Source organism: Dermochelys coriacea, chromosome 1, assembly GCF_009764565.3.
Source record: "Dermochelys coriacea isolate rDerCor1 chromosome 1, rDerCor1.pri.v4, whole genome shotgun sequence".
Classification (NCBI taxonomy): Eukaryota; Metazoa; Chordata; order Testudines; family Dermochelyidae; genus Dermochelys; species Dermochelys coriacea.
Window position 1 is genome coordinate 53157726 of NC_050068.2, and position 68978 is coordinate 53226703.

Consider the following 68978-nt stretch of genomic DNA (forward strand, 5'->3'; position numbering starts at 1 on the left):
ATGGAGAATGTTATGTGCAGTTTTAGCCAGTAATATGCTATGCCTTCCAAAGTTCAGTAAGTAGCTTAGAACCATTGCAATAATAAATAAATAAATCTCAGGAAGGCTAACGGCTTCCCCTCAGTCTTGTTATACCCCCTTCAACTTCTCAAATTTTAGAATACTCCCCCTTCCAACATTGTCTGATGTCCCCCATCCCACAGCTCAGTAAAATAATCACAAAAAAGATTACTTGTTTCTCTTTATATTGAAATGCCTGCACTTGCTCTTTATTTTGACATTTTATTGAGCAATACAATGACATCGCAAGAAATTACTATCTTCTTTTTTATTTCAGGTGCATTAAGGAGGACTCTAAAATGACAGGCTGTCTCGGAAGCTGAGCAGTAGGACATAAAGGAAATGTGTTAGAATTGTGAATAGTCTTGGTAAGAGGGTAGATCTAATAAGCTTAAGGCTGGGTGCATCAAACTTCTACTAGGAATTCGCTGGGCATGGGTGTATACATTTGTCTTCCTTTTTTTCCCCCCTAGCACCTCAACAGTGCTTTCCACAAGAAGGGACATATAAAATATATAACTGCGAATTGGCACTGACTGTGGTTTGGGTGATCACTTATTCCAACAACACATTTGTGTATGGCTAAAGACCTAGAGGGTAGTATTCAGAAAGTGCACGTCTGTGTTAGATAGCTTATTCCTTCACTCTCCAACTTCCCTGGTCCTTCTCGCATGAACAGAGAGCAACAATACCCGAAGTCCGAAGGTGCAAACCATTTGATGTTTACTGGGGTTAACTTCCAGCAAGCTTAAATCCAAGTTCCTTTTTCCTTATTTTCGAATCCCAACTTACCTCCTGTTTTCCCCTAATTTATATAGTAATATTCTTAGCTATACCTTACCTAATCATTCTACTGAAATTTACCTAATCAATCCTAACATACTGTAACATGATTAGCTAACCAATTATATCCCACCACCTTAATTAGTTTACACCCAGCAAAATTAATTATACAGCAGACAGGAACCAGAGAGAGACCATGCAAATAAAAAATAGCAAAATGGGCAAAACAATACAGAAGTGAGGATTTCACGGCTACATCTATAAAGACATAAGGGTTTCCCAGCTGTGTCTATTGATAAGTGAGTTCTTACCAGACAGAAAACTATCAACCTAAATTTCCTTTTACATCTTCTAGGCTCTTCCCTTTCTCCAGAGGTGATAGATCGGATCACCTTGCTAACAGCCCCATATTGACTAGTTTGGAATGTGAGGATGTGACCGTTCGCTTCTCACCTTATGGCTGCATCTGCTGCTTGGCCAAAGGCCTTGGCCTAAGAACAGGGCCGCAGACTGTCACAGTGAGAGAAGGCTCTTACACAGATTCTTTCTTATATACCTCTATTACTATCTAAATGATAAACATATACCTACATTCTTAAAGTATAGGCCTTTACAGGCAGGCCTGAATATCTATATCCTAACAGGTTTCAGAGTAGCAGCCATGTTAGTCTGTATTCGCAAAAAGAAAAGGAGGACTTGTGGCACCTTAGAGACAAATTTGTTAGTCTCTAAGGTGCCACAAGTACTCCTTTTCTTTTTATATCCTAACAGTCTGCCTTCAGGGGTCACTTTTGGATAGTTAAAATGTCCTATTATCTCATTGCTGTGTAATGTATAATTCAGGCTTGATCAGTTAGCAAGAGCAAATGGGACATATACCCACTTTTGTCTAAATAATGGGAGGTACATGCGGGGAGGGGGTTGAACAGCGATGCCAGCCCTGCTTGGGTGGGGGACAGGCAGGGCTCGGGCGAGCAGCGATGCCAGCCCTGCTTTGGCGGGGGACAGGCAGGGCTCAGGCGAGCAGTGATGCTAGCCCTGCACAGGGGAGGGGAGGGGCTCGGCCGAATGACTCAGGCCAGCCCCATGTGGTGTCCCATTTTCCCTTTGGGATACATGGTCAACTTAGCTATGCCTTTCTCACCTCCAGCTTGGCTTACCAGGATGGGTTCTACTTTAGGCTACATACAAAGACCATTTTGAAGTTTTAGGCAGCACAAGATGTGGGTCCCCATTTTCAAACAGGGAGCATATAACATTTGTGCTCCATAGTCTGCACTGACTTCCAATTTCTAATTGTAAATTAAGATGTTAGTTTCAGTCTATAAAGCCCTTTACAGTGTGAGTCCTGGGTACTTTTAGACACCAATCTTCTATTTGTGAGAAATGCATGATTTGAAGTAAACCATATGTGTGCCTAACCCATTGATGGTACTGTTCTCTAACAATTCAAAAATTGCATCACTATCCTGCCAAGCTCAGTGAGTCCTTAGGATATCTGCCAGTGAAGCCAGTCTCTAGTTGAGGGGGAGGATACAACTGGATGTCTGAGATGACAGAATGGAAATCCAGTTCCTCTTGTTAAATCTTTACCACTCAAGTCGAGTAAAAAAAAGCCAAATTGCATCTTAAGGCATTCTACTTTTTTAAAATTTTGCATAATTTTGCTATATCCTTTTCCCCACCCTTGAGCCATTATCCTGCACTTTGTTTTGGTTGTGTCTGTTCATAACTGATATATACAGCTACGCAAGACCCAAAGTTCAGGTTGCCACAGTCTCATTTTATCAGACAAGATACATGTAATTGATTGCTTTTCCAATTGAACTATCTGTAAACAGAACATACAATTCAGTTAGAATAAAGCCACAATCTTGTTATGCAGATAGTTGATTTAACTAGTCTGTATATTTAAATGAATATTCACTACAATGGACTGGTTTCAGAGTAGAGGCCGTGTTAGTCTGTATTCGCAAAAAGAAAAGGAGGACTGGTGGCACCTTAGAGACTAACAAATTTATTTGAGCATAAGCTTTCGTGAGCTACAGCTCACTTCATCAGATGCATTCAGTGGAAAATACAGTCGGGAGATTTATATACACACACAGAAAACATGAAACAATGGGTTTTATCATACACACCGTAAGGAGAGTGATCACTTAAGATGAGTTATTACCAGCAGGAAGGGCGGAGGGGGAGGGGAGGGGGAGGAAGAAAACCTTTTGTGGTGATAATCAAAGTGGGCCATTTCCAGCAGTTAACAAGAACGTCTGAGGAACAGTGGGGGAGGGGGGGATGACCAGAGAGACTGAAGTGTTCTCCGACCGGTTTTTGAATGTTATAATTCTTGACGTCTGATTTGTGTCCATTTATTCTTTTACGTAGAGACTGTCCAGTTTGACCAATGTACATGGCAGAGGGGCATTGCTGGCACATGATGGCATATATCACATTGGTAAATGTGCAGGTGAACGAGCCTCTGATAGTGTGGCTGATGTGATTAGGCCCTATGATGGTGTCCCCTGAATAGATATGTGGACAGAGTTGGCAACGGGCTTTGTTGCAAGGATAGGTTCCTGGTTAGTGGTTCTGTTGTGTGGTGTGTGGTTGCTGGTGAGTATTTGCTTCAGGTTGGGGGGCTGTCTGTAAGCAAGGACTGGCCTGTCTCCCAAGATCTGTGAGAGTGATGGGTTGTCCTTGATAGAGATCTTATCTCTGTGTTTGTCTCTGTCTGAGGGGTTGGAGCAAATGCGGTTGTATCGTAGAGCTTGGCTGTAGACAATGGATCGTGTGGTGTGATCTGGATGAAAGCTAGAGGCATGTAGGTAGGAATAGCGGTCAGTAGGTTTCCGAAATAGGGTGGTGTTTATGTGACTATCGCGTATTAGCACCGTAGTGTCCAGGAAGTGGATCTCTTGTGTGGACTGGTCCAGGCTGAGGTTGATGGTCGGATGGAAATTGTTGAAATCCTGGTGGAATTCCTCAAGGGCTTCTTTTCCATGGGTCCAGATGATGAAGATGTCATCAATATAGCGCAAGTAGAGTAGGGGCATTTGGGGACGAGAGCTGAGGAAGCGTTGTTCTAAGTCAGCCATAAAATGTTGGCATACTGTGGGGCCATGCGGGTACCCATCGCAGTGCCGCTGATTTGAAGGTATACATTGTTCCCAAATGTGAAATAGTTATGGGTGAGGACAAAGTCACAAAGGTCAGCCACCAGCTTAGTCGAGACATTTTCGGGGATACTGTTCCTGACGGCTTATAGTTCATCTTTGTGTGGAATGTTGGTGTAGAGGGCTTCTACATCCATAGTGGCTACCATGGTGTTTTTAGAAAGATCACCAATGCATTGTAGTTTCCTCAGGAAGTCAGTGGTGTCTCGAAGATAGCTGGGAGTGCTGGTAACGTAGGGCCTGAGGAGGGAGTCTACATAGCCAGACAATCCTGCTGTCAGGGTGCCAATGCCTGATATGATGGGGCGTCCAGGATTTCCAGGTTTATGGATCTTGGGTAGCAGATAGAATACCCCAGGTCGGGGATCTAGGAATGTGTCTGTGCGGATTTGTTCTTGTGCTTTTTCAGGGAGTTTCTTGAGCAAATGCTGTAGTTTCTTTTGGTAACTCTCAGTGGGATCAGAGGGTAATGGCTTGTAGAAAGTGGTGTTGGAGAGCTGCCTAGTAGCCTCTTGTTCATATTCCGACCTATTCATGATGACGACAGCACCTCCTTTGTCAGCCTTTTTGATTACGATGTCAGTTGTTTCTGAGGCTGTGGATGGCATTGTGTTCTGCACGGCTGAGGTTATGGGGCAAGTGATGCTGCTTTTCCACAATTGCAGCCCGTGCACGTCAGCGGAAGCACTCTATGTAGAAGTCTAGTCTGCTGTTTCGACCTTCAGGAGGAGTCCACCCAGAATCCTTCTTTTTGTAGTGTTGGTAGGAAGCTCTCTGTGGGTTAATATGTTGGTCAGAGGTGTGTTGGAAATATTCCTTGAGTCGGAGACGTCGAAAATAGGATTCTAGGTAACCACACAACTGTATCATGTTCGTGGGAGTGGAAGGGCAAAAGGAGAGGCCCCGAGATAGGACAGATTCTTCTGCTGGGTTAAGAGTATAGTTGGATAGATTAACAATATTGCTGGGTGGGTTACGGGAACCACGGTTGTGGCCCCTTGTGGCATGTAGTAGTTTAGATAGCTTAGTGTCCTTTTTCTTTTGTAGAGAAGCAAAGTGTGTGTTGTAAATGGCTTGTCTAGTTTTTGTAAAGTCCAGCCACGAGGAAGTTTGTGTGGAAGGTTGGTTCTTTATGAGAGTATCCAGTTTTGAGAGCTCATTCTTAATCTTTCCCTGTTTGCTGTAGAGGATGTTGATCAGGTGGTTCCGCAGTTTCTTTGAGAGTGTGTGGCACAAGCTGTCAGCATAGTCTGTGTGGTATGTGGTTTGTAATGGATTTTTTACCTTCAGTCCCTTTGGTATGATGTCCATCTGTTTTCATTTGGAGAGGAAGATGTATCTGTCTGTATCTGTACGAGTTTTTTTATGAAGTTGACAGATTTCCACTCTATACGGTTAAATTCAGTGCCTTGCATAATGACAGGTTTCAGAGTAGCAGCCGTGTTAGTCTGTATTCGCAAAAAGAAAAGGAGGACTTGTGGCACCTTAGAGACTAACAAATTTATTTGAGCATAAGCTTTCGTGAGCTACAGCTCACTTCATCGCATGCATTTGGTGGAATATACAGTGGGGAGATTTATATACACACACAGAGAACATGAAACATGTGTTTTATCATACACACTGTAAGGAGAGTGATCACTTAAGATGAGTCATCAACAGCAGAGGGGCGGGAAAGGAGGAAAACCTTTCATGGTGACAAGCAAGGTAGGCTATTTCCAGCAGTTAACAAGAATATCAGAGGAACAGTGCGGGGTGGGGTGGAGGGGGAGAAATAACATGGGGAAATAATTAGTAGTTCTGCAATTTCATATTTGAGTTCCTTCAGAACTCTTGGGTGAATACCATCTGGTCCTGGTGACTTATTAATGTATAATTTACCAATTTGTTCCACAATGTGGGACAGTTCCTCAGATTTTGTCACCTAAAAAGAATGGCTCAAGTCTGGGAATCTCTGTCACATCCTCTGCTGCGAAGACTGTTGCAGAAAAATCGTATTTCTCCACAATGGCTATCTTCTTTGAGTGCTCCTTTAGCAGCTAGGTTGTGCAGTGGCCTGATTGATTGTTTAGCAGGCTTCCTGCCTCTGATATATTTAAAAATTAATTTGATTTTACTTTTTGAGTTTTGGCTAGTTGCTTTATGAATTCTTTTTTGGCCTGTCTAATTATACTCTTGTATTTTTAAAATACGAATGTTATTATTTAAAAGGGGAAGACAATTTTTAACAACACTGTCCACTGCTCTGTCTCAGGGAACAATTCTCAGCTGTCATGCTGTTTAGAATACACAGCTGTCTCTATCCCACATCCCTCACAAAAGTCTTTAAAGCAACTCTTAAATATAGTGTAGTCTATTAATATGTTCTTAGTTTAAAAACTCATAGGAATAATGGGATAGTGGGGACAGTTTTCAAAAGCACCTTGGTGATATAGGCCCTTTTGAAAATATGACCTCATTAAAATATATGGAGATTTAAGCTTTGTCTACACTATAGACCTTACAGCAGCAGGCTGTACTGCTGCAGCTGCACTGCTGTAAGGTCTCCTGTGTAGCCGCTCTATGCTGGAAAGAGAGCGTTCTCCCACCAACATGATTAAAGCCCCCACAATGAGCAGCGATAGTTATGTTGGCGTGAAAGCATCTCCTGCCAACACAGTGATGTTCACACCAGCACTTCAGTCAGGGGTGTGGTTTTTTTCCACACCCGTGACTGACATAAGTTTGACTGACAAAAGTGCTAGTGTAGACAAAGCCCTAGGGTCTGATTCTCTGCTCCACTGAAGTCACATTGACATAACTGTTCTACCGGAATGAAGAATCAGATTCTTACATTTAGCGAAGTCCATTAGAGATCTTACATTTCAGCCCCACTCAGTCTATTGTATTTCAGTACTTTTCTATTATAATGAAAGGTTCTTTTACTGAAATACGTAAGTTCTACACTACTGTACAATACAATGCTAATATTCTTGAGGAAAACAGTACAAAACATATTACTGGATGGAGATACTTGGAATCAACTTGAAAATGTACATGTAATGGTCGATAATAGTGAGCAAATAATTTACTCAACAATTTGACTTTTCAGTTCACAGAATGTCTGCATGCAGATTGTGATGTCCCTCTCATTTGTTCATTATTTGATTTAACTCAGATTTATTTTGCAAACTTATTTAATCTTATGGATCAGGTGTGTGCAGGGTATCACAAGTATTTAATATTTTATACTCTAAATTCAAGTTACATTAGTTAGTTGCCGTTGGCCACATAAGACACATGATGCCCTTTCTGTTTCCTGACTGGATGAATGTAATTCTTATAATCAGGACATCGCAACAAAGTCATGGGGGCTTTGTTTGGTGTATGCCTTACTTTCTATATGGTTGAGAAGAGTGTATATGTGGTTGCCTATATTGTAACTTAGAGGAATTCGTGGAGTTCTTGCAAATGTGTTCACAACCATTTTAATTGGATATATCATACAAAAAAGAAATCCGGCTTTTCCAGCTGTACTCTAATAGAGGCATCTCACCCTCCCTGTTAGACAATGGAACCCAGACCTATTAGAAGACAGGACAGAGCTATACCATTACTGTATGCTTTGATCTCACTTGGGAACCAGGTTTACAATTTATTTCCTGCTTTGATCAGCCAAGCATTAAAAGGGGGGTGGGGGAGAACATTTTAACAAGCATAGGAATAGCTAAAGATATGGCTATTGAATATGCATTGCAAAACTGAGCTGTTGCCAAAAGCAGGCTACAAAAAATTAGCCCCCCCCCCAAAAAAAAACAATTTGCAAATGTGAGGAGTACAGGATCAGTATATTTTCAGTTTCTACTAAAACAGGCTGGTTGAACAGCACAGTTTACGAAGCACTGTAATTTGAATTTTTTTAAAACTGAAATTACTTCGATATGTGACTCAAAACTAAAAAATATCTAGGGAAGCATCTCTCCCAACCTAGTGAAGTCTATATTTAGCCCATCTTTCCCTCCTTCCATCAAATGTTTGCTAGCTTGAAAATTAACTAAATGAATTTCCCCCTCCTGCACTTCTCTTTCTTTCTTTCTATCAACCCTCATTATAGGCTTTCGTAAGAAAAGCAATTGTAATTCTCTCATACTCTTCATTGGTTTCAGAGTAGCAGCCGTGTTAGTCTGTATTCGCAAAAAGAAAAGGAGTAATTGTGGCACCTTAGAGACTAACAAATTTATTTGACCATAAGCTTTCGTGAGCTACAGCTCACTTCATCTGATGCTCTTCATTGGGTTACCATCAATATTCTTACATTTGTCTGCTGGTATTACTGTCTGGCTTGAGGCTCTTCACTATACTGAGACAGTAGAGATATCACATCTGACCTGTACTGAAGTGCTGAAGATTAGAAGTGATTTCACTGCACCTGCTGCATGGTATACGAGTGTTGTGTGTGATCTCACTGTCTGTCTCCATTAGAGTATGGTGAAGTAATGTTTGAGAGGTGACATAGATGCCTATTTTTAAAAAAAAATCTGCTTAATGCTGTTCTCATTACATTAACACATACTGTTTAATCCTCTAAAATTCCATTCATACACTTCTGATTGCATAAGGGCTGTTCGAATGCAAACTTATTTTGAGCTTCTGGTCTGGTCCATACATGAGGATTAATCTGCAAAGTGTACAAATCCCACCCCAATACCTGAATTTAGCCATATGGAGTGGAAGTCTATCAACTTCATGATTTTAAATTTGTTAGTCTCTAAGGTGCCACAAGTACTCCTTTTCTTTTTAGCTTCAGGAGAGATTATGCTCCCTCTTTTTCCTTTTTTTACAACTAAATCAGATTTAAAATACTCTTAATTGGAGATAAAATAAAAGGACCCAATCGCAAAAACCCTTACTCAGTTCACCTATTCATTATCCTGGTAAGATGGGAGTGATTCAAGCAACATCTGCCTAACAAGTCTATGCAAACATGCTGAGGAAAACTACTATTCTCAGTTGTAGAAATGCTACAGCTCCTTATGCTTCTCGTCCTTCTTCCTTCCCTCCCTCAGTGCAGAGGAGATGTATGGGACAGACATGCAGGATCACATGCCTCCCCAGATTCAGTAACACTAGTGAAGCAGCTGCTCTCACGCTAGGACCCCCCCCCCCCGCCTGCCCCAACTGCTCTGCAGTCATTTCAATGAGATTAATGGCAAAGTACAGGTGAATGTGTTGCCCTGAAGAACACATGTATGCACTTCAGTAACTGTGAATGCAGCTTGAGCCTCACCCTCTCTATCTTGTTAGGGGTGCAGTAGCTGTGAGCAACGTAGCTACAATGAAAATGCATTGATAGGAACAACATTAACTTAAAGATCACATCTCTATCTGATTCTTTTTACAAGCAACGCCAAAGATTACTATAAAATGAACATAATCACAGAACAGAAATTCTCGATTTTTCTCCATTTTGTTTACTTTGTGCATCTGGCAATACTGAGTATAGCAGTTTCACTCTTTCCCTCATGTAGACAGTTTGTGTTTCCATGGATTGATTGAAAAAGGTGGCTGGTGACATAAAAAACAGGAAAACTGTATTGTAAATCCACAAATTGGGGCATCAAAATTGGGGCATCTAGAGCAGCGTTTCTCAAATGCAGCCACGGTGGCTACATGCGGCCACCAGCGGCTTTCCTTGCGGCCACAGCCTTCTGGGTGGTTATTGTTGGGGGCAGGGCAAAGCAGTGGCCCCTCTCTGGAGACACAACAGCTGGAGGAGCAGGCAGCCAGTGAGTTCTCCACCTTCCCAGAAGCAGTGGGGTCAGGCTTCAGCCCTGGAGGGGGCAGGTGGCAGGCTCCAGCCACAGGACTTTGGCCTCCGTTCCCTAAGCTCACAATCCCTACTATCACATCTGGCCCCTGCTGCCTTCCCTAGTGCCCCATTGTCCCTGGTCCCGCTGCCTCCATACCCACCTCCCCATTCGCGGCTCAATTTGTTCCCAGGATTGCCAGGGCTGAGTTAGTCTGCTGTGAAAAATGATGTTAACAAACATACAAATATCACTTTTCACAACAGACTTAGTAGCTACCAAGTCTTTCAAAAAAGGAAAAAAGGGAAAAGACAAGAATGTGCCAGAAAAATTGCCTGAGTCCACCAAAATATTTGTTATGAGAACCCCTGAAAGAGCAGACCCAGACAAAAGATAAAATGTGATGTAGCTTGAAAAAAATAGGTTTGGTGAAGAAGAAAGGCTGCTGTCTGTATCCTGAGACTCAGAACTATGTTCATGCATCAGGTGGGTGTTCCTGCAAGAAGCCTGCTAAAATTTCTAATCTCAATTCTGAAGTGTGTATGGCAAAGTTTGTATGCAGAATTTGTTGAGTCAGACTTGCAGTTCCACCTAAATTATTGTAGTTATGCAAAACAAGGTAATGTAGCTCAATGTCTCTAAATGACATTGCATAGTCTCTGTTATCTTATACCTTGCTTTTTCAGGACTTATTCATTATCCACTTTGTCCAAAAATGAAAATTACATCCCATTTGTTAATCAGATCTACAGTTCAAGGAGAAAATTGAAGATGAGCAATATATTTTTGGTGAGACAATTCTGTCTTTTTAACCCTGCTGCATATACACCCTTCTCTGAAGAACTTCAGACCAAGCTTCAAAGAAATATTCTCTAATGTTGCTTCATAGTTAGAGAATGTTCCAAATTTTACAGCCTCCTAAATAGCAAGGGTGAAATCCTGGCTCTACTGCGGTCAATGGCAAAACTTCCATTGACTTTACTGGGGCCAGGATTCCTTCCTCTAGTCTTATGCAGTAGCACTGCCTTGAAGATTCTGTTTATATATGTAATGCTAACATATGGTTTATGAGATTAAGAAGAATTTTCCTAAGTAACCTCTGGGCAATATCTATTCTGTTATAAAAATCACAAGTGTCTAAACCCTGATAGATTAGAGAACCATTTAACAAAAGTAGAAAACTGCCCTACCATACACAATTTCTATCTATCTCTTCAGATTGCATCTTCTCTTCACCTTCCTACTGCCCTCTGGTTAATCATCCCAATTTTATTAATGAGTTCAAAAATCTTCTGTGACTTTTTTGCTTTCCTTAGTTACAGCAAACATTCTTTTGAGACAAGCAGATATTTTAACAACATATACGCATATATTGGAGTGTACATAAACTACCTGTATAATTAAAAAAAAATAATAAATCTCTTCACTCAGCTAAAAATATATCCTCTAGGTCATAATTTTTGTTTTATAAATGCTTCAAATGAACTATAGTATACATTAATGTGTAAAATTCAAAGATATGTCTTACTACTCCTTCTCCTACAAATGACATGATTTATGGGTATGAATAAGAAGTGTCGCACATACCCAGTGTTGTTCCTTTGTATCACAATAATTCAGAGCATAAAGAACTGCAGCAATTAATTCTCTTAAATCAAGAAAGAAAAATGAACAGTGCACAGGTAACATCAACATAACATTTACTCCTCAGGGAATTCTGCACCAAAAAAAATTAAAAATCTGTGTCAAAAAATTGAAATACTGCAAAATTGACGAACTCCTATAAGCTTGCAGCGTCCAGTGGGTATAACTGGACACTGCAAGACAGAGGTTCCTAGGGTTCTGTCTGGGACCGGAGATATTGGCTAGTGTAATTCGACTGCACAATCCAAGCAGCGTCTGGCCAAAAGTGCTCACTCATATAACTGGGAGCAGCTTACATGCCAAAGGCTGTGCATCAACAACCCAGGACCGGAGGTTCTCACAGCAGAGCAGGGTAAGGCTGGCTCCAGAGTCAAGGATTGGAGTGACTAGCAGATCACCGGTCCAGATAACACCAGAGGAACATCACATATCTGCATATTTTCTCAAATAAAGCAATATAATCACTCCAGTTGCAATTATTTTGGTAATTTATTTAAACAACAATACAGAAAAAAGTCACAATAGCTATTCAGCATTTCTTAAACACATGAAAGTTAAGTTACAAATACTTGCTAACCAATACCTTGCATTCCAGTTATAATCCTGGCTGGCTACTTTTGGAAGTGCTTTGTTCTGACTGTCCTGACATTTTATTTGCCCTCAAATTCTTTTTTTTTAATGGGTAAGTAAAATAGATCCTGAGCTGTAATCTAACCCCATTGTGCATCTCTGGTATAGGAAAAACACAAGAAAGCACATAGATCATCCTAGCTGAGGATTCCCTTGCTGTACTTTACAATAAGGCTCCTTTACACCACTCTGGCAATGTAAATTTTATGCTCTTGTGGGAATTCACTGAGAATGGGAACAATCAGCTTACAACAATAGGAACAATTAAGCAGGCAGGCTGCTACATTTTCTGCTTTGCTTGCAGGGACAGAGCCTGCCTCATACTTATCTCCAAACACTGAAGCTCTACCGCTCCACATCAGGTGCACCATAATAGCGAGCAAGAGGGACAGAGCCTCTCTTGTTGCATGTGTAATTCCGTTCCCCCTATGTTAATTGACATTTCCCCATACACATCCCCCCCAGCTGCTGCAAGCACTCAGACGCCTAGACTGCTGGGGAAGGGGCGCACATCCCCCACTGATTGCTTTGCTTCCCCATTTTGCTGTGGGGAAGCAAAGAAATCTGCAGGGAAAATGAATTCTGGGCACACGTAGTGATGCAGAATTCCCCCAGAAGTAAACATTATGTCTACTACAATACACAGAACATCATTTTGACTGTAATTTACATGACTATTATATTCCCTAATTTACACAGGATGAGAATGCTCCTTAAATGCATTACTATAATTCAACCTTCTATTTCATGGAAAAAATGTTTAAGCTAATTTATCATGAAGTCAAGAATTTTTATTTACACTTAAGGTTTTGTCTAAAATTTAACAAAACAAGTTTTGGACTGTAACTACTTAACAGTGTCCCTGCAAATTACACAGTGGTGGTAATCTGCCAATCTACAGCTCTCATGTCTCTCAATTTAAGGCAGTAGGGACACAGACAACAAAGGAGAGGTGATCCTGTAAAAATGAAGATACATTGCCCAACAGAGGAAATTTTATACATTCTCATGTCAAGAAGCTTTAAATTTTTAAGTTGATGACCACAACCAAGACCAAGGCCTCATTGTACTTGGCCCTGTAGTGATATATGGTCCAAAGAACTTACCAGCCTACCCAGACAAGAGTGGAAGAAAGGAAGTCATTCCCACTATGCTGGTGAGATTAAATGATTTGCCCAGGATCATATAGAAAGTCTGTGCCAGAGGCAGGAATTTAATCCAGAACTTCTGAATCCCAGTCCAGGGCCTAACCCCAAAACTATCCCTCTTTTCCAGCTTTTTGGAAATTGATTAGCCTAATTATTGTTTTCTGTCTGCTGCTACATGAGCCTTTCTAGTAAAAGCTGTTGCCTCTAATGCGGCAATCAGGGCCATACTCCCAGCAACACGGACCCGAACAAATACTACACCCATGTGCCTATTATTTGTGGAAGCTTACCCCCACCAAACTGAACTATGAGATCCTGGGTAGGGAGCTCCTAGCCATTAAGACAGCCTTTGAGGACTGGTGACATTATTAAGAAGAGGTTTACCATCTGAAACAGCCTTCCAAGGGAAGCAGTGGGGGCAAAAGACATATCTGGCTTCAAGACAAAGCTTGATAAGTTTATGGAGGAGATGATATGATGGGATAACCTAATTTTGGCAATTAATTGATCTTCGACTACTAGTGATAGATATGCCCAATGGCCTATGACGGGATGTTAGATGGGGTGAGATCTGAGTTACTACAAAGAATTCTTTCCTGGGTGTCTGGCTGGTGAGTCTTGCCCATATGCTCAGTGTTTAGCTGATAGCCATATTTGGGGTCGGGAAGGAATTTTCCCCCAGGGCAGATTGGCAGAGGCCCTGGAGGGTTTTCGCCTTCCTCTGCAGCATGGGGCACGGGTCACTTGCTGGAGGATTCTCTACACCTTTAAGTCTTTAAACCATGATTTGAGGATTTCAATAGCTCACACATAAGTTAGGGGTTTGTTACAGGAGTTGGTGGGTGAGATTCCGTGTCCTGCGTTGTGCAGGAGGTCAGACTAGACGATCATAATTGTGGCTTCTGACCTTAAAGTCTGTGATTCTATCTAGTCCAACTAAAGCTGACCACAGAAACCTGGAATATCTGCTCAAAGCAAAGACATTAAACCACCGGCAGCTCTGGTGGGCTCTATTCTTTTCATAGTTCAGCTTCACTATCATTGCCCCAGAACCAGAAACAGCATGGCTGACGCCTTGTCCAAGAGCTTTGATACTGAACCACATGGACCTTGCTGGGAACTGGCCCACATCCTCAAGCCCCACAACTGCCTGAATGCTGCTCCTTGCTAGGACCTAGTTGCACTGATTTGTTCTGACTCTGACTCAGAAATTCTGCCTAGCTGCTATCAACAGGGAATGACACTACATGCAGGAAGGGGTCACATCCGTGAATAATGGCATTTATGTTCCTCCGGGTCAGGCTAGAGTGACAGCCTTACAGCTATGACATGACTCCAGTTACCAGGACACGTGGGTCGCTTTGAAATTCAGCAATTGATACCTTGTCTTTTCTGGTGGTCTCGAATGAGCCCCTGAATACGGGCTGACATAGCATCCTGTGATGTGGCTTGATCCAAGATGCCATTTCACCAACCCTGCAGTATACTCCGACCTCTAGACACTCCATCCCAACCCTGGGCCACTATGGCATTGGAGTTTATCCTGGAGCTCCCTGAGTCCAACAGGTTCATGATGATCTTGACAATGGAAGACCATTTCACCACAGTGGTCTATTTTGTGCCCTACACCAGGTTACCTTCTACCAAAGAGACACCCAGAGTCACAATTTACAGCTCAAGTTTGGCGTGAGGCCCTACATTTTCTGAGGGTCCAGCCTCACCACTCCTCCACCTACCATCCTCAGTCCAATAGCCAGATGGAAAGGGTCAATCAGATTTTAGAGCAATACCTACAATGTTATATTAACCACCATCAAGATGATTGCTCCGCACTACCACCCTACGTGGAATTTGTGTACAATAACACAGATCACACATTCACAGGGAAAAAAAAAAAAAAACCTTCTCTGCCAACTATGGGTTCCACCCCAATTCTACCCACAACTACCTATGACCTCTCCTAACGGCATCATTTCAGACTCAGTGACTCTGCATGTCAAAGCTAACTACAAGTGACATGCAGACTAACATCATCAACCAGGCCCCACCTATTCAATGGTACAAAAAGTGTGGCTCTCAAAAGAGCACTTCTGCATGAACAGACCCCTTGCATAAGTTGGACTTCCAGTACCTTGGCCCTTATCGAATCCATCAACAAGTTAATCAGGTCACCATTGAACTACACCTACCCCGATCTCTCAAGATTCACCCGGTATTCCACATATCCCGCCTGAAACCCTATACTAAGAACTCATTTCCACACAGGAACCAACCATCTCCCCTGACAATGTGTGTATAAGGCCACAAGGAATATGTCATGCATGAGATCTTGGATTCTAAATGCCAGCAGGGTAAACTTTTACACCTTATTGACTGGGAAGGCTATGGTCCTGAGGAGCATATGTGGGAGCCAGGAAAATACATTAATACACCGGCTCTAATACAATAAGCCTTCCAGAAGAACCACCCTAATAAGCCCCAACCCACAGGACCCAGAGGGCACTCCTTGGAAGGAGGGGGTGATGTCAGGCCCTGCTGGTCTCAAACCTGGGTGCATAGGTGTCCTGGGAGTCATCACATTCCAATTCTCCACCCAGCAGCTCACAGACAGCACCTGGGACTGGGGTCCACGAACCCCAACTGGGCCACAAGGCTTGTCCCTACATCTGATGGGGTGAGATCCAAAAATTCCTGATTGGGCCACTGCCCCTATTTAAGCCAGAGGAAGAAACAGGAAGTTTTCTGTATAAACTGGGTCTTACCCTGCCATGGACTGCTAGTCTGGTGTTTACCTGTTCCTGCCTTCTGATCCTGACCTCCTGGTATCCTGACTCTCAATTCTGACCTCCTGACATTTCAACCCAGCCTCATTCCTGGTCATTGGCCCCTGAGCCAATGCCTGACAGTAACCCCTACACCAGGCTGCCCAGGCCCTAGCCCTGACCACTAGACTAATGTATTATAAAGCCAGAAGTGACCAATGTGACCATCCAGTCTGACCACATGCCGGGAAGGTCTGTTTCTTCCCAGCAATCACTTTCTTCCTGATCCACAAAGAAGAGGAGTCTCCAGGTCCATCATTAAGCTCCCAAAATACCAGTGTTCACTCAGTGAGCTCTGGAGATGGTCACAGGGCTCACATCAGTAGTGTCAAAAGCAGGACACCCAGGGCATGAACCCTAATGTTAGTAGTGGTGCACCTGAGATTAATACATGCTACATTTAGAAGTCTTTACATATTTTTAAAGCCTTGCCAAACCAAAGTGTGCAGAAAGTGGCAGAAAGTTGTCTAAACCTGTAAGCATGTTATAGAAAGATTGCAGTTGAAAGCAAGTACAAAATCAAAGGAATCATGCGGACTGAGTTTTAAACTAAAATATAATATAAAAATGCATAGCTCAGGTCCTTTTCTGACATTAAAGGGCCACTTTCTACTGTTTTTTAGATATTATTTATTACCTTACATTGTTTGTTACTCTTTGTTACTCTTACTAATTCTCTGTGCCAGTGTATTAAGTTTCTACTTACCAAAAACATTTTAGCACTGTAGCATTGCATTAGAGGAGGTGATTCATTTGCGGACATGTTTCCCAATTCAGAACTTTCCCACTAAACTGCTAACTCCTTAGGAAATCCACAGAAAAGAGACATATGAGGAATGGATCTTGGCATTGTACTCAGAGAAATTAGAAGCTGAAGTCTGATAAATGCACAGTCTTAAGAGTTTTTCTGATGTCTTCTGCTGCAACAGGTTAGAAAGACCTGTCCTGGATGAAGAAAATAAAAGGTTGTGCTTATTTTGCTGCCAAACAAAGGCTTCAGCAATTGAAAACAACAGATTTTGCAAACATAATGCAGGATTTTCTCTGCAAATTGCAGACACATGCACTATCCTATTCTGTCTCAGTAAATCTCTCTTTTACACTCTTCAGAAACACTAGATTACTGATCTACATAACTTCACCTCCCTGTCAGTGAATACAGTCCTCCTGCAGCACCATTTGCAGACTTTACAAACCCTTTTCTGGGCTTCCCATCAAAGAACATAAAAAGGGGAATAGGAGAGTAATCATAGAATCATAGACTTTAAGGTCAGAAGGGACCATTATGATCATCTAGTCTGACCTCCTGCTCAACGCAGGTCATGGAATCTCACCCACCAAATCCTGTAACAAACCCCTAACTTATGTCTGAGCTACTGAAGTCCTCAAACCGTGGTTTAAAGACTTCATGGTGCAGAGAATCCCTCAGCATGTGACCCATGCCCCACGCTGCAGAGGAAGGCGAAAAACCCCCAAGGCCTCCGCCAATCCGCCCAGGGGGAAAACTCCCTCCCGACCCCAAACATGGCAGTACAGCCAAACCCTAAGCATGTGGGCAAGACCCACCAGCCAGACACCCAGAAAAGAACCCCCTGCAGCAACCCAGATCCCACCCCATCCAACATCCACCACAGGCCATTGGGCATATCTACCGTTAGTAGTCAAAGACCAACCAACTGCCAAAACTAGGCTATCCCATCACACCATCTTCTCCATAAACTTGTCAAGCTTTGTCTTGAAGCCAGATATGTCATCTGCCCCCACTGCTTCCCCTGGAACGCTGCTCCAGAACTTCACCCCTCCGATGGTCAGAAACCCCCTGTCCGACCTCAAGTCTAAACTTCCCGATGGCCAGCCCACATCCACCCGTTCCCGTGTCCACATTGGCACCGAGCCCAAACAACTCTTCTCCCTCCATGGGATTCACTCCTCCGATATACCTATAGATAGCAACCATATCTCCCCTCAACCCTCCCCTAGCCAGGCCAAACAAGCCAAGCTCCCCGAGTCTCCCCCCACAAGACAGGCCCTCCACCCCTCGGACCCAGCAGCCCCTCTCTGCACCCGCTCCAGTCCGAACCCATCCCTCCCAAACATGGGAGACCAGAACTGCACACAACCCTCCAGATGAGGTCCCACCAGTGCCCCGTATAACGGCACCAAGACCTCCCCATCTCCACTGGAAACACCCTGCCTGATGCACTCCAAGACCGCACCAGCCTCCCCCACAGCCACATCACATCGGCGGCCCACAGCCATCCTGCGACCGACCAACACTCCGAGCTCCCTCTCCTCCTTCGCCACTTCCAAGTAATGCGTCCCCAGCTTACAACAGACATTCTTGCCATTAATCCCCAAATGCATGACCTTGCACTTTTCACTATTAAATTTCATCCCATTACCATCACTCCAATCCACAAGGCCATCCAGATCCTTCTGCACGACATCCCGGTCCCTCTCCAAACTGGCAACACCTCCCAGCTTCCTGTCATCCGCAAACTTTATTAGCACATTCCCGCTTTTTGTGCCAAGGTCAGTAATAAAAAGATTAAATAAGACTGGTCCCCAAACCGATCCCTAAGAAACTCCACTAGTAACCTCCTTCCAGTCTGACAGTTCACCTTTCAGTGTGATCCACTGTCATCTCCCTTTTAACCAGTTCCTTATCCACCTTTCAATTTTCATATTGACCCCCATCTTTTCCAATTTAGCTAATAATTCTCCATGTGGAACCATATCAAATGCCTTACTGAAATCGAGGTAAATTAGATCTACTGCGTTCTCTTTTTATCTAAAAAATCTGTTACCTTCTCAAAGAAAGAGATCAGGTTGGTTTGACACGATCTACCTTTTGTAAAGCCATGTTGTATTTTGTCACAATTACCATTGACCTCTCTGTCCTTAACTACCTTCTCCTTCAAAAATTTTTCCAAGACCTTGCACACTACAGATGTCAAACTAACAGGCCTGTAGTTACCCGGATCACTTTTTTTACCTTTCTTAAAAATAGGAACTATGTTAGCAATTCTCCAGTCATACGGTACAACCCCTGAGTTTACAGATTCATCCTAGTGGTTGCATCCTGGACCCTTTTCTTTTCCTCAGTGAGCAGTTGGGAGTAGCAGTAACCCAGACTGTGTAACCTTGGGCTAGACAGTCTCCACTGGGGACTTTTTCCTCCTGTCCCCTTCCTTGCCTTGTTGCTGGCAGCGAATGGCCACCCCATCCCACCCCAGAAGCAGCTGTGTCTCAGGGTTCTGCAAGCTGCACCCATTAAGCCCCTTCTCATTTGGGGAATGATTCAGGACAATTTCCCGAAGAAAGAAAGAAAATTTGCTGCAGGTCAAACGGGTGGGAAAATATCCCAAATCTGAGATTGTTAAATTAACATTGGAGAATTAAAGAGAAAATGGGGCAAACTCTGAAAAGGAGAATAGAGAAAGTGTTGATAATTGCTTCATCAGTACTGACCCTTCATGAAGCAATTGCTGCTTTTACACCTGAAAGGAGACTTCCTTTCTCTGACTCCTGCCCATGGGGCCATGGTCGGAAGTGGTGATGCAGTGAAGCTGAATTGAGGCTGATGCAAGGTAAGCAAAACTGAACCAGCCTCCCAAGGTATTGGGTTGGAAGCCGGTACAGGGGGGTGGGCCTGGGCTCCCCTACATGAGTGGTTCTCAACCAGGGGTATATGTACACCTGGGAGTGCAGAGAGGTCTTCCAAGGGGTACATCAACTCATCTAGATAATTGTCTAGTTTTACAACAGGCTACATCAGTGGTTCTCAAATGTTTGTACTGATGACCCCTTTCACATGGAAAGCCTCTGTGTGTGATCCCTTCTTATAAATTAAAAGCACTTTTTATATCTTTAACACCATTATAAATGCTGGCGGCAAAGCAGGGTTTGGGGTGGAGGCTGACAGCTCAAGACCCCCTCCCCATATAAGAACCTTGTGATGCCCTGAGGGGTCCTAACCCCCAGTTTCAGAACCCCTGGGCTACATAAAAAGCACTAGGGAAGTCAGTACAAACTAAATTTCCATACAGACAATGACTTGTACATACTGCTCTGTATACCATACACTGAAATGTAAATGCAGTGTTCGCATTCCCATGGGTGTATTTTATAATTATATGATAAAAAGGAGAAAGACACCAGCCGCGTTCAGTCAGAGTGCGCTGTGACACGCGGCTATTTCTAGATCGGAAACTTGGGGTATGCAAGTGAACCGCTGCCCGCCATCAGCCCCTGGACTCGCCCCTTCGGCAGGAGACCCCCCGCATCCCTCCGATTGCCAGAGGCTCGGCGGGGCGGAGGTGGGACACGTGGGGGCGTTCCTAGGGGCCCAGCCCAAGACCCCTGGGAGCAGCAGGGCCCGGCCCGGAGATCTCAGGACACGTTAGCAGCCTGAGAACCAGGTGCCAGCCGGGACCGGGGGAGGGGCACAGAGCCAGAAGGTGGGGGGGCGGGGGCAGGAGGAGATGCGAGGTTATGGCGGGAGGGGGATCCAGGCTGATCCCGAGACCCTCCCTTACCTGGGCTCGAGAGGGCGGAAGATCCCCGAGGCAGGCTGGGAATTGTAATTCCTGGCTCGTCTCAGAGCGGAATGAATGACAGAATAAAGGAAATGTACACCCACTAACCTTTTTTAGAGTACTGTGATGGTTACTGTAACTGACATCTTGTACTCAGTCTATCCTAATCAACCTTCCAGAAGCTGACATTAAATTCTTATTATGTAGTCCAATTCCTGCTGTTTCTTGAAGTAAGAAAATAAAACTAAATCAATATATAACTATGAAGTCATTACAATAAACTAAATTAACTGCAGTAAAAATGTAGTCCTGATGGAAAAGTCCTAACAGCATAAGCACTTCATGAATAACTGAATTAGAGCAACAGCAAAAATAGGGCCCATACTAGTTTCTCCATCATTGCCCTAGATTGAGAGTGAAATTTTGGTGCCACTGACGTCAATGGCAAAATTCTCATGGACTGTGGTAGGGCTAGGATTTCACCCTGAATATACAGCAATGCTCTTCTGAGAACCTGAAGTAGAAAAACTGTGAGAGGGTCCCATTAGTATTAGAAATCAGGAAGCAACTTGGTGTGGAATAATGTTAACGTTTTCCAAAAACAGAAAGATACTCAGACTGCAATAAAAATGTACTCAGATTGAATTTAAATCTTTCTACACTGTTTTGTTTTACTGTATGAGCCTGTAATGTCTGTACACATTGCCTGATTCTCTGAGTCATTTTGTAAACAAGATCATTTCATCTCCATTAACAAGCCAATCTACAGTATTCCAGTGTATAAATAAGTCAATTATAGCATTACATGGCGTGATTATGGAAGTAGGGGAATCAACCCAGAGGCAAGCTTAATGGGTAAGGCATTCTATATAACTGCATGAAACTACTTTCTTGAACTATGGAGTGTGATCATACAAGGATGATCTTTTGCATTTGCTGGTAACAGTAAATGACCCAGCAGTAAAGAAATAAGCACCCCTGCCATTGTACCAACACAGCTGCAATCATATCACATTCAACAAAGCATAGGCACAAAGGGTAGGATTCATGAAAGGGACTACAGTGTTGCACCCTGAGTGTCATGGCACCTAGTAAATTACAAGAACAGCACTCAGAGTAGTAGCCATGTTAGTCTGTATTCGCAAAAAGAAAAGGAGTACTTGTGGCACCTTAGAGACTAACAAATTTATCTGAGCATAAGCTTTCATGAGCTACAGCTCACTTCATCAGATGCATTCAGTGGAAAATACAGTGGGGAGATGATTTATATACACAGAGAACATGAAACAATGGGTGTTATCATACACACTATAAGGAGAGTGATCACTTAAGATGAGCTATTACCAGCAGGAGGGGGGGAGGGGAAGAGGAGGAAATCTTTTTGTAGTGATAATCAAAGTGGGCAATTTCCATTTCCCATCATCAACCTCAACCTGGACCAGTCCACATAAGAGATCCACTTCCTGGACATTACAGTGCTAATAAGCGATGGTCAAATAAACACCACCCTATACCGGAAACCTACTGACCGCTATTCCTACCTACATGCCTCCAGCTTTCACCCAGATCACACCACACGATCCATTGAGAGCTTATGCTCAAATAAATTTGTTAGTCTTTAAGGTGCCACAAGTACTCCTTTTCTTTTTAAGAAAGCATTGCAATCCACAAAGCCGAGTTAGGCACCTAGGCTCTCCATATAGTGAATGAGGTGAGATAGGTGTCTCCACAAAACCCAGCATGCTAGGCAGGAAGCCACCTAAGCCAGCCAATGGGGGATGCTGACAAGAGGTGGGTGTGCTAAGCCCTGACCCTCTCTTGGAGATAGGCACCTAAGTCTGGGCAGCAGGCAGATGCCTATCTCTGCTTAGTGATCCATTAATAGGAACCTGATGCCTGGAGTCAGGCCATTTAGGTAACTAAGGGGTTTCTTGTGAGACTAAGTAAGGAGCTGGCAGCCAGTGGTTAACAATTCACCAGGAATGTGAGAGACCTGAGTTCAATTTCCCTCTCTCTGCTGGAGGAGGAAAAAGGATTTGAACAGGGGTCTCCCACCTGTCAGGTAGGTACCCTAACTACTGGACTACAGAATCATTCATTCATATTCTCCCTTCCCCCATTCTTGACTACTTAAGTATTTACCCACTGTGAAACAATCACTGGTGCCAGAGAGAAAATGACTGAGGTGGGAGATCCAGGATGCAGTCCCCCTGCTCCAATCATTCTTTTAATGTACTGTGACATTTTAAATTAGGCATGCAATTCTACACTTGCATACAAAATGGCATCATCCATGTACATTTGGGAGCTGGACAGAATCACCCCATGGGCACAGCTGACCCTGGGACATGCAAAGCATGCATTGTTTACACCGGGGGTCAGCAACCTTTCAGAAAGGGTATGCCAAGTCTTCATTTATTCACTTTAAGGTTTCGCGTGCCAGTAATACATTTTAACGTTTTTTAGATGGTCTCTCTCTATAAGTCTATATATTATATAACTAAACTATTGTATGTAAACAAGGTTTTCAAAATGTTCAAGAAGCTTCATTTAAAATTAAATTAAAATGCTGATCTTACACTGCCGGCCCGCTCAGCCCGCTACCAGCCTGGGGTTCCATTCACCTAGGCCGGCAGCGGGCTGAGCGGGGCCGGCGGCCGGGACCCCAGACCAGCAGTGGGCCGAGCGGCTCAGCCCGCTGCCGCTCAGCTCGCTGCTGCTCTGGGGTCCTGGCCCTGTCCACATAGAGTAGGTACCTACCTTCTCCCTGGTTCTAGCCATTCTCTTCCTCTCTCTCTCTGCACTAAGCTGAGGGTAGGAGTGTGCTGAGCACAGGGCTGGGGGTGAAGGAGCAGGCTGGGGGTTGGGGTGCATGGTCTGGCCAGGAGCTGGAATGAGGGAGGGGGCTCAGGATTGGGGTAGGAGGTTTGGGTGTGGAATGGCAGCTCCCATTTGGTGCGAGGGGTGCAGGTGGGAATGTGGGTGGGTGTGGGTGTGTGCAGGAGCTCCCATTTGGTGCTCAAGGTGGGGGTGGGGATGTGGGGGGTGCAAGAGTCAGGGCATGGGATGTGGGGGGGTGTGAGAAGGGTGCAGGAGTCAGGGCAGGGGGCTAGGTATGTGTGGGGAGTGCTGGAGTCAGGGCTGGGGTTGTGGGGAGGTGCAGGGGTCAGGGCAGGGGGCTGGATGTGTGAGAGGATGGTTCAGGGGTCAGGGCAGAGGGCTAGGGGTGTGGATTGGGGTCGTGGGGGTGCTCCCAGCCCCCTGCCCTGAGCGGCTCACGGCAGGGGGCTGGAGGGGATAGGCTGATTCCACCTCCTTCCCCAAGGTCCCTGGAGCAGAGAGCGCACTGCGACTCCACTTTTCCCTCTCCCCCTCCGTAGCAAGGGCCGTCAGCTGATCAGCCGTAGGGAGGGAGAGAAGGAGGGGCAGGATCCCTGCACGCTGGGGGAAGAGGCCAGGGGAAGGGGAAGCTTGCCTGCCCTGCAAGGAGAGAGCGGGGGGCGGAGAAGAGCGGGCTGGGCTGGGCGGGATTTTTAATGGCATGCTGTTGTAGACAGCAGCGTGCCATTAAAGATCAGCTCGCGTGCCGTCTTTGGCACGCGTGCCATAGTTTGCCAACCCCTGGTTTACATGAATGGCACACCACTGCTCTTTCATTATGTACACAGTGGAGCAGTTTCAATAGGATTGAGGGAGCTTTCACATCAGAATATCCCATAGCTCTGTGATTAGAACACTCTCCTGAGAGGTGGGAGATCCCCCTTTCTCTACCTTAGGTAGAAGGGGAAATTGAATTATTTCTCCCATATCCCAGGTGAGTGCTCTAACCACTGGGCTAAAAGTTTTACAGTGTGCAACAGCACCACCACCACCTCCTCCTCTGTCCTGATTTTGAATGGCATCCGATCTGGTAGGCATGCCAGAGGTCACCTACCACATTGGGCCCTGCATGTGACTTAGGTGGCCAAATACCTGTCTTTCCAGTGATGAGCTGCCAAAATCTTAACAACCAGTTCCCTATAAAAAGTTCTGATTTAAGGGATGTGCCCCAGTATGTATTTTTTGTACCAACAGGGTTACCATACATCCGTATTTTCCCGTATACATCTGTATTTAAAAATTCCTCCTGAACGGCAATTTAAGAACCAAAAAGCCTGACCTGTCTGGGAAAATACGGATGTATGTTAACCCTGTCTAAAGTTCTTTTTTAAAAAGATGGGCCTGAACTAGAAATGAGCTCCGTTTCACATGTGTGGGTCCCCGCCACTCCCTGGGGGTGTGCTAGGGTGACCAGATGTCCCAATTTTATAGGGACAGTCCCGATTTTGGGGTCTTTTTCTTATATAGGCTCCTATTACTCCCCACCCCCGTCCTGATTTTTCACACTTGCTGTTTGGTTACCCTAGGGTGTGCACATGTGTGGGTCCCAGCTGCCCTGCCCCCCAACAGGGGCGTGTGGCAGGGCTAGCTGGAGGCAGGGGGTGCAAGGCTAGCTGCAGGCAGGGCAGGGGGTGCGGAGCTGGCTGGAGACAGGAGGGTGTGGGGTTGGCTGGAGGCAAGGGGGTGTGAGGCTGGCTGGAGGCAGGGCAGGGGCTGACTGGAGGTAGGGGCTGGCTGCAGGCAGGGCAGGAGGGTACAGGGCTGGCTGGAGACAGGGGCTGGCTGCAGGCAGGGGGTGCGGCAGGGGCTGTGCGGGCAGGGCAAGGGTGGCTGGAGACGGGGCAGGGGGTGGCTGGAGATGGGGGCTGGCTATGGGCAGGGCAGGGGGTGTGAGGGTGGCTGGAGGCAGGGCAGGGGGTGGCTGGAGACGGAGGCTGGCTGCGGGCAGGGCAGGGGGTGGCTGGACACAGGGGCTGGCAGCAGACAGGGGATGCAGGGGGTGGCTGGAGACGGAGGCTGGCTGCGGGCAGGGTGCTGGGTATTCACAGGGAGAGCAGCAGGACGCAGCCCAGACCCAGCAGAGCAGCTGGGGACCCAGCAGGCAGCATCGGGAGCCCCAGGGCCAGGGGAGCAGCAGCAGCAACAGGGCTCGTGCCCAGGGCCAGGCGGCAGCCCACATGGCTCCTGCAGTGCAGCGCCCCCGGCGGCCGGAGGAGGAATTACATCACTTCCCGGCCGGAGCCCATCAAAGGCTCAGCGTCCTCTGCAGGGAAGCGGGTTAACAACCGGTTCTAAAAACTGCTTCAAAATTTAGCAACCGGTTCCAGTGAACTGGTGCTAACCGGCTCCAGGTCACCACTGTTTCTTTCCCTAGTTCATGAATTGCTCTGGGGCTTAAGTGGGAGATAGGCATCCAGATGCCAAGAGAGAGGCAGCAATGAGTAAGCCCAGAGACAGAAACTGCGACACTGAAACCCCTTGGCAAAGATTCTCCTGTTCTTTGCAAACTCCTCTCAGCTCAGACCTGGAAAATTCACTACACCAAACATGTCTTACAGGGCATTTATCCAAAAAGAGTAACATGTAAGGTATCTACAGAAATCTTGTAACTTGTCAAGATTCATAATCATTGTGAGGTGGAAGTATGGGCAATATTTAAGGAATTATGTATTTATATTGCAGATATGCTTTATGAACTTAGAATGAAAAATATTCACCAGGGATAATGTGTCTCATTGATGCCCATTTGGACAAAGGAGAGTTGTCACCGCACCCCTAGTTAGCCAGTGAAGTGTCTAGCCTTGCTTGCTCCCAAGATTATCAATTGAAAACCATCAGAAACAACTATAAATGATCGAAACCTCTTGGAGGTGATAGAGGAACATTATAACAAGACAGAAGTTTGCCCTATTTGTGAATGGGAACAAAAGACTGTTTTCAGTATAACACAGAGGAGGAAGAAGGTCTGTGTATTAACTCACTCAGGAAAGCCCCTGGTGGGGGGGGGATACTTTCATGAATGTTTGGATCCTGGTTTTTGTTAAACCAGCCAGATCTGCAATAGCCTGATTTTTGAGAAAAAAAAATCTACTTTATTATATAGGAAAGGTAGGTATTGATAAGTGTAGAGCCAGATAAGCATTTTATGATTTTTTGTCACCAGTTGTTCCCATCACTTTCTCTCACTTCTAGGTAAATCTTAAAAAAAACCCTACACCTGTTTTATTATAAGTAAGGCTACGATTTAGTCATGGGTATTTTTAGTAAGTAATGAACAGGTCATAGGAAATAAACAAAAATTCATGGCCCATGACCTCTCCATGACTTGCAATATAAATACCCATGACTAAAACTTAGCTGGGGAGGCCACTGTCTCAGGGTTCTGGAGGGAGTTGCTGCTCTGCGCGGCCTCAGAGGGCTACTGCTTGGGGGGTGCTGCTGGGGGAGGGTCAGGGGCTGCTGCTCTGGGGGGTCCTCGGGAGCCACTGTTTTGGGGGGGTGGGCCCAGGGCCAGCGGCATCAGCTGCCGGGAGCTGCCGATCCACAGCTGCTCTGGGACTGCTGCTGGGGGCCACCGATTTGTGACTGCTCCCGCCACCCCCGGGATTGCTGCTTAGGCGGTCCATGGGGCCAGCTACACTGGCCGCTGCTTGGGCAGTCCCCGGGGCCAACTGCCTGGGGCCACCCAAGCAGCAGCAGATGCGTCTGGCCCCGGGACAGCTCCAGCAACAGCCGCTGTGGTTGGCTGTGGGGTTGCCTGGGAGGCTGGTGTGGCTGTCCCCAGGGCCGCTTGAGCAGCTGTCCCTGGGGCCAGCTGCTTGGGTGGTCCTGGGGTCAGCCAAACCAGCTGCTGCAGAAGTCACGGAGTTTGCGGAAAGCCATGGAATCCGTGACTTCCGCAACCTCCATGACAGACATGGAGCCCTAATTATAAGTACTCACAAGTGCTGTGTAGTTTACAGGAGCCATGGTTTAAGATAAAACTAGTAAGCAGGTGTACACTGCATCTTTGAGTGCAACGGATCTGGAATTTCTGTGAGTAGCCAGTGTCATGAGCTTGATATCATAGAGGAAAGATTCAAAGGGACTTGAGTGTACCTACTGTTAACGTGCCTGACAGCGGAGAGTGCTTGAGTAGCTGAAGGGCTGGCAATGCCACGGAGCCGATACGCAGATGTCACAAGAATGGCTGCTTCTCCCTAGAGGTGGGGAGTAACAAGGTCACTGGCGGTCTTGGGTACCTCAAAAATTGTCTCAGAAACTTAGGCACCAAGTGACTTTAGGTTTGGCAAGAGTTTTGTATACCATTCATATGTTCATTTGTTTTAAAAACAAGCATTCATATATATATCAAAAGAAATTATGTACATGTATCACTGCCAAAAACATCATAGTGCTCATTATCATACATGACAAAAGAAACATGAATCAATTTGGGAGACCTGGAAAATTTACAAAATAAGTGACGTTTCATAAAAATACAGGAAAAAATGTCCTGGTCCCTTTATATGCTTATGGTGACTTTGTCCATTCATTAGAGTTAAATTTCTGGTCCAAGGTCAAAGACATCATAAATGAGATCACAGGACTACAAGTTCCACTTGGTCCAGCCATTTTTCCTGTAGGATGCTAAATATCCTTCTGACTCATTTTTTAAAATCTCAGTAATCAACTTCTCTTAGTTAAAAAATGTTACTGGCCACATGCGGAAAACTGTATCATCTGCAACTGATGAATGCATTCAGTATTCTTGCTTTGGAAGAATATAACTCCTTGCTTGGCAGCCAAGTATCAGAATTATATATGTATGTGGACCACCCTTGTATTAATATGTAGAAAAGAAATCTTGCAATGTACGAGACCTAGTCTATGGGTATGTCTAACTCACAGCTGGCCTGTGGCAGCTGACTTGCGGGCTGTTTAACTGCAATGTAGACATTCCAGCTTGGGTTGCAGCCTGTGCGCTAGGGCCCTGAGAGGGTCTCAGAGTTCAGGCTGCATCCCAAGCCTGAACGTCTACACCACAATTAAACAGCCCCTTGGCCTGAATCCTGCAAGTCTAAGTCAGCTGGCATAAGCCACTGCAGGTGTCTAATTGCACTGTAGACATACCCTAAGATTCTTCATTTTCTGTGATCCTGGAAGGATTAGATTTTTATTGGTGAATGTCGGTAAACATCGATTTCATTGTACATGCACAAACCAATGAAAAAACATTTTAATAAATAACTAAAATTTACAAATAGGCAAAGTAAGAAAAATGCTGTTTAATAATGTTAAATTTTTAATGTTTAACAATAATGTTAAAATTTGATTTAAGGATATTTACTTTCTATATTTTGACACGTGACATTGACATTTTGTGTTTTAATGGTTATAAAGCTTTAGTTTTTGAATCTCAATGTCTACTTTCATTAAATAATTGTCTGGCCCCTCCATAATTTCCCACACCAGTGAAAACGTAAATCAATTACAATTGAATATTCTTATAACCCATATTTTGCAAAATTCTGTACATTTAAATTGATTAAAAATTAAAATAAATGTTCAAAAATAAACATTAATATTATTCATCAAAATAATTTAAAAAATTGAATTCTACCTACCCTAATTATGACTGATATGATAAATCATTATAACTATCTATTTTGTTTGATTTGACAAACTATTTTTGTACATTATTTCTGACACATAAATGAGAGAACTGTAAGGATAATTTTAATTGTGTTTTGCTAAATAAAGATTACTGAGATGTATTCATTCATATAATTGTCCAAAATACGCAAATGAAACCATTGTGTTCCTCATGTTTTATTTTCTTTTAATTTCTTTTGATTCTGTCTTATTTTGAAGAGACACAGACACTTTGTGCATGGCAATTTTTTTTTAATGTTTTAATGTTACACTGTTATATTGGATTTGCTTTGATCTTTCTCTGGAAGATGAGGGTAACTTTCCATCAACTGCATCGTGTTCTAGTACTGCAGAATGCCCTATTTTATAAAATAACTGGGGAATAAGTTCATAAACTCAAATAATTAATTGAACATCTCAAAATTACAGTAAATGTGGTGCATCACTTTCTTCTTGTCTTTCAAACCACTCCAAAGTGATTTAAGGCATCGAAATATGAGGGGATGTTGAATTGTTAATTACCATCACTTTCATTATGTGATTTATTTTTCCATCAGGAAAAACAGTTCATATAACTGGTCATTCATAAGATTAGTGTTTGTAAATCTGAAGGTCTACTGTATAACAATGAATAAAATTAAAATTACTCTTAAAAAACAACGAGGAGTACTTGTGGGACCTTAGAGACTAACAAATTTATTTGGGCATAAGCTTTGGTGGGCTAAGACCCACTTCATCAGATGCATGGAGTGGAAAATACAGTAGGAAGATATATAAACAAAGAGAACCTGAAAATATGGGTGTTGCCATACCAACTGTAATGAGACTAATCAATTAAGGTGGGCTATTAACAGCAGGAGGAAAAATCACTTTTGTAGTGATAATCAGGGTGGCCCATTTCAAACAGTTGACAAGAAGGTCTGTGAGAGTAAGGGATCGTCATTTAAGATAGATTGTAGATCCTTGATGATGCGCTGGAGAGGTTTTACTTGGGGGCTGAAAGTGACAGCTAATGGCATTCTGTTACTTTCTTTGTTGGGCCTGTCCTTTAGTAGGTGACTTCTGGGTATCCTTCTGGTAGCAGAATATAATACCAGAATACATTGTACTAGAATAAAATACCCACCTGCTGAAGTGAAGAAACAGATTGACAGAATTAGAAGGGTACCCAGAAGTCTGAATAAAGACTGGGAGTGGATGGGTCACTACAAGAACTAAAAACTAATTTCCCCATGCTAATTTTCCCCCTACTGTTACTCACACCATCTTGTCAACTGTTTGAAATGGGACAACCTGATTACCACTACAAAAGTAATTTTCCTCCTGCTGATAATAGCCCACTTTAATTGAATTGTCTTGTTAGAATTGGTAAGGCAACTCCCATCTTTTCATGTACTAGGTATATATGTCTCCCTTCTGTATTTTCCACTCCATGCATCTGATAGAGTGGGTCTTAGCCCACGAAAGCTTATGACCAAATAAATTTGTTAGTCTCTAAGGTGCCACAAGTACTCCTCATTGTTTTTGCTGATACAGACTAACACGGCTACAACTCTGAAACTCTTAAAAAAGCATTTCTCATCAGCAATAGCAACAAAATATGAAGTTTCTAGGCCAATACATTTTAGACATTCAGGAACTAAAAAACTGTTGGAAAACTTTTCAAAAAGGAATCTACAGCTGCATTTCCAAAACTCCACACCATGGGCCAGATCCTTTCCAGTGGCCGAGCTCAGATTAGTGCTAGAGTAATGGGGAGGAATTAGGGAGCTGATTATGACTTCCTGGTTCTGAAGAGTGGTCTGCACCAGTTCTGACCTGAATTAGATCTTCTCTAACCTATGCCACTTGTGTAGCACTTTAAATGGAAACTACATCACTGGATGATAGGTGTTGCAAAACTCTGCTACTCCATGTGTGATATCACTAATACATCCAGGTTGTGAAGGGAGATAGTGTCGCTGGTGCAGGAACAGCCCCTGTCAGTTTTGTGGAAGCACAGAGTTCTACACCAGGGAAATTCCCTGCTGACCACTTACAGCTCAAATCTAGATCCATAATTAAAAAACCCTTTAGGTACAATTCTCCACTGCTTTGAACCTTGTGTAGTCTTATTTCTGGGCAGCAGGTATAAAATGCTACCAAATCAGAATAGTAGCCTCTTAGACCCACCTGGCACATGGGTAAATAATTAGTGAAGGATTGCAATCAAAGGATTGTTATAAATTATGGGATTGGCTTCTGGCCTTAAGTGGCCAGCATGGAATTGCCTTGGTGTAGGAGAACACCCTGGGGTCTGATTTATTTATTTATTTATTTAACCAAACTTTCCAGAAAAAAATTTCACCCCGGGAGGAGATGCATCATGTAAAATTCAGGAAGAAGAGTTTCTTTTTGAGGAAAGGAAGGGCAGGACTGAAAATAATACAGTTCAGTGTAAATTTAACATTAGTAAGTAGATTTCAATAAGGTAAAAACTTTGTAGCTATCCTATTTTTATTCTACGTCCTCATTAACTTCCTTTTCACACAGTTAAAACAGACCTATTTAGGTGGATATCTTTATATTACAGGCAAATGAGAAGAAAAGCGACTTTGTTCTGCAATCTTTAGGAGTAGCCTCCCTCTCCTTGCTTATTTTTTCACACGTTAATTACAACTCTAACTATTATTTTAAAGTATTACGTTGGTTTTTATTTCTTTAATTCAAATATATTCACATCATGCTCTTCAGAGGGGTATTTCTGTTGTTTTGTGGCAGGGTTTTTAAGCTCTTCTGCCGAACACTTTCCATTCTGGTGGTTTATTTCGATTTATTTGTTTGAATCTCTAATAGTGCCTTCCAGTTAATGTATTATAATTACACACTGCTAGAAAAATCAGCAAACTATCTGTACCTCATTTTTATCACACAACACAGTCAATATCTCAAAGGTGTGTAAATAAGAAATGCACAAAACTTAAATACAATAATGAACCTCCAACTCTAGAATTGCTGTCCCAAGTCTCACTCATTTGGGGAAAGAGAGGAGACTTAGTTGGGGGTAGATTTTAGGGGGGGTTGTTTACAACATCTCTGGAAATGAGACGGAATTTGCTGTGCATAATTAAATTAGACATGTAGCATTCCGCTCTAGTCCATCCCTGGCTGGATCTGTATATGGAATAACTCAATACTCCCTGGTTGGCAAATTTAGATCATATCCTCCTAGTCAGTATTAAAAAAACCCTCACTGAGCCACTCAAAGTAAGCAATAGCGGTATAAATGAATTTAACCAAGTGTACAAAACCTAGAATGCAATGAACTAATAAAATGCAAGTGTCTGGCAACAACAGAGCAAGCACTTCTCTGAGAACACTTTAGGTTCTGAATAGATTGATTAGAGCATAAGCTTTCGTGAGCTACAGCTCACTTCATCGGATGCATCTGTAGCTCACGAAAGCTTATGCTCTAATCAATCTGTTAGTGTCTAAGGTGCCACAAGTACTCCTTTTCTTTTTGCGAATACAGACTAACACGGCTGCTACTATGAAACCTAGGTTCTGAATCTAATTTTAAATATCCCAACTCTGGGGCTTGCAACAAATGAGAAGACTATGCCACAATGTAATAGATTTCACTACAAAGTTATTTTGGTATTATCTCAATTGTTCCCTTTCTCAGTTTCACCCTATCAGCCTGAGTTCTTATACCTTTGTGTACCACAGTAAATTAATTTCTCCTGGGTGTTTACATTTTTGTCATTTGTTATCATGTACCTCTGTTCAGTCACTGCTTAGCCAATTTGCACATATTTAACTCTTTTAATCTTCCTCATACATCTCAGTCATGGTTAACCACCTGTCAAACAATTCATTCCAGTTTGTGCTACAGCTCCTGAAATAACCTTTCTCTGTAGTGGGATACATTGTGAATCAGACGTCAAGAATTATAACATTCAAAAACCAGTTGGAGAACACTTCAATCTCTCTGGTCACTCGATTACAGACCTGAGAGTGGCTATTCTTCAACAAAAAAGCTTCAAAAACAGACTCCAACGAGAGACTGCTGAATTGGAATTAATTTGCAAACTGGATACAATTAATTTAGGCTTGAATAGAGACTGGGAATGGATGAGTCATTACACAAAGTAAAACTATTTCCCCATGTTATTTCTCCCCCCCACCCCACTGTTCCTCAGATATTCTTGTTAACTGCTGGAAATAGCCTACCTTGCTTGTCACCATGAAAGGTTTTCCTCCTTTCCCTCCCCTGCTGCTGGTGATGGCTTATCTTAAGTGATCACTCTCCTTACAGTGTGTATGATAAAACCCATTGTTTCAGAGTAGCAGCCATGTTAGTCTGTATTCGCAAAAAGAAAAGGAGTTCTTGTGGCACCTTAGAGACTAACATATTTATTAGAGCATAAGCTTTCGTGAGCTACAGCTCACTTCATCGGATGCATTTGATGCATCCGATGAAGTGAGCTGTAGCTCACGAAAGCTTATGTTCTAATACATTTGTTAGTCTCTAAGGTGCCAAAAGTACTCCTTTTCTTTTTGCAAAAACCCATTTTGTGTGTGTGTGTGTGTGTGTGTGTGTGTGTGTGTAAATCTCCCCTCTGTATTTTCCACCAAATGCATCCGATGAAGTGAGCTGTAGCTCACGAAAACTTATGCTCTAATAAATTTGTTAGTCTCTAAGGTGCCACAAGTACTCCTTTTCTTTTTGCGAATACAGACTAACACGGCTGCTACTCTGAAACCTGTCATTGTGAAAACCGTCTAACTTAAAACTGTGTATTATTGCCTATGACCATACCCAGTTGCCTTCTGAGCAAAATATATTGGCAATAGCAGAGTTCATGGAATCTCTGGTTCTTAATTTCCAGATTATAGAAACTCTACTTGAGACGGGGTATTTTTGTTTTGTTGATGCAGAGGGTGCAGAAAGGGACCACTTGATGCTATGAATGGTCTGGTTATGGTAGAAAAGATTTATAAACCAGAAAGTTTGCACAGTGTTTCCTAAAGGTGGTCAGATACTAGAACAGGGATGGGCAAACTTTTTGGCCCGAGGGTCACATCTGGGTATGGAAATTGTATGCTGGGCCATGAATGCTCACAAAATTGGGGCTGTGATGCAGGAGGGGGTGACGGCTCTGGCTGTGGGCGAAGGCTCTGGGGTGGGGCCAGAAATTAGTTCAGGGTGCAGGAGGGGGCTCCAGGCTGGGGCAAGAATTGGGGTGTGTGGGGGGGATGAGGGCTCCAGCTGGAGGTGAAGGATCCTGGGTAGGGCTGGGGATGAGGGATTTAGGGTGTATGGGGTGCTCCAGGCTGGCACCAAAGGGTTCAGAGTGTGGAAGGGGGCTCCAGGCTAGGACAGGGGACTGGGGCACAGGGTGGTGCAAGCTCTGAGGGTGGGGGTGCAAGTTCTGGGGTGGGGCTGGGGATGAGGGGTTTGAGGTGCAGGAGGGTGCTCCAGGCTGGGATCAAGGGGTTCAGAGTGTGGGAGGAGGCTCCAGGCTGGAGCAGGGGATTGAGGTGTGGGAGGGGCTCAGGCTCCAGGCAGTGCTTACCTCAAGCAGCTCCTGGAAGTTGCGGCATGTTCCCCACCGGCTCCTATGCGTAGGCAAGGCCAGGCAGCTCTGCGCACCGCCACGTGTGCAGCCGCCACCCCTGCAGCTCCCATTGTCAGCAATTCCTGCCCAATGGGAGCTGCGGGGGCAGCACTTGGGGCAGAGGCAGCATGCAGAGCCCCCTGGCTGCTCCTACCCGTAGGAGCCAGAGCGGGGAGCTACCGCTGCTTCCAGGAGCTGCGCAGAGCTTCGGCACACGTGCAGAGCGCCCCCAACCCTGCTCCCCAGCGGGAGCTCGAGGGCCAGATTAAATCAGCTGGTGGCCTGGATGTGATCCGCGGGCCATAGTTTGCCCACCCCCATTCTAGCATCATCTAAATTTCTCCTCTGGAAGTTCATTCTCCATCCACAGGTTTCAGAGTAGCAGCCATGTTAGTCTGTATTCGCAAAAAGAAAAGGAGTACTTGTGGCACCTTAGTGACTAACAAATTTATTTGAGCATAAGCTTTCGTGAGCTACAGCTCACTTCATCGGATGCATTCTCTCAACTCTCTTTTATCTTGCTGAAACCTACTCTTGGCTGAAAACTTGAAGTGACCATGGTGAATGAAAAGTGGCAGTAAAGATCATTTTAATCTATAAACTGTCATGTAAAATTACTTTTGAAAAAACCCCCCACAGAATGTAGTCACCACATATCTAAACAGTTTGTCTCAACTAAAAACTGATGTTTAAGGGTTTTCTAGGCTTCTGGTGATACTACAAAATGGTTTTACTAAAAGACAGCGTATATATAGATATGAACCACAAACTATTCCTTGGATAGGTTCGTTTTGACAGGATAAAGTTGCCAATGCTTTTGGACAGGCTTCCCTGGAGAGCACCTAGAAACTTGCTTACACCTGGTAGGGAGCATAATCCACCATCACATTTCTGATCCTGAAAGATTTTTTTCCTTACTGTCCAGACAAAGAGAAGGAATCAGAAGCCATTTCATGTCTGTATCCTGAGCCACTCCTGAGATGTGAATCTAGGGTCCCTTTTTTCTCCCTCCTCAACATATCAGTTTCCTCTTTCACCTTATTTCTTCTACATCTCTTCTTTCTTTTTGCCTTCTATCTAATAAGACTCCAATTCAGAAAGCTATGACAGATTTAATTTTGCAACAGTTTTGCTGTGTTTGGAAAGCAATAAACGATAACAAGCAGCCTAATCTGCAATGAAAAATTTACCTCCCACAAACCAGTGAGAGGAAAATAAAAGCAATTTAGCCAAACATTTGCCAGAGGAGAAAAGCCAAAATGCAGAAATGGCCAATTGGGTCACACGCTGCAGCCTCTGATCTTCTAACAACTGAACAACAAGCACTAGGGACAAAAAGCTGCGTTTTCCTATTCTTTCACAATTATTGATTTAGTCTATTTTGTCCCGAGAAGAAAATGGATTGACTTTTTACAAACAAAAAAACCTGAGAGCTAGTACCTAAAACTTATTCTCGTCTTCTAAGCAAGAGTATTTGATACCATCCAAGAACGTGAGGCAAGGAGTTTACATTTAAAACATTCTACAGAGAGAACATAGGAATTGTTAAAATGAAGACAATTCAATTTTTAATTGTAAATGTTTTTAGTAGGTTTTGTTTATTTTCTTCTTTTTTAGGGTTCATTTAATGAATGTTGAAAAATTTTCATTTTTTGTTTGTTGATCAATCAAAACCAAGACCAAAGCAACCAAACCTAATTTACTGATAAAGTTTGCAAATGGCACAAAAATTGGGGTAGTAGTGAAGAGGAAAGGTCACTGATTCAGAGCAATCTAGATTGCTTGATAAACTGAACACAATCGTGTTTTAATACAGCTAAATGTAAATGTATATATCTAGGAACAAAAAATGGTGGCTATACTTACAGGACGGGGAAGTCTATGCTGAAAAGCATAAGAACAAAAGAATGGTCATACTGGGTCAGACCAAAGGTCCATCTAGCCCAGTATCCTGTTTTCCGACAGTGTCAATGACAGGTGCCACGGAGGGTAAGAGCATAAGCTTTCGTGGGTAAAAACCCCACTTCTTCAGATGCATGGAGTGAAAGCTAGGGACAGCATCCCTGCCCATCCTGGCTAACAGCCATTGATGGAGTAGTGACCCTGAAAAAGATTCGCAAAAAGAAAAGGAGGACTTGTGGCACCTTAGAGCCTAACAAATGTATCTGAGCATAAGCTTTCATGAGCTACAGCTCGCTTCGTCGGATGTAGCTCACGAAAGCTTATGCTCAGATACATTCGTTAGGCTCTAAGGTGCCACAAGTCCTCCTTTTCTTTTTGCGGAGACAGACTGACACGGCTGCTGCTCCGAAACCTGAAAAAGATTTGGGGGTCCTGGTGGATAATCGATCAGCTCCCCGCCTGACACTGTGGCCAAGCGCAATGTGATGCGAGGGTGCAGAGACCAGGGGCTGTCAGGCCGAGGCTCCCGTCGGCACCGGGGCCAGTGCTGTCGGAATATTGCGTCCGCAATTCAAGGCGGCTGTTGCGGGACTGGAAAGGCTGCCGGCTGCCCCGGGCAAGTCACCCACCGGCCGCAGAGGGAGGCGAACCCCGCCCCGAGGTCCCTGCCAGCCTGGGAGAGTCCTTCCCGACCGCCGCGGGCCGCCCCCCGTCTCTGTATGAGCACCGGGCGCCTGGGCCACCACAGGAGCCGGGGGAGCGGGGGGCGGAGCCAGGCCCCGGCGTCGCCGCGCCTCACAGCGGAAGGACCCAGAGTAGCTGCCCCCGTCGCTGCCTGACGAGGACCCGCTCCCTGGCGGTTTTGTTCAGGCGGCGGCCGGGCGGCTCGGACGGGGCGGAAGCGGTGGCGAAGGACCCCTCGGCCGGCCGGCGCAGCGGGCGGCTGACGTGTGCCGGGGGGTGGCGGTGGCGGTTCCTGGGCTCGGACCGGATCATGTGAGTGACACGGACTCGCCCCGCCGCGGCCTCCCCCTGCCCCGCCGGCTCTAACGCTCTGTCCTCTGCCTCCCCAGGTCGAAAGTCACCTTCAAAATCACGCTGACCTCGGACCCGCGGCTGCCCTACAAAGTGTGAGTGACACCCCCGCCCCGGCCGCCTCATGCCTTGTGCGCATGCGCTGCCACATCTACTCCCCCCGCCCCCACTGCCCGTCCTCCCATGGGCACCGTCCCCCGCCCACGGGCACCCCCAGCCACCTCGCCCCGGGCACTGTCCTCTACACCAGCCCTTCCCCCCGCCCCCGTCGTCAAACCCCGGCCTGCCCATGGGCAACATCCCCCTATTAATCCCCCAACTGCCCCACCTCCAGGCACTGACCCCGGCATGCCAGCCCCCACCCTGCCCCCCCATGCCAGCCTCTTGCCACCGACCTCCCTGCTACCTCCTCCTGTGCCTCGTCCGTGGGCACCGCCTCCCTCCCCACACCAGCCCCGCAATCACCCTGACCACAGACACTGCCTCCCCACGCCAGTCCCTCCCACGCCAACAGGCACGGCCCCCTCACATCAACCCCCTTGCCATCGACCCTCGCCATTCATGGGTATTGTCCCTCGCCCCCCCAGCTCCCTCTCCCGGCCCATGGACACTATGCCCCCAGTCATGTGCCCCCGCCGTGCCCACAGACACTACCTCCGGACACTGAACTACCCCTGCCCACTGATACTGTCTGCAAGCCTCCCTCAGCTGTGCCCCCAACCCACCCGTCTTGCCTACAGGCATTGCCCCTGGACCCCTGAGCACTGTTCCCTCCCACATACTTCTTTGTGCACGTAGACACTGCCTCATGCGTATAGTCACAGAGTTTAAGGATAGATGAGACCACCAGATCATGTAGTCTGATTTACTGTAGAGCATAGGTCACCAACACCACGCACTAAACCCAACAACTGAAATTAGATTCAAGTATCGCAGCCCACAGGAGACTAGATTGTTCTAAGCCACAGGCAGAGAACAGGAGGGACTGAAGTGCACTGATGCCAAAGGATCCCGCAATGGCAGAAAATTGATTGAGATATACCCAGATAATCTCAGTAGGTGACCCATACCCCATGCCGCACAGGAATGCGGAAACCCCCTAGGTTCACTGATCTGGGGGAAACATTCTTTCCCAACCCCATATATGGCAGTCAGTTTGACCCTGAGCATGTGAACAAGAACGAGCCAGCAAAGCACATGAGAGAGAGTGCTTGTGTCACTTCAGCATCCTTCTCTTTCCATGTGGGTATTGCCCCATGCCTATAGCTTCAGTTTCATTCCACACGGGCACTGCTCCATACCTGCTGCTTTGTCTGTGGTTTAAAGAACATTAGTTTCACGTGTAGCACAGATGGAAATGGTATTCTTATGGGACTGATTTGTTGCACAGTTACTTGTAATTGATGTTTTTGTGTAGCTTACTAAGGCCATGTTTACACTACACAGTTTTGTCGACATAAGGCAGCTTATGTCAAACTAACTATGGAGGTGTACACACTGCAGTGCTCCTGCCACTTTAACTTGCCTGCTATGCCTACATAATAAAACCACCTCAACGAGAGACTTAAAGCTTAGAGAGAACGGTAGTTAGAGCAACACAGTGTCAGTGTAAACAGTGTGTTGCTTACGTCACCATAAGTGGCCTCCAGAGGTATCCCATAATGCCCACCGTGACCGCTCTGGTCATCGTTTTGAACTCCGCTTCCCTGTAGCCAGGTACACAGGTGAACACTCCACCCCTGTTAAAGCTCTGGGAAGTTTTGAACTTGCTCTTCCTGTTTGCTCGGTGTGGAGAGCTCTCATAGCAACTTCCCAGCAGAGCACGCCAGCTCCACACAGCAAGCATGCTCCTGTCTGAAGGTGGTGGATTTCCTGGGTCTGTGGGGAGAGGAGGCTGTGCAGGCACAGCTCCAATCCAGCTGCAGGAACTTGCTTGGAGCATGGAGGGGTATGGGGAAGGGCTATGATAGGACACACACAGAGCAGTGCTGTGTAAAACTCAGCAGAAGACATGGGAGGCAAATAGTCGCCTCTGGTGCAGAACCGAAGACATGTTGCTTCTACAAGGAGAGGGCTGGAGTCAGGGTGATGGTGAATTGTGCCTCTCCTCCCCTGTTGAGCTCCTCTTATAGCCTTGTGTTCATAACGCACAGCACAATACTGAAGAGCAGTGCAGGTTCTGTGCTTTCTGACACAGACGGCTGGCTCACAGGTTACCAGGGCAGTTGAACAGCAGCTGGAAATCTAGTAGGATGCCCATGGAATGATGGGTTTGTGAAACCTGCGTCATGTGATACTGAACTTGCCACCATGTGTCATTGCAAACTCTTTCCAAAACATCCTGTGGCCAATTACCCAGTGAGATAGCCACCCTCGGTGTACTGCTTTCTGCCTCGATGTAAGAGCTGCTACTGTGGATGCATTCCGCTGATAAAAGGAGCATAGTGTGGACATGCAACAGCGGTTTAATTACAATAGTGGCTGTACATTGACTTAACCTTGTAGTGTAGATATAGCCTAAGTAATAATAATTAATATATGGTTTAAAATGAGTAGTATTCCTTAACTAGATAAAGTTTAAAAATGTGCAGAATTAGGGTGTGGTTCAACGATACTTGGTTCTGATCTGGCTGAATTTAAATTGTTTTAATACTGTCACCTGGACAGTACTTTACCAGATGCACAAAAGGGTAGCTCTATCTTCTTTCCCACCAAACAGATGTGTTCTTTATAGATGGTATATAGCTTTCTACTGCTCCTGATCTGTTTATCTAGGTATCATCTCTATGGGCTGGAATGACACACAGGACTCCTCATTAATCTGTATGATGTAGCACTGAGACCAGATCTACACTACAAACTTACATCAATATAACTACGTCATTCGGGATGTAAAAAATGCATGCCTCTGAGCGATATAGTTATACCGACCTAAACCCCAGTGTAGACTGTGCCCTTCCGTCGATGTAGCTGTTGTCTCTTGCGGGGGTGGATTAACTGTGCCAACAGGAGAAGCTCTTCCGTCGGTGTAGTAGCGTCTTCACTAAAGCCCTGAGTTCATAACTGGCCATATTGCTCATCATGTTCCACAATATGGTTTTTGAGATCTTATCATTAAATCAATGGTACTACTCATGGTATGAAACACCATGTCCCATAGTAAGTGTTTGCAAGATCAGTCTGTTGGTAGGGGAAAGTTGAATATGTAATCTCACACACCCAAAAAGGTATGGAGAGTAGATACTGGGAAGTCTTCCACAAGTCTTACGTGGTAAACATGTTGACATCACTTCTTCTGGAATGCCTGTAATAATTTATTTAAAAATAAAAACTTCAGTTATTTTTTTTGCAATGTACTAGTCTTCTTTCTGTGTTTTAGGCCCTTATCTAGCAGAGCATGTAAGCACATGCTTAACTTAAACGGCACGAGCACTCCCATTGATTTCAGTGAAATTATAATCAATAACTTTAGAACCATTGGAATTAGTCTCTAATTTGGTCTAGAAATCATATTTTCTATTAACTCTTCTTTGTTTCAGGTTAAGTGTGCCTGAAAATACACCTTTCACAGCTGTCTTGAAGTTTGCTGCAGAAGAAGTAAGTGTTGAATTGTGACAATGTTTACATCAAAACCAAAGAGTTAAATTACAATACTCGTGTAAATTTTTGTGTGAAATTATAGATAGCTGGGGCTAGAATGATTCATGTTGGAAGTTTGCTTTTATTGAAAAAGCTAATTGGAATTTCATCAAGGCAGTTGCATAATTATTCTTTTTAAAGTAATAAAAAGTGATATCTGATCCATAATGTATTACATGGGTATAAAATGTGTGTGTGTATGATTTAAAAATATGTAGAGATAGAAAATAGGAAGTAAACATTAAATTAATGAAAGAGAGAAACGTGGTAAGCAGTAATGATTGTGGACAACAAAATGTCATTGGCTTTTTTGCTGTAACACATTAAAACTTGTTTTGGGCTGCGTATGAGGAAGTGCCACATCACAGGTCAGTGGGGAAATGGTGCATCTCTACTTCGCTTTGGTGAATCTACACCTGGAATATTATGATATTTTGACCTTTTTCTTACTCAAGGGAAAGTGATAGTTTGGAGGGATTTCAGAGAAAGTAAAAATGTTGAAGGGGGTGGAGGGATAAATGTGAAGAAAGAGCCAGAGAAATGTGTATAAATTGCTAAGTGATGACTAAGGTGGAGGCATAGCTTGTAAGTATTTGAAGGGTATAAACTCCAAGGAGGAGTAGAGAAGAAGGATGGTCCAGAGGTTAGGTTGCCAGGTTAGGATTTGGGAGCCCCAGGTTCAGTTCTTTGCTTTGCCACAAACTTCCTGTGTGATCTTGAGCGAGTTACTGTTGGCTTGCCATTGTAGGAAAGTTTATACAAGTATAAAGTAAGATGTGAATTTAGGCTGTGTCTACACTGCTACTTTCAGTGCTAAAACTTTAGTCGTTTGGGGTGTGAAAAAACAGACCCCATAGCGACAAAAGTTGTAGGGCTGAAAAGCACCAGTATAGACAGTGCTTTATCACTGGGAGCCATGGTCCTGCCGTTAAAGCTACCACCCCTCATTCGGGGTAGTTATTTTTTATCGCCGGGAGAGCTCTCCTCTGGCAATAAAGCTTGACTACACTGCCCACGTCGCTGTAACATGGGCAGTGTAGTCATACCCTTACACTAATATAGTTATACCAGTATAACTCCCTGTGTGGACACTCTTATTCCTGAATATTGTATTATTGCTGAATTATTATACCAGTATAGTTAAACTGATACAGTTACACCAGCATAGCTTCTTGTGTGGACACTCTTATTCCTGAATAAGAGTGTCCACACAAGAAGCTATGCTGGAGTAATTGTATCAATTTAATTATACTGGTATAATTATATCCGTATAACTGGTAAACCTTTCCTGTGTAGTCAAACCCTTATTCTCTCTCTGTGCCTCGGTTAGATGGATAAAAATAGCTAAAAATAACAGTATGGCTGCAGTGGCTCAGGCTAGCCACTCAAGTACAATCCCACTTTACTCCTTGGCATATGTACTAGAAGAAATAATTACGTATTGGCAGAGGGAATGGACTTGATGACATAGGCCATTCCATATTAGAAAGGGGTTGCCAGTGTAGCTGTTCAGGCAGATCCTCTTACTGGAGATGCAATTTGCATCACCAAAGAGTGCTTTTGCTAGTATAGCTTATACCAGAGGTCGGCAACCTTTGGCACCCGGCCCACCAGAGTAAAGCCAAAGGGATGTGCTAGCCACTGCTTTCCACAGCTCCCATTGACCGGGAACAGCGAACCCTGGTCAGTGGGAGCTGCGGGGCTCCGTACTTGCAGACGCGCCAGATAAACAAACTGGCCCAGCCCGCCAGTGGCTTTACCCTGGTGGGCCGGGTGCCAAAGGTTACCAACCCCTGGCTTATACCAGCTCCCCAAACAAAATAAGCTATACTGGCAAAACGACTTTTTTGATGGTATAACTGCATCCAAAGTATGGCTTTTGTCAGCTTAGCTATGTTGGTGAAGGGTATGATTTTTTTTTTTTTTAAACACACACTCCTAACCAAAATGGCTATGCCAGTAAAACTTTAGAAGTGTAGACCAGACTTTTATAGGACTTTTCCATTTCAAAGGCTTTTGTGTACACTAGAAGCCCATGCTTTAAAAACAGCCATGTTAGGAAAGTATTAGTTATTAAAATGGTCCCATTAAACTACATACAATTGCAACTAGTGTGTATTTATGTACTTTGGATCATGCCTTTTGAAATCAATGGGAGTCTTTCTGTTGACACCAGTGGGCTTTGAATCATCCCCTTTGTGTAGGTTTACAACCTAGAGGGATAATTACAGCTGTTTTCAGGAGGCTTAGAGGGAAAATGAAGAACAATTGTAGTAGTAGGCTCTTGTACCCCACATATCATTAGAGTTCAGTTATATAAATCCACTTATCGCACACAGAAGAAAACATTTTATTTTTAAAAGATTTTGATATTTTTATAGGTTTTTTTTGAAGCTACCTATAATACAATATGATGATATTTAGCTCTTTCACACACTGGTACAAGGATCTATTGAGGGGAGGAGGAAATAGTTAAATGATCACTTTTAAAAATACTGCATTATCTTTGGTTATTATTGTTATTTATAATATTTATTTGTACTGCAGAAGGGTCAACAAGCTCTAATCATGAACCCAAGACCCCAGTGTGCTAGGTGCTATACAAATATAGAGTAAAAAGACTTTGCTTCCTTGCTTATTAGCTACATTCTTTGAGGAAGGGGATGGGGTAATTTAATTTTTAATTCAGACTACAAGTACTGCATGTATTTGGCACTGAAAAGAACAAGACCTGGTTTCTGGCTTTATAAATTAACTATACTCCTTGAACCATTTAGTTTAATGTTAACTCAGTCATTTGAATAGATGAATCATTCATTTACTGTGGAGGGAATTTTTTAAGATAACATACAGAATATCCGTAGCCCATCAGAATAAACATGCTAGTGCTGGTTTAGAATTTTTAAAAAGCATAGTTTACAACGCGTTTCTAAAAAGAAAAGGAGAAAAGCATAAGCTTTTGTGAGCTACAGCTCATTTCATCCGATGAAGTGAGCTTATGCTCAAATAAATTTGTTAGTCTCTAAGGTGCCACAAGTACTCCTTTTCTTTTTGCGAATACAGACTAACACGTCTGCTACTCTGAAACATGTTTCCAGAGGTAGAGAACTAAATGATTTCTAAATTATGTTTTTAGTAGGGCATGCCATCTGAAATATGTAGATATTTTGTTCAGTTTATTAAGATGTTATCAATCCTTAAATATAGTATGAATAGGTTTCATATGAGTTATGTTTTTAATACTATACCTTTTAATATTGTTACCCCTTTTGACTGAGTTGTTAGCTGAATTTGGGGTGTTGCAGGTAGGAGGAGAAATTGATGACAGAAACAGGTATTTTCTTTGATGCAATCTTGTTTGTTTACAAAAATTATACATAAAGTCCTGTTTTCCTGAATACAATAGGAATCAAACAGCAGGAGACAGTTTCATTACTTGCACTTCCATACCTGCTTTGCCACCAGCACTCTGTGCCCACATAGTTTTCTTTCTTAGCTTTCTATCAGGGCCACATTACCAGCACTTCTGTTCCTTTTGACTTTCTTGCTGCTTCGGTCTCTCTGTCTTGCTTCTCACTCTCGCATGTGCACATACACGCACACATGCCCTTAAACGATGCCCAGCTGAGCCCCTGTCCACATAGTTCATGTTCCTGAGTGGCTCGGATGTGCCTTTGTTTTGGCTGGAGACATGGGCCTGTGTTTAGGGTGGAGTTAGCTTAATTGTTTCAGCCACCTGATTTCAATGTCCTGTTCGTATTTATCCTGAATATACAGCAGATGGTTATGCCTGACCCATAACAACAACGTTTAATTCAGCCCATGGCAATATGATTTTTTTTTTTTTTGGTATGACTCGGTGAAGCAAGTATTTAAACCGTGACTTAACCATTCTTTTTATACCTAAGCATTATTTTGCCACAGATATTGCAAAGCATACAAATGTGGACGTTTCTAGAATAAACATGGCATTTGCTTGCAAAAAGCATAAGTCCAGCAAAATTGGATGGCTTTTTCTACAATATCAGATATGATCTTCACATTATTTACCCACAACAGTTTGAAATATAGGCATTCCCGCAAAAAGGTCTTGATCTGGTTCCCGCTTCTTTTAACGGAGCAGGATCAATCCCCAAATCCATATTACTGACACAAAAGCTCTGTTAAAAACAAGTTACAAAGTCAAGCACTCAAAAGTTAAAAAACGCTTGTGCAACCTTAATTTAGCCCCCCTGTGCATTATGATACAGATTTTCATTACATGATCACATACTATTTTTTCCACTGGATCCCTCCCTCATTCAATGCACATCTCCTGTTCTGGAGATGAATCAGGGCAGTGTAGTAAAGGAGGATGCTGTCTGTAGGATCCCTGCCTCAATTGTTGCAGAAATTGAAAATGAACTGTAAGAAGAGAAAGGATGGTTTCCTGGTTAAGGCATCTGGATTCTATCCCTGCTTCTGCCACAGAGTTCCTGAGTGATGCTACCATGCAAGTTATTGAAACCAAACCTTTCAGAGGTGGTCACTAATTATATTTTCCTCATTTTCTGCATGCCCAACTTGAGATCTTGGGCCTCTTTTACAAAAATGCTGATTGCTCACAACTGCATTTGAAGTCCAAAGGAGCTGTGCTTGAATATATAAAGTGGTATAAAAAGTTAAGTACGTTCAGAAATCAAATCCTAAGCATCTCAGCTTGGGCACCCAAAATTGGTGGGTACTTTTTACCTTACTGTCTCTTTGCCTCAGCTCCCATCTGTAAAATGGAGATAATTCCACTCCGTCACCTCACAGGGGTGAAGATAAATTAATTTTATGAAGCACTCGTATACGAGAGTGATGAGGGCCATAAAAAAATCATGCAGATATCTTCAGAGCAGGGTTTGAATCTTGTGTGTTTAATGAGGTCTATGGCCACACCTTACATAAAAAAGATTAATGAACAGCTATACAATACTTTGTATTAATTTGAGCACTGTCCATCCAGTGCATTGAATGAGACAGGGATCTGATGGTAAAAAGAGTATGTGATCATGTAATTAAAGGCTGTATAGTAATGCACATGCACAAGGGGGCTCAATTAAGGTTACACTGGAAACTTTAATTGAGGCATTTCCTAACTGTTAAGTGCTTGACTTAGCAATCTGAATAATGTTTTTTTAGTATAGTTTTTGTGGGTGTGTGTAATTTCCTAGCTTTTTAAACAAGCAAACTGAACAAACATAAATTCCATTATGTGGCATCATATGGACACTCAATGATTCATCAACAGGATTGAACCTTATAGTTCAACCATGCAAATCTCTGCCACCTGAGCTAACAAAGTAACTGATAGTAGTAGTAAGTTGTCATCCTCTGTGTGGGCCAGCAGTAAATGGGGATGAGATACTTTGCCAGTAGGTTTCACACAAATTTTCAGACAACAGAGGACTGTTGGGATAGGAACCTTGGGTTCCATTTCAAGCTCTGGAGGGGAGTGTGCTGTAGTAGGAGCAGACTCTTCTTGTTTCCCCAACATGACCCTGTATGTCCCTGCCCCTCCCCTTCCAACCTGTCCTTTTCCTTTCTTTTCCCCATCTCTGCCTCATTGTCCCAGTCCTTCTTCTCTTGCTTGTCCAATCCATCTCTACTTCTCAGGCTTCTCATTCAAGTCCCAGTTTCCTTGTCCAGCTGGTTCTAATCTACCTTATCCCACTTCCAAACTCCCCGTCCCAACATCCAATCCCATTCTCCTTGCCCAGTCTCTCTCCTTCCACTGGCTCCCAGTTCTATTCTCCCTCCCTGCATTCTTCATCCAGTCCCAGTCTCCCCCTTCTACCTGGTTCCTTGTCCCTGTATTCCCCACTGTCTTATCCCAGTCTCCTTGCCCAGCAAATCCAAGTTCTTTCCTCACAACCTATCTCCTTGTCAGATCTGTCTCCCCTTCCCCCAACACACACACTCTGGTTCCTAGATGCCGCCTCCTTGTTCAGCCTCCCTCCACTTCCTCATGTCGTGTTATCTCAGTGTCTCCCTACCCCAGTTCCCAGTCCTAGTCTCTTCGTCCAACCATTTCCAAACTGCCCTTCCTTCCTACCCAACCAATTAAAGCCTTCCCTTTTCCCACCCTCCACAGCTTCCAGTTCAAGCTTCCTCTCCCTTTTGTTCCCAGTCAACGTCCGCCAAACCTATTCCCTTGCTCAGACAGTTCTGGTTTTCTCTGCTCCTTCCAGCCACAGTCTTGTCAGATTACTTGTCCAAATCTCCTCTTTTCTCTCCCCAAGTCCGCCTTGCATCTACTCTGCTTTTGAATTTGGCAGTTTCCACCTTCTTACTGGCTGAGTGCCAACAGAGGTGTCACTGAGAGCACAGGACAGACAGGTTTCTTGCTCTCAGTTCCAGTGCCAAGCCACACTGCAACCTCTAGCAACCATTACAGGGAAAGTCCAGCTTCTCGTCTGTAGCCTTGGGCTGGAAGGAAGCATGTTCAGTCATTCACTGGAGATGGTGCATATACAGACCAGTCATATAGGGGATGTAAGAGGATGGATGCTTTTTGGGGATAGCCAGCAGTATCCTTTCCGTTACATACAGTTGGTGCATGAATTCAGCGAACATTAGCAAATAATGAGTAACATTGGGAGCCCTCTAAGCACTGATTACTGCTGCTTTCCCCTTTCATCCCAGATGTCATAGACTTGGGCCATATCTACGCTACCACTTATGTCAGCAAAACTTATGTCGCTCAGGGATGTGAAAAAAACACTTCCCTGAGCGATATAAGTTTTGCCGGCATGAGTGGTAGTGTGCACAGCACTTTGTTGGTGGGAGAGCTTCTCCCGCCAACATAGCTTTCACTGCTCGTTGAGCTGGTTTTTTATGTCGACGGGAGAGCTATAGAGTCATGGAGCCATAGGGTTAGAAGGGACTGCAAGGGTCATCTAGTCTAAACCCTTGCCAAGATGCAGGATTTGTTGTGTCTAAACCATCCAAGAACGATGATTATCCAGCCTCTTTTTTGAAAACATCCAGTAAAGGAGCTTCCACGACCTCCCTAGGCAGTCTGTCCTATTGTCCTACTGTTCTTACAGTTTGGAAGTCTTTCCCTGAGATGTAATCTAAATCTGCTATGCTATAGCTTGAAGCCATTGCCACTTGTCCTGCCTTCTGTGGCAAGAGAGAACAACTTTTTTTTATGGCAGCCTTTCAACTATTTGAAGACCGCTGTTATGTCCCCCTCTTAGTCTCCTCTTTTCCAAACTAAACGTACCCAGTTCCTTCAGCCTTTGCTCATATGGCTTGCATTCCATCCTTCTGATCATCTTTATCACTTGCCTCTGGATCCTTTCCAGTTTCTCTATATCCTTTCTATACATAGGTGACCAAAATTGGACACAGTACTCCAGCTGAGGCCTAACCAGCACCGAATTGAGCGGTACTATCATTTCCCATGACTTGCATGCAATGCCTCTGTTTTTTGCAACAGCATCGCATTATTGGTTTATGCTGAGGTTGTGATCCACACAACTTCCAGATCCTTTACAGCAGTGCTGCTGCCAAGCCGGTTATCCGCTATTCTGTATTTTGTGCATTTGTTTTTTCTTCTCTAATTGTAGCACCGTACATTTGTCTTTGTTGAATTTCATTTTGTTGTATATAGCCCAGTTCTCCCATTTATCAAAATCTCTTTGAATTTTAGCTCTGTCCCCAGCTTTGTGCCATCTGCCAGTTTGAACAGTATGCTCTCTAGTCCTACATCCAGGTCATTAATAAAGATGTTAAATAACTCCAGACGCAGAACAGATCCTTGTTAATCCCTCTTTAGACCTCCTTCCAATCTGACATCATTCCATTCAGAGCTACTCTTTGTGGTTGTTTAACCAGTTATATATCCACTTAATGGCAGTTCCTCTGAGCCCACATTAGTTATTAGACTGTCATGTGGGACTGTGTCAAAAGCCTTGCAAAAGTTCGGGTATATTAATGTCCACCACTTTCCCTCTATCCACCAAACCAGTTACCCTGTCAAAGAAGGAAATTAAGCTGGTTTGGCATGATTTGTTCTTAATATATCCATGCTTGCTGCTAGTGATTGCCCCTTCATCCTCCTGGTATTCACAAATTGAATTCATTGCTCTATTAGCTTCCCCGGTATCAAGGTCAGGTTGACTGGTCTACAGATCCCTGGCTCCTCCTTTTCCCCTTTTTTAAAGATGGGCACTACATTAGCCCTTCTCCAGTCTTCTGGGACCACTCCTGTCATTGATGCATTTGCAAATATTATTGTCTATGTTTACCTACATTTTAAATGTATACCAGGACTCAATGAAAAACGAAAAGGCGGCTTGAATCAATGTGACTTTCTCTGGTAATGGTAACCCTTTGTCCACACCTACTATTTTCTCCTGTACTCTGATAATATGTGGTAGACCATTTGAGTCCAGAAACAGAGCATACTGGGTCAGATCTTTAAAAGATTTAAGCTTGTGAGACACTTTATGGACCTGTGTGTTTATAGGATGGGGATGTTAGATTGGAAGCTCTTTGAAGCAAGAACTGTATTTTATTATATCTTTGTACAGCACCTAATACAATGGGGTCCAATTCTGGCTGGGACCTATTGACAGTACTGCCACATAAAAATAATATCGTAGTCCATCAAAATTCCTAACTGTTTTCAATGCATTACCTTAATATAGCAGGTTTCAGAGTAGCAGCTGTGTTAGTCTGTATTCGCAAAAAGAAAAGGAGTACTTGTGGCACCTTAGAGACTAACAAATTTATTTGAGCATAAGCTTTCATGAGCTACAGCTCACTTCATGTGAAATAAACAGTAATAATAACAAAATAAATAAATTTGTTAGTCTCTAAGGTGCCACAAGTACTCCTTAATATAGCAAAATCAAGTAGCCTAAAGTGAATGTTTTCAAGCCAAGAGACTTTTGAAAAACTTACTGAAAATACAGTCAGAAGTGCAGAGTAGAGTCTATTTTCTACCTGGCCAGCTGTGACAGGTGTTTTTTTGTTTTTTTTTTAAGGAGTTAGCAGTTTAGGAAATGGTTGTAAATTCCCCCACATAAATTGTCTCAGTAGCGGACCATCCCTGCCAAGCCCCAAGTCAAGTCAAGCAGGAACTCTGCATTGTGATTCCGCTCATTGTGCTCTTAATAAACGTTACTAAATATGCACACCAATGATTTCAGTTGCTCATGCACTGAAAAACACCATAGCTCTCAATACTGGGACTGTGTACATTTCAGATTTCAGCCATTTTTGCTATAGCCATGTCTTTAAAAAAATAAAATAAAATCACCTTTACGCAAAGACCAAGGCTCTGCAAATTCTTATGCAAACGCTTAACTTTGTGCCCATGAATGATACTTAAGTAAATTCCGTGAAATTGTTTATGTACATAAGTGTTTGAAGACTTTATTTGGCCATTTTTATTCCAGTAGGTTTTGGCATCTATATTTGGTCAATTTAAATTAAAGAAAATTATAAAACAAAATTGCATATTTGTTCCAGAAATGTATGCAATTTAGTAGTTATTCATTTTCATCAACATTTTTGGTGCTGGTCCTTACAGTATTTTCAGAATAATTATTTTGTGAACTTTTCAGTTAGCATAATTTTGACATTATTTCCAGATTTTTTTTTCAGATTATTAGATCTAATCAACTGTTTTAACACTGTGTACTTTATGTTCCATGTAACCTCTTAGTGCATAATAAGCTTTGATTGTAAACAATTATTTTGATAGTCCTATAAAATCTGAAGATAATTTTTTCCATAATTATTCTTTATACAGGCCTAAGCATCTAAAATTACAACAGAGTTTGAATGTTCACTGTAGTATTTTCCATGTTGTTGTCTGTCTTTAAAACTAATTTGTCATACTTTTGTGTCCTTTAGTTCAAAGTTCCTGCAGCAACAAGTGCTATTATAACAAATGGTAAGAATATGTTTTTTATATTGTTGATTCAGTTAAGCTGTATTTCAGAAAAATATAAGCAGGTTTTCTCTATAACCTAACCAGCATACAAACTGATGAGTTTCAAATACCTCACTGTTATACATAATGCTGGTGCATGGAATTTTGCCATTAATATTTTATTTCTATTTGAGAGGTTTTATTCTACAGCATATCTTGTGGTTCACTATGCTGAAATTTTTGTCATCAGCTGTAAATAATAAAGCTGACTAGAGATACTTTTTGGCAATAAGAAATTAATAGAGACTGATATTTAATACTTATTACAGTATATTGTTTAGAACCTTGTATATTTTGCATCCGTTTTAATGTTGTAAGTTTACACTAAGAGATACTTGGATCTATTTTTGTTTTAGCCCCTAAATTAAATGGGTTTTTTTGTTTGTTTCTTTTTAAAACTTAGATGGAATAGGAATAAACCCTGCACAGACAGCGGGTAAGTAGTTATTTGTGAAGTCCAATTAAAAATAAAAAAGGTGAAGGTGTCTGGGGCTCAGCGGGGGGGTGTCTAGATGTGGGGGTCTAGAGCTCTGTGGGGTGGGGGTCTGGTGGGAGGGTGGGACTTATTCAGTTATGATGCACCACAGTGAATGACTTATGTTCTCATCTAGTTTATCCAAGTTTCAACAGCTTTTCAAATAGGGATCCAGAAGTACTAAACAGTGGCTGAAAACTGCATCCAAAGCCTCATCTCAAACATTATTAAGATCACGTAATTATTGATCAATATTTTGTTTATTTAGATCTGTGAAACAGTAGGCACCTAGCTAATATTCCAGGGCCCTCACATAAATACTTAATATGATAATGAAAAAGAAATAGCAACCCCATAATATAATACTAAATAACCATGCAGGGAAAAAACAACAACCTTTAACTTCCCCAGTACATCACTCAGCAATATTTACTACTTCTGCAGCCTTTCTAAATAGATTTAGCAGTGTGCCCTGAAGGTCAACTGATTAAAGCTACTTTGGACTGGGTGAGAGAAATATTCCAAAGGAAAGGGAAACATTCCTACCAGCAGTCTCCTCTCACTCATATCGAGGGGGATCCAGTTAAAGGACCTCTTCTGATCTCAACTGTGGCAATGTGCCACAGAGACAGAGGAGGTCTCTCAAATAGGAAGATTTGAAGTCACTTTAAAATCAACATCTTAAACTGCACCCAGAAACACACAGGCAGCCAGTGCATATTTTGGAGCCTTCATTGGGTATGCACATGGAAAGACGGTCGGTTTACAAAGCAGGCTGCTGCATTCTGCCCTAGTTTACCTTACAAATAAATTTAATGTTTAACCTTAAGAGAACATTGCAGTAGTCTAGTCTCCAAGTGACAAAGGCACGATTTATGTTGGCAAGGTACACTTTGGAAAGTCTTTTGTGACTTTTGCCAAATCTTCTGATTGCTTTACCGAGCCTACCAATGTCATCTCCTTCTTATCTGGATTGAGCCTCAGCCAGATCTAACTCATCTGTGTCCCAGCCTCCACCAAACATTGTGGAAGACACACAACCACTCGGGATCAAAAGAGAGAGAAAAATGAAGCTGGGTGTTTTCAACACATTGGAGATACAACAACTCTTTCTTTCCCACTAAGGCCCAGTCCCACAAAGGACTTAAGCACCTTGCTGAATCAGGATATAATCCACTAACATCCTCATATGTACACTGAATGAGAAGGAGGAGAGATTAATAAGACTGGGACTTTTCAGCTTGGAAAAGAGACAACTAAGGCAGAATATGATAAAAGTCTATAAAGTCATGACTGGTGTGGAGAAAGTAAATAAGGAAATGTTATTTACTCCTTACTACACCAAATTAAATTAATAGGCAGCAGGTTTAAAACAAAAGGAAGCATTTCGTCACAGAAAACACAGTCAACTAGTGGAACTCTTTGCCAGAGGATGTTGTGAAGCCCAGACTATAACAGAGTTTAAAAAAAAAAAAAAAAAAAAAGTAGATCAATTAATGGAGGATAGGTCCATCAATGGCTATTAGCCAAGATGAGCTGAGATGCAACCCCTTCTTTGAGTGTCCCTAGCCTCTATTTGCTAGAAGCTGGGAATGAGCAATGGGATGAATCACTTGAGTACTTGCTCTGTTCATTCCCTCTGGGGCACCTGGCATTGGCCATTGTCGGAAGACAGGATACTGGGCTAGATGGACCTTTGGTCTGACTCAGTATGGCCGTTCTTATGAGAACAAGATAGTATCTTACAGAATCTAAGGCAGATGATTAATCTAATAATGCAGTATGGATACTTGAACTTCATCCATCACCACTAGAAGTCATCTCGGAATGTTACAAGAGCAATATCGTAATTGACATGGGTCAAATAAATCAGAGGCATCTAGGTACCGAGAGTTTTCACCACAATCTTCTCATGATTCTTAGCTGCAAAAGGAAGATTAGACACAGGGTGATCGGAAGCCAGATTGTCAGCGTCAAATGACAGTTTCTTAAATATGTACCGATACTGCTAAGCAATGCTGGCACATTGCTCCTCTGAAAGTGTTGAAAGTCTTTACCAGCAGTAGGCTCTGCACATTTACTGGTATTTAGTGCCCCATGCTTCAGTTTCCATGGGTCATACGTAAACCTAGATGACTAATGACAAAGCTGGTTATCAATAGACATGGTATCATGTACTACTCCTGGGGGAATTCTGTGCCACTGCGCATGTGCAGAATTTATTTTCCATACAGATTTCTTTGCTTCCCCACAGAAAAATGACTTTCTGATGGGGAAACAAAGGGAAGCCACAAGCGCGGTCATGCAATCCTCCCCAGGAGTATGTTTCAGGTGCCCAGGACAGCCGGAAGAGAGGTAAATCTCTGTGGTGCAGGAGATGGGACTGGGGAAGACCCAGCTCCCTACCCTGTGCTGGGCCCAGCTGCTAGTCCTGGCTGGACTGGGGACAACGGGATTTCGTCTTGCCTTCCACAGCATCTGGGGCTGGGTAAGACCCACCCCCAGATTTCTCCCCCAGCTGCAGGAAGCTCTGCAAACTCCCCCATTCCCCCGCTTCCTGCACCCATCACTCCTCAGCTGAAGAGGGAGGAATGCCTGTATAGGGAGCGGCTCCCCCATCCACACAATCCCCATGCATCGAGACCCCCTCATACCCAGACCCTCCCGTCGATCCTCACTCCCCACACTCAGAACTTCCCCGATGAGCCCCACTCCCCCCACATCTGGACCACCCCAACAAAACACCCGGATTCCCACCCCACCGAGCGTCAATCAGCTGCACCTGGATCCCCACCACACTGAGCCACACTCCTCCAGCATCTGGATACCCCACTGATTCCACCCTCCCACCAGACCCCCCCCCACAGAGCTCTAGACCCCCACATCTAGACACCCCCCCGCTGAGCCCCAGACACCTTCACCTTCCCCCGCCCCACAGAGTCCCGTTACCATTCCACCCAGAACTCCCCCAACAAGCCCCTGTACATCCAGATCCCCTACTGAGCTGCCTGCACCCAGATTGCCCTACACAGAACCCTTTCAACCCACACCTGGATCGCGCCCACACTAAGCCGCTCCACACTTGGATCTTGTCTTGCTGAGCCTGCCTACTCACTCCTGGTGCACCTGCACAGAGTGGGGATGTTTCTGGGGCAGGCCCAGTCCTTGTGCTGTGTCAGGGTTGGGTGCAGACTCACTGCTGAGTTCGGGGTGGGGGGAACTGCACAGGGATCTCCCACCTCTGTGCAGCCAGTGGCCTGTGCTCCCCAGTGCCATGCTCAAGCCTCCACATTATTTCATTTTTTATTTAAATAAAATTTGCAGAATTTTAAAATATTGTGCGCAGAATTTTTAATTTTTTGGTGCAAGATTTTTAATGTTTCAGCTCAGAATGACCTCAGGAGTAATCATGTACTTACCGATATACAAGAACTCCTGTTTTTGATATTTTCATTTAAGATGCTTTTGGTGCTTTAAAATCTCATTTGATAGAGCAATAGTTTCAGTCTTTAGAAATCTCAGAACGTGAGGATCTATTGGAAAAAAATTAATGTTATCCCTGCAGATCTCAGTCATTCCATGAGAAGTCACAGTCCTTCCATGCCATTCCCCGTCTCCCCACCCCAACAACAGTAATGTTATTTTGCCAAAATATATTCTCTCCTCCTCCCCCACATTGACTCTGTATTACCTCCATTTTGGAGGGGGAAGTAAAAGATGCAGAGCAGGAGTTAAAGCGATCCAACCAGCATTAACTCCCATACAGATTTCCATTTGGAAGACACTCTGGTTTGGGGGCAAGCATGCCGTACCTTTATAAAGAAAACACTGTTGCATTAATGGTAGAGGCAGGGAGTAAGGGGCAGGAGTGAGTGGTGTGTGAATGGGGGTAAATGTGAGCCTGTTTAAATAACATTTGTACAGCTTTTGTGTAGTGGCACAAGTACATTTCATCCAGATTAGAGGGTTTAGTCCTCAGGGTATCAGATTCATTGTTCAAGCCCAAATGTGTTTGGATATAATCTGCTTTATTTTCATGTTTCCTTTGTTGTGCTTTGGCTTTGTGAGTAGCATGAAATAATACATATAAAATCTTTTGGCTTTTTTGTGCTTCAGCAGTATATGCTCCTGGCAAACCTCTTAAAAGTATATGCTTGTGGCAGAACACTCCAAGTGCGTGGATCCGCCAGCCCTCATTAGACTGGACAAATAGAATGTTTTAAATCACCACCATGGTGCCTAAAGTGTCCCTTAGTTTTAACTTCAAGGGAAACACATAAATGTTGCTCCACTGTAGTGATAACTTGGACAAGTGTTAAAGATTTTGATCTCTGTCATAAAAGCAAGCACTTGGCAGAAGTGATGTTGAGACTTCTGGGAGAGAACTTATAACAGGCATATTTTCACATGTAAGTACCAAGGGATAAGTGCCTTTGATATTTGTCACATGTAGGTAGATTTTTGGGGGGAATAGAATTGAAATTTATACAGGAAGTACTCCCTAAATGTTAGATATTTTTTACTTAAAACTGCTTTATCTTCCTGAAATGCCTATCGCTACCGGCAGTATAGGCCTGCTATCCATTTAAATTGTGGTTAAGGTTGTACAGAAGCTAGGTTTTGTTTGCTCAGTCATACTAGTAGTTCGCAGTCTCAGTGTACCTGTGTTTTTTGTATTATCATTGGATTGGAACAGCTACCTAAGGATTGGACAGTGCTTCCTAAAAGGTGGACTCACTCTCACCCCTTGTTTTCTCTGTCTTTCTTTCATTTCCTGTGTGGTCTCATTTCTCCACCACCATCACTACCACCACCCTTTATGTCCCTTTATCAATTACTCCCCCTCCACTCTCATTTTACTTTCTCATGTTATCTCATCTTCTTTCCACCTCCAACCTTGTGGTGGTGGTGGTCTGTCTCATTCCCTGTCCAACCATTATTCTCTGTTTTATTCTCTCTCCCTACTTTGGTTTTCCTGATGCTTTGTTCCAACCTGTCCTAGTGTATGTGTGAGCATTAAAGTGAAATTTACTAAATTCCTGATCTCTGAAGTGTACTGTCTGCAGGTTGTTAAGATATTAGAAAGAGGTCTTCATTTTGCTGCCAGCACAATACAGCTGACTGAGAGAAAAGGAGAAGGAAGGAATTAAGGAGGAGGAAAAGAGAGACGCAAAAATAGTATATAATTTTCTGTTTTCAGAGGCAGAGATGAGGAACCGCTGACAGAGCTAGAAGATACATTTTCTAGTGTAATACATAAAAGTCGAGGAGTGGGTCTGTTTTTCTCTCCAATGTCCTGCTCAGGAAAGAAATTAAAAAGTGTTGCTGCAGAGATGTAGAGAGATGATTCTTTCAATTTACAACCACTGTAATAAATATTTCTTAAGGCTCCACTAGATTTCTTTCTTTTCATTTCATTTACAGTTTGAGCTGATCATAATGTTTTAAAATAAAAACAATGGAAAAAGTTTTGACCAAATTTTCACATTCTCCTCCTCCCCCCTTCTAACCAATATAGAACTGGTCAAACTTTGCCCGCTCCTTTTTTACACTTACACACACACACACACACTTTTCATAGCTCTGTTTACAAACCAGGATATCAAGATGATTTACCGCTTTCTAATTTTTGGTTTTAGATGTATAATTTAATCGCCATCTCTAGCAGACACTTCGGTTGACATTCACATTTGAGAGGTTAAACATCCAATCAAGAAAGCTTTTTTCATTTGAAGCTTTATTCCCTGATATGCAAATACCTGTGAACAGGTAGTAACCTATAGCATATGTTGACAATAGGGTAGAAAATTTTGAAGGAAATCTGATTTTAATGATGTTTGACTGCTTTGAGGGTCATCGAGCACAGAATGGGTAACATTTAAGTTAATTTAGGACTATGTTTTGACATTACAAACCGCCCAGTGTAAGAAACAGTAGTCTGGAGGAGTTGAAAATCTACTTTCCAGCCTCCTGGCTGCTCCAGATTGGCCTAAACTGTATCAAGTCTATACCCAGTGCTATGGAATCTCCCTGATGTGCCGCACCACCAAGGTTCATTTGGGTGTGTGGGAAAGAGCAGAGCCAAGATTCCACCCACTCTCTCCCCACCCCCTTCAGTGCACCTCTAAAAAAGGGTGGAAGTAGCAACTCTGCTGAACCTGCTTCTCCCTTTGTGTTGCTTCCCATGATGTGGGTAGCTGGAACAGAGTTTAAGGGCATCTTGTGCCCCTGTACCTCCACCAAGAGATGTGTACCTGTATATAAATTCATAGTAAGATCTCCTTAGGCTTGGAGAACTTTAAAAACCTGTAAGAAGACTCAGTGCATTAGACCCTGTGAAAAAAGTTCTTGAAAACACAAGCTAATGAGTGAGAAGCTGACTTTTCCTGCTTCATTGTTATTCAAGAAAGATAGTATATTTATATTCAGACAAAAAATTATGTTGAGTTAGTTAAGGTTGGGAGTATGTGTCAGTGATGTTAGGGTTACCAGGTGTCCAGTTTTCGACTGGAACACCCGGTCAAAAAGGGATCCTGGCGGCATTGGTCAGCACCGCTTAACAGGCTGTTAAAAATCCGGTTGGCGAGGGGCTGGCTCCACACGGCTCCCAGGAAGCATTTGGCATGCCCCTCCGGCTTCTAGGCATGGGGCGGCCACCCCGAGCTCAAGCTCTGCAGTTCCCACTGGCCAGGAACCTGCCCCAGCTCTGAGCCCCCTCCCACACCCAAACTCCTTCCCAGAGCCTGCAAACCCTCCTGCGCCCCAACCCCTTGCCCCAGCTCAGAATTCCTTCCTGCACCCAAATTCCCTCCTGGAGCCCATACCCCTTCCCGCACTCCAACTTCCAGCCCTGAGCCCCCTCCCGCACTCCGAACCCACAGCCCCACCCCAGAGCTCACCCTCCCAGCTTGAGTGTTCACCCCCCCATACTTCAACCCCTGCCCCGCACACTGAGCCCCTCATTTCTGCCTCTACCCCAGAGCCTGCACCCCCAGTCAGAGCCCCCCTCCACTCATGCACCTCAACCCTCTGCCCCAGCCTAGTGAAAACGAGCGAGTGAGTGAGGTTGGGGGAGAGTGAGAGCAAGCAATGGAGGAACGGGGAGATGGAGTGACCTGGGGCGGGGTCTCTGGGGTGGGGCAGGGCAAAGGTGTTCAGTTTTGAGCACTTTGTTTAATTTTTGTGACAGCCAGCTAGACTGTACTACTTGATCTACATTGTTAAAAACTCACTACTGTGCACAATATATGGTATGAATAAAGCAGACACAGCAGGCTTTACATAATGCTGGGAGGCCTTGAAAGCATATTGTATTTGCAATATCTTTGCTTTTTATTCTTTCCTTGAATTTTTGTTATGTTTAAAATCATGGTGAAACTATTAATTTATATTGTTAACTAATGAGCTTAATATGTAATCTCGTGCCTGGCTTTTTTGTTTTAAATTGCAAAGTGTTCATTAGACTGTGCATATGTGAGAGGAACTGGAAAATGTTATAAAGTACACAGTCAGTTTCTCATGCGTAAGAGAAATTCTGACTATGTAATTGAAAACTGAAACATGATGATATTATTGTTCCTAAGATCATACTTACACCTTTTGGTAACTGATTTCCTTGAAGAGCTCTTACTGATTACACATACGTGTATTTAACCTATAGGTGACCAATTTTCTCTTTTTTTGTTTAGGAAATGTTTTCCTAAAGCATGGTTCAGAACTACGGATTATTCCCAGAGATCGTGTTGGGAGCTGTTAATATCTACTGAGTGGTTTTGGAATAAGTGAAATCACCATGCTAAAGAATAAATGGTCATATTTATTTTGGAATTCTACAGTAAAACTAATGAATCAGCCTGTTTTAAAATTACTTACAATGACTTCCTGGGATTTAAAAATTAATTAAAAACAGAGTTTTCATTTTCTTTCCCTGTTAGCATTTAACAAATCATAAGCTGGCCTGGCCCTTCATCTACTAACAGAAGAATGGTCTGATGTAATGCTATATTCTTGAAAGCAGGATGGACCTCTTTCTTTTTACTAACAGAACCTCTTAGGAAATGTTATTGAAAACAAAAGGGCAAACCTTGTCAGTAGAAACATACAACTGTGATTGATAGATTAATAACAAAATCCAGTATTTAGAAGTTCATTTCATGGAAGGAGAAGCTGTGTTTGATTTTTAGAAAAGGAGATCATTAGTGAAATGCTTTCCTACTGAAAGCTAAAACACAAGTTTAAGCCCTGAATTATGTATAATGTACATTGTCAAACTCAAAGAAACAATTTTCCTCACAGTTAAAATTTTCAGTCCAAATAGAAGGAGTATCTTGAAAACTTCAGACTCTTGTTACTGAAATATGCAGAGAACTTCTAAGAAATGTAAATACTTGGCTACAATCATAAGGTACTGGAAAAAAATTAAAGAAAAATAAATATACTTTTGTTAAATCTTCATTTGAGCTTCATTGGTCAAACTAGCTTTTACAAATTTTCACTGATACTGGATTTAACATTTTAAATAAAGTGTCCTCAATTGAAAGATGGTGTAAAATCACAAATCATGGGAGTCCCGTGTGCTGTATGATAGGGATTTATCAGTTGAGTACTACATTCCTTTATCTGCAAACATATTTATTTGAAGAAAATGTCTTAGTTTGTTGCTACTATGTGTTTCTTGGAAAACAGCTGGGAATCACTTGCATGTTTGTATGTTCAGAAATTAAGCATTTTGTTTATAAATTGTCTGAAGTTAAATTGTTACATCAACCATTGACCTACATTGGAGAAACCAGTATGTCTTGTTTTGACACACAATGCTATACTGTAGTTTCTAGATAGTATGCATTTTGCCAAACAAATCATGATTGCATTTTTATCTATCCTCATACATTTAATTTATTGAGGTTACAAAAAATTGAACAATAAACAATAATACTTTGTAAAAACAAGTATTTGTCATGTATGTCTTTATCTCATTCAGAAAACAGACCTAGAGGGAACTCCGAAAGGGGTGATGGTGGCTAATGCTATGCATAGGCACCCGAGTCCCCTTAATGGAGATGAAGAAATGTGCATGTGGAGGCCCCCTACATGTTCACATGTGAAGGAGGCATACGGACTTCTGCATTTTTTCAGCTCTGTCTGAACTGCCTGTATTTTGGTTTCCCTTTAGCAGAGTAAACAGTATCCTGGAAGGAGGGGAGGGAGAAAAGAAAGAGTTGAAGCAATTTGTGTTCATTCATCATTTTCCCAATTAGATTGTGGTAATAAATTAGAAATTGTGCTCTTACACCTTTTAAGCAATATACTCTGAAATTCATTATAAACGGAGAGATCTCTATTAAAGTAAATTTTATGGTATGTTGATTTAAAGGGCAAAGTGCATAATTTCTATTAATATATTGTCACGATATAATTAGAATGAACAGAATTAATTGCTTCTAATTTTTGTCCTCAAGACTGTTTGGCTGGATAGCTGAAAACCACTTGCCATCAGAGCATAAAAAACAAACGTGGAGTTTCTCTAATCAAGAAGTTTTCTTGTCTGTACAAAGTGGTACAGCTTAAAGCCTACTAAATTCTAAGGTCACTTGAAAAGCTTCAGCATCTTTTTATGCATTATATAAAGGGAACTAGGTAAAAAAAATAATTCAAATGCTATATACATGCATTTTATTATAAATACACTCAAGTAATACCTTGACCATTTTAATAAACAGATTTGACCTATTTCAAATTGTAACTAAGAAAATTGAGTAGATATTGTGAAAAGGATCTCAGCAACTTGGAACAATGAATGATCACGTAGTATTGCATGTGTGTATTCTTGCAGTACATTCTTTTAAATCTGGGCATAACTCTCCTTACCATTAAAGCAAATGATGTGTTTGCATCAGTAGTAAAAGGCTTGTTGAACTCTTTGTGGGTGTGCAATCTGATTTGATGTGATTTTCCATTTTGTTATGACCAAATTATGTTTGACACTGGGGGGAGGGAATAACCAGGGACAAATTTCCAAGGACTCTCAGCATTCATAATTGACGTGAGATTTTTCAAAGGAGGTTAGTATAGAACTCAGCATCCAAAGTGGTGTGTACTTTTGGAATCGGGCTACTTATGGGAGTTGAGCTCTTTGTAAAATTTGGCTCTGATTGTGAGTGTTGAGCTCTTTTTAAAAATCTGCCCCTTGGGGTCTAATCCAAAGTTTATTGAACTACTCTCCTTGACTATAGTATGTGTTAGATCACTCCTTTGGTGAACAGACTCACGTAGCCAATTCTTGGGCTGGTTTGTGCATTGAGTAGGTCTCAAATATTCAAGCAACTATAATTTTTCAATGTAAAGTGAGATGTTTTTGTTTTTGGGGGGGGGGGGTTTGTGACAAGTCAATATTTGCATGTAAGAGCCAATGTTACAATCCGTGAAAACTTCTCTGCCAAAGAGCTTTGGTCAGTCCTTAGATTTGTAAATTGATGCAGAAAATGTATTCCTAGGACACATACATTTCAAAGAAATTTACTTGGGAGTGAACTGCACAGAGACTGGTAGATTATGGAGGAATTGAGCAATTCTAATTTGCTGTTAAAATTGCTGCTATCAGTAGTAACTCACTTGCTATTGGCTGTACTGCTGTCCTCACTGTTTCTGTCTCTGTTACTAGTATTCCCAAGCCACAGAGTTGAACCATAGCAACAGGCTTATTCAGGTTTTGGAGAGCAAAATACTTTTTTGGGGGGGAGGGGGAGGAGTTAGCTTCTTGCGGCTGAAAAATCACTGTAAAAATTGGTGATGACAGCTCCCAGTGTTGGATGTTTTCTCAGAAGTAAGACACAGATTTTTAACACCTGCTTCAATGTTTAGCCCCTGCCAGTACAAAGGGTACAAGATGCAGTCAGGGTGACAGGAGGAACGCTGTTCGTGTGACTAAAGACTGGGATTGGCCATCAAAGATTATGGATGCAGCAGCCCTTCTGATGGCAGTTTGTAGATGATGGGTGAACTGAACAGCTTAATGGGCAAGATGAAACTAAATCCTTCAATCAGCCTAATGTTACTGTTGAGATTACATTTCAACAATCTTGTCATTAGTTACATGGTCTGTCTGGGTGAAATTCACCCATAAGAACAGCCATACTGGGTTAGACCCAAGGTCCTTCTAGCCCAGTATGCTGTCTTCTGACACTGGCCAATGCCAAGTGCCTCAGAGGAAATGAACAGAACAGGTAATCATCAAGTGATCCAATCCCAGATTCTGGTAAGCAGAGGCTGGGGTACTATCCCTGTCCATCCTGTCTAATAGCCATTGATGGACCTATCCTCCATGAACTTATCTAGTTCTTTTTTGTACCCTGTTAGTCTTAACCTTCACAGCATCCTTTGGCAGACTTCCCCGTGGGCAGGGGAAAGGGGGAGGGGAGCAACAGCACAAGCCCTATGCCCTATATTTAATGGATTTAAGTAGGATTTAAGTGGTGCATCGTCTTTATACTAGTGCTGTGCACAACAGTAAATTTCATTCACTGCTTCCACCAACTCCCAGGAGGCTGGAACAGCAAGAAGCAGATATGGTCATTCTGTTTGCCAGAAGCTGGGAATGGGCAATGGGAATGGATCTCTTGATAATTACTTGTTCTGTTCATTTCCTCTGGGGCACCTGGCATTGGCCACAGTCGTAAGACAGGATACTGTCTAGATGGACCTTTGATCTGACCCAGTGTGGCCGTTCTTATGTTCATAGTATTCAAGTTCTGTCGTACCTAACCACCTAGTATAGGTTTAGTATAGCAGGGCACATGAAGCTCCAATGGTCCAATTTGAAGCCAAAATTATAAGAGGAGCTTATTTTGCATGCCATTTCTTCATTATATAGCTATATTTGAGCTCACCTCTTTCAATTTGTTTGCTGTAGTTTTAGCAACAGAGAGCAGTTGTCAAATTTTACAATTGGATTTGTCATTTAAAATTATTTTTAATTTATTTCCATCTGCAAGCAAGCAATAATACACTTAAGTATCACAGAGAGGAGCTACATTGCTTTTACTGCATTTCTTTTGTGTATATTATTTACCTGCTTTTTCTACCTTCAGTGACTTAAAAAGTCCCCGTAAAGCAATGTGAAAAGACCCAAATACACGTGAATATTCAAGATACAAGTGCAAATAGTAGACCTCATGCACAATGCTGTTCATTACTAGAGAGCAAATTCTGTTCCCAATGCCAAGTGTGAATAACTGGTCTGGCTGTTGCAGATCTCCCGGCAGGACAAAGGGAGGAATCCTCTTGCTCAGGGTGTGGAAAGACAGCGGAGTTGCTCTGTAACCACTGCTCCAGCCTTAGAGCAGGACCCTAGTGATCTATTTCATGTGGAGAAGTAGCTTATAGATTCACACAACAGCAGATCCACAGACCTTGCTCCAAAATAAACTTTTATGGACAAGCAGGGAGACTGTAGAGATAAGCTTGGTGGCATGGAGGAAGCGCAGACCCTGAAATCTTCTACCAAATCTAGACAACTGACCTGCCGTGTTGACTGTGCACCCAGAGAAAAGGGCAGGATTTATCCCAATAGGATTTTACATCAAAGGCTGAATACTAATTGAAGGATACAGTGCATGTATTTTCTAAAAAAGACTCAGACAGGCATGGGGGCTGTCAGAACTAAAGACAAATAATTGTGAAGAATGTGCTTCATCTTATATCTCTGTGCATCTCACAATCCTAGGTTTTTCTACATCAGCCTTTACTAGATATGTGCTACCCGGACCTCCGTGACTCACCGGATTTATAAATTATAACATTGCTGGTGAGACAGTCTATATGAGAGAGAGGAGTACCTCAGGTGGCCTATCACTATTACTGTACATTGAATTATTTGTTGTGATGTCTGATCTGTAGTGCCCTTGTACTATGTTGCTTTACTCTATGATTTAATGTCAGGGCATGTTACTAGATTTTTTTTTTTTTTGCAAGGATCAGGCATTTTGAGACAATGAGTTAAAGTTCATGAGCAATAATTACCTTAAGTTGTTTTTCATAACTTTGTTAGGATTTCTGTAGCCACTTAGAATAACTCAAATGATAGGCTAATGTTTACATTAAAAACCATTTGACTTTTTATACTAGAATTCCTTTTGAATGTTCAGTGATACAGGGTTTGAGTTATCCAATGCTGTTTCTTTGTAGCACTTGTCAAACAACGTCTTTGAAAACATCCTAGTACAAATAAAGAGTTAGAAGATGTGACATAGACCTACCCCGGTGCAGGGGAATAAAAAAGAGTAAGCACGCTCCTACAGCCCTACTTGGGCATACCTGGACCTTAGGTACACATGCATGTGAGTATGTGAGGCCATGCACCTGTTTATTCCCCCCCTGAAGAAGGGCGCTGGGGAATGGAGGAAGCCTCCTTTTGCCTTCACTCACCAGCCAGAGAAGCTGAGCCAATGCAGGTGAGGAGGTAGCGATTTGCTCTTGATCAAGGCAAGCAGAAAATGACTGCCTCCTTAGAGTGAGGAGGAAGCAGATGCAAAATTGAGTCAGAGATGTGTAATCTGTAGTCCTAGGGTTTCTCCTGGGGCAATGCAGCTTGTGCAGCACCTCTTGCTCAGGGCTGGGGCCCAAATAAAAAAATCTAGCACAAAATATAAGCGTTTGATCATGCAACGCTTCCTCATGTGAGTTGCCTCATTGGGAAGTAATCTGTTTGACTCCAGTATAGAGATTCTCACATGAGCAAGGGGTGCACAATCTGGCTTGATTGACCCACCCTTTGTTCTGAAATAGCTATTAGAACAAAAAGAAAAGGAGTACTTGTGGCACCTTAGAGACTAACAAATTTATTAGAGCATAAGCTTTCGTGAGCTACAGCTCACTTCATCGGAGCTGTAGCTCACGAAAGCTTATGCTCTAATAAATTTGTTAGTCTCTAAGGTGCCACAAGTACTCCTTTTCTTTTTGCGAATACAGACTAACACGGCTGCTACTCTGAAACCTATTAGAACAAGTTACAGATATCAGCCAATATATCAGTTTGTCAGTGATTGTGGCTCGAAAGAAAGAAAGAAAGAAAGAAAGAAAGCAATTGTTTTCCCTGAACATTTAGCTGGGACTCCAAGTCTAATTACAGTTGTCAACAGCAGTTTCCTTATTTAAAAAAATTACATTTTCAAGGAAAATACCCCCACAACTTTTTGTTCTGATAATTTGTTGCTGTGTGTCTGCATACCTCATACTTGCAATGCAATAAATAGGCTGTCTTGCTGATCATCTCATAATTACTGTATTGAAAGGAGACCAAAGTTGAACTGATGTATGCCACAGGGGTTTTTTTATGCTCTGGAGCCATCGAGACAATGACACGTCATCTGAATCTTTTGATATTGCAGATTTGATTTTTCTCTCTTCATACAAAGTAATATTTCAAAGGCTATTACAAAACATAATGATTGTTAGCTGGTTGTTAGGAGTCAGATGGAAAATGCAGCCGTGTTGTTTGTCTCTTTGCACATCTCAGATAATTGATGGTGAGAGCTCTGTGCAAGCCTACAAATGCCTACTGTACTGCATCACTATTGTATTCTAAATGAATAATCTTGGGAGATTAAAATTTGGGCTTGGGTTAAACTAATAGCTTTTTTTAACCAGTTAGAAAATTGAATTGGCACACTAGATGACTGGTACGTCTCTCTTGCTTGAAATAAACTCTCTGCTTTATTGGTGATTGAAACTAGATGAGACAACATATAAACCAAAAGCTCTATTATAAAATTTGTGCACTCATCTGAATTTTCGGTTTTATCAGCTACAAGTCCCAAATGAGTTGCCTGTTCTATGTCAAAAGTTCTAAATAAATATACAATCTGAGGGCCATTCTTAAGTGTAGCCCAGTAATAAATTAGTGACTCTTCAAACTATAATTTCTTTGAGAGTTCCAAAATTAAACTGTCAAAGAACCAAATTCTGCTACCTTTTCTCACATTGAGTAAAAGTATGAGTAACCAACTGCAGTGAAATGAAGACAGCTACATGTGGAGCATGTTGCCACTCAATGTAACTAAGGATAGCAGACTATGGTCCTAAATAATGACACACTTAAAAATAATAGTTCAGTTCCACATTTTAAATTTAATCTATTATTTACTTAGATTCGGACAGGACAATTTTTGTGTGTGTTTGTACAGGGCTTAGCACAATGGGGCACCAATCCATGACTGGAGCTCCTAGGTGCTACCTCAATACAAATAATAAATCATCATCATCATAATCTTGATTAATTATCAGTGACGAATTTTGGAAATTCCTAGAAGCAGGAAATCATGCAAAGGCCTGGAAATTGCAGACCAAGGCACAGATTTATCATAGCATGCATCTATATATATATTAAATATCCTTGTGGAATTGATCACGCAAAGAATATTTAGCAGAACTTTGATGTTACTAATAAGGCCACAATCCTGCCTTCAGATCCACACAGGTGCAGGGATCCTCACTAACCTAGTGAGAAGGACTTTATACTTGGTTCGCCGGGGGATGGAGACCTAATCCCTGAGGTAAGTGAGGAAATGGGATACCAGGAAGAAACACCAGAAGGAGGGTGAAACAGGGGAGACCTCCTGATTCATACTGAGAAAGTAGGGCAATCGGCTAGTTATCTTAGGTGCCTGCACAGGAACGTAAGGTGCCTGTATACAAAGTCTGGGAAACAAGCTGGAAGAATTGGAAGTCCTGGCAGAGTCAAGGAACTATGATGTGATTGGAATAACAGAGTTTGGGGGGTAACTCCCATGACTGGAGCACTGTCCTGGATAAACTGTTCAGGAAGGGCAGGCGGGGGAGAAAAGGTGGAGGAGTTGCACTCTATGTAAGAGAGCAGTAGGATTGCTCAGAGCTCCAGTATGAAACTGGAGAAAAGCCAGTTGAGTGTTTCTGGGTTAAGTTTAGAGGCGAGAGCAACACGGGTGATGTCGTGGGGGGCATCTGCTATAGACCACCAGACCAGGAGGATGAGGCAGACGAGGCTTTCTTTGGACACCTAACAGAAATTTCCAAATCACAGGCCCTGGTTCTCATGGGGGACCTCAATCACCCAGCTGTCTGCTGGGAGAGCAATACAGCGGTGCACAGACAATCCAGGAAGTTTTTGGAGAGTGTTGGGGACAACTTCCTGGTGCAAGTCTGGAGAAACCAACTTGGGGCTGTGCTCCTCTTGACCTGCTGCTCACAAATGGGAAACAATTAGTAGGGGACGTAGAAGTGGATGGCAACCTGGGCAGCAGTGACCAAGAGATGGCCGGGTTCAGGATCCTGACAAAAGGAAGAAAGGAGAGCAGCAGAATATGGACCCTGGACTTCAGAAAAGCAGACTTTGATTCCTTCAGGGAACTGATGGGCAGGATCCCCTGGGAAGCTAATATGCGGGGGAAAGGAGTCCCGGAGAGCTTGCTGTATTTTAAAGAAGCCTTATTGAGGCACAGGAACAAACCATCCCAATGTGCAGAAAGAATAGTAAATATGGCAGGCACCCAGCTTGGCTTAAAAGAGAAATCTTTGGTGAGTTTAAACACAAAAAGGAAGCGTACAAGAAGTGGAAACTTGGACAGATGACTTGGGAGGAGTATAAAAATATTGCTCGAGCATGCAGGGGTGTAAACAGGAAGGCCAAAACACAACTGGAGTTGCAACTAGCAAGGGACGTGAAGGGTAATAAGAAGGATTTCTACAGGTATGTTAGCAACAATAAAAGGTCAGGGAAAGTGTCAGACCCTTAATGAATGGGGGAGGAAACCTAGTGACACATGACACGGAAAAAGGTGAAGTACTCAATGCTTTTTTTGCCTCGGTCTTCACAGGCAAGGTCAGCTCCCAGACTGCTGCATTGGGCAGCTCAGTATAGGGAGGAGTTGAGCAGCCCTAAGTGATGAAAGAACAGGTTAAGGACTATTTAGAAAAGCTTGGCATGCACAAGTCCATGGGGCTGGATCCAATGCATCCGAGGGTGCTGAGGGAGTTGGCCGATATGATTGCAGAGCCATTGGCCATTATATTTGAAAACTTGTGGTGATCCCAAATGATTGGAAAAAGGCAAATATAGTGCCCATCTATAAAAAAGAGAAGGAAGAGAATCTGGGGAACTACAGACCAGTTAACCTAATCTCAGTCCCTGAAAAAATCATGGAGCAGGTCCACAAGGAATCCATTTTGAAGCACTTGGAGGAGAGGAAGGTGATCAGGAACAATCAACATGGATTCACCAAGGAC

At 43.1% G+C, this 68978-nt stretch overlaps 1 protein-coding gene and 1 long non-coding RNA gene across 2 annotated transcripts; one reads left to right on the top strand and one right to left on the bottom strand.

Moving 5' to 3' along the window:
* Positions 1 to 16164: 16164 nt before the first annotated feature.
* Positions 16165 to 27664, bottom strand: LOC122457930. The gene is made up of 3 exons (XR_006277689.1): positions 27567 to 27664; positions 20693 to 20808; positions 16165 to 16991 (listed from the first exon to the last, which is right to left on the bottom strand). It is a non-coding gene; the product is annotated as an uncharacterized LOC122457930 (long non-coding RNA).
* Positions 27665 to 36668: 9004 nt separating this feature from the next.
* UFM1 (ubiquitin fold modifier 1) lies at positions 36669 to 60670 on the top strand. The gene is made up of 7 exons (XM_038389375.1): positions 36669 to 36687; positions 37146 to 37596; positions 37674 to 37730; positions 41175 to 41232; positions 51169 to 51208; positions 51651 to 51683; positions 59411 to 60670. Exons 1-7 carry the CDS (start codon positions 36669 to 36671, stop codon positions 59476 to 59478), a joined length of 726 nt encoding a protein of 241 aa, XP_038245303.1. The 3' UTR covers positions 59479 to 60670.
* The last annotated feature ends 8308 nt before the right edge of the window (positions 60671 to 68978 follow it).

Coding starts and splice junctions, on each gene's coding strand:
- UFM1 (XM_038389375.1), top strand. Junction 37,597..37,673: donor CTGGGCTCGGACCGGATCAT/GTGAGTGACACG, acceptor CTGCCTCCCCAG/GTCGAAAGTCACCTTCAAAA. Junction 51,209..51,650: donor AAGTGCTATTATAACAAATG/GTAAGAATATGT, acceptor TTTAAAACTTAG/ATGGAATAGGAATAAACCCT.